This window comes from Oncorhynchus nerka, unplaced genomic scaffold (genome assembly GCF_034236695.1).
Source record: "Oncorhynchus nerka isolate Pitt River unplaced genomic scaffold, Oner_Uvic_2.0 unplaced_scaffold_1248, whole genome shotgun sequence".
Classification (NCBI taxonomy): Eukaryota; Metazoa; Chordata; class Actinopteri; order Salmoniformes; family Salmonidae; genus Oncorhynchus; species Oncorhynchus nerka.
The window spans coordinates 54370-117500 of NW_027040093.1; the positions used below are offsets into that span (position 1 = coordinate 54370).

At 43.2% G+C, this 63131-nt stretch overlaps 1 protein-coding gene across 1 annotated transcript; it reads right to left on the minus strand.

Moving 5' to 3' along the window:
* Positions 1-35990: 35990 nt before the first annotated feature.
* LOC115114991 (protein phosphatase 1 regulatory subunit 29-like) lies at positions 35991-44101 on the minus strand. Its single transcript, XM_029643452.2, is given in 4 exon segments — positions 35991-41240; positions 41242-43071; positions 43202-43303; positions 43371-44101. Coding segments are annotated over 4 exon segments (2868 nt in total). The 5' UTR covers positions 43734-44101; the 3' UTR covers positions 35991-40667.
* Between the last annotated feature and the right edge of the window lie 19030 nt (positions 44102-63131).

A 63131-nucleotide genomic window follows, 5' to 3' on the forward strand; every position in this document is an offset into this window, starting at 1 on the left:
TCCAGTACCCCTGGTATCCATGTTATTTTTTCCTTCCAGTACCCCTGGTATCCATGTTATTTTTTCCTTCCAGTCCCCTGGTATCCATGTTATTTTTTCCTTCCAGTACCCCTGGTATCCATGTTATTTTTTTTACCCCTGGTATCCATGTTATTTTTTCCTTCCAGTCTCCCTGGTATCCATGTTATTTTTTTCCTTCCAGTCCCCTGGTATCCATGTTATTTTTTCCTTCCAGTCCCCTGGTATCCATGTTTTTTTTCCTTCCAGTCTCCCTGGTATCCATGTTATTTTTTCCTTCCAGTCCCCTGGTATCCATGTTATTTTTTCCTTCCAGTCCCCTGGTATCCATGTTATTTTTTCCTTCCAGTACCCCTGGTATCCATGTTATTTTTTTTTCCTTCCAGTCTCCCTGGTATCCATGTTATTTTTCTCCTTCCAGTACCCCTGGTATCCATGTTATTTTTTTCCTTCCAGTCTCCCTGGTATCCATGTTATTTTTTCCTTCCAGTCTCCCTGGTATCCATGTTATTTTTTCCTTCCAGTCCCCTGGTATCCATGTTATTTTTTCCTTCCAGTACCCCTGGTATCCATGTTTTTTTTTTTCTCCCTATCCATGTTATTTTTTCCCCCTGGTATCCATGTTATTTTTTCCTTCCAGTCCCCTGGTATCCATGTTATTTTTTCCTTCCAGTCCCCTGGTATCCATGTTATTTTTCCTTCCAGTCTCCCTGGTATCCATGTTATTTTTTTCCTTCCAGTACCCCTGGTATCCATGTTATTTTTTCCTTCCAGTCCCCTGGTATCCATGTTATTTTTTCCTTCCAGTCCCCTGGTATCCATGTTATTTTTTCCTTTCCCCTGGTATCCATGTTATTTTTTCCTTCCAGTCCCCTGGTATCCATGTTATTTTTCCTTCCAGTACCCCTGGTATCCATGTTATTTTTTCCTTCCAGTCTCCCTGGTATCCATGTTATTTTTTCCTTCCAGTCCCCTGGTATCCATGTTATTTTTTCCTTCCAGTACCCCTGGTATCCATGTTATTTTTTCCTTCCAGTCCCCTGGTATCCATGTTATTTTTTCCTTCCAGTCTCCCTGGTATCCATGTTATTTTTTCCTTCCAGTACCCCTGGTATCCATGTTATTTTTTCCTTCCAGTACCCCTGGTATCCATGTTATTTTTTCCTTCCAGTCCCCTGGTATCCATGTTATTTTTTCCTTCCAGTCTCCCTGGTATCCATGTTATTTTTTCCTTCCAGTACCCCTGGTATCCATGTTATTTTTTCCTTCCAGTACCCCTGGTATCCATGTTATTTTTTCCTTCCAGTCCCCTGGTATCCATGTTATTTTTCCTTCAGTACCCCTGGTATCCATGTTATTTTTTCCTTCCAGTCCCCTGGTATCCATGTTATTTTTTCCTTTTTCCATGTTATTTTTTTCCTTCCAGTCCCCTGGTATCCATGTTATTTTTTCCTTCCAGTACCCTGGTATCCATGTTATTTTTTCCTTCCAGTCCCCTGGTATCCATGTTATTTTTTCCTTCCAGTCCCCTGGTATCCATGTTATTTTTTCCTTCCAGTACCCCTGGTATCCATGTTATTTTTTCCTTCCAGTCCCCTGGTATCCATGTTATTTTTTCCTTCCAGTCCCCTGGTATCCATGTTATTTTTTCCTTCCAGTCTCCCTGGTATCCATGTTATTTTTTCCTTCCAGTACCCCTGGTATCCATGTTATTTTTTCCTTCCAGTACCCCTGGTATCCATGTTATTTTTTCCTTCCAGTACCCCTGGTATCCATGTTATTTTTTCCTTCCAGTCTCCCTGGTATCCATGTTATTTTTTCCTTCCAGTACCCCTGGTATCCATGTTATTTTTTCCTTCCAGTACCCCTGGTATCCATGTTATTTTTTCCTTCCAGTACCCCTGGTATCCATGTTATTTTTTCCTTCCAGTCTCCCTGGTATCCATGTTATTTTTTTCCTTCCAGTACCCCTGGTATCCATGTTATTTTTTCCTTCCAGTACCCCTGGTATCCATGTTATTTTTTCCTTCCAGTCTCCCTGGTATCCATGTTATTTTTTCCTTCCAGTCTCCCTGGTATCCATGTTATTTTTTCCTTCCAGTACCCCTGGTATCCATGTTATTTTTTCCTTCCAGTACCCCTGGTATCCATGTTATTTTTTCCTTCCAGTCTCCCTGGTATCCATGTTATTTTTTCCTTCCAGTACCCCTGGTATCCATGTTATTTTTTCCTTCCAGTCTCCCTGGTATCCATGTTATTTTTTCCTTCCAGTCTCCCTGGTATCCATGTTATTTTTTCCTTCCAGTACCCCTGGTATCCATGTTATTTTTCCTTCCAGTACCCCTGGTATCCATGTTATTTTTTCCTTCCAGTCCCCTGGTATCCATGTTATTTTTTCCTTCCAGTCCCCTGGTATCCATGTTATTTTTTCCTTCCAGTACCCCTGGTATCCATGTTATTTTTTCCTTCCAGTACCCCTGGTATCCATGTTATTTTTTCCTTCCAGTACCCCTGGTATCCATGTTATTTTTTCCTTCCAGTACCCCTGGTATCCATGTTATTTTTTCCTTCCAGTCCCCTGGTATCCATGTTATTTTTTCCTTCCAGTACCCCTGGTATCCATGTTATTTTTTCCTTCCAGTACCCCTGGTATCCATGTTATTTTTTCCTTCCAGTCCCCTTATCCATGTTATTTTTTCCTTCCAGTCTCCCTGGTATCCATGTTATTTTTTCCTTCCAGTACCCCTGGTATCCATGTTATTTTTTCCTTCCAGTCCCCTGGTATCCATGTTATTTTTCCTTCCAGTCTCCCTGGTATCCATGTTATTTTTTCCTTCCAGTCTCCCTGGTATCCATGTTATTTTTTCCTTCCAGTACCCCTGGTATCCATGTTATTTTTTCCTTCCAGTCTCCCTGGTATCCATGTTATTTTTTCCTTCCAGTACCCCTGGTATCCATGTTATTTTTTCCTTCCAGTACCCCTGGTATCCATGTTATTTTTTCCTTCCAGTACCCCTGGTATCCATGTTATTTTTTCCTTCCAGTCCCCTGGTATCCATGTTATTTTTTCCTTCCAGTCCCCTGGTATCCATGTTATTTTTTCCTTCCAGTCCCCTGGTATCCATGTTATTTTTTCCTTCCAGTACCCCTGGTATCCATGTTATTTTTTCCTTCCAGTACCCCTGGTATCCATGTTATTTTTTCCTTCCAGTACCCCTGGTATCCATGTTATTTTTTCCTTCCAGTCTCCCTGGTATCCATGTTATTTTTTCCTTCCAGTACCCCTGGTATCCATGTTATTTTTTCCTTCCAGTACCCCTGGTATCCATGTTATTTTTCCTTCCAGTCTCCCTGGTATCCATGTTATTTTTTCCTTCCAGTACCCCTGGTATCCATGTTATTTTTTCCTTCCAGTCTCCCTGGTATCCATGTTATTTTTTCCTTCCAGTCTCCCTGGTATCCATGTTATTTTTTCCTTCCAGTCTCCCTGGTATCCATGTTATTTTTTCCTTCCAGTACCCCTGGTATCCATGTTATTTTTTCCTTCCAGTCTCCCTGGTATCCATGTTATTTTTTTCCTTCCAGTACCCCTGGTATCCATGTTATTTTTTCCTTCCAGTACCCCTGGTATCCATGTTATTTTTTTTCCCCTGGTATCCATGTTATTTTTCCTTCCAGTACCCCTGGTATCCATGTTATTTTTTCCTTCCAGTCTCCCTGGTATCCATGTTATTTTTTTCCTTCCAGTACCCCTGGTATCCATGTTATTTTTTCCTGCCAGTCTCCCTGGTATCCATGTTATTTTTTCCTTCCAGTACCCCTGGTATCCATGTTTTTTTTCCTTCCAGTCCCTGGTATCCATGTTATTTTTTCCTTCCAGTACCCCTGGTATCCATGTTATTTTTTCCTTCCAGTACCCCTGGTATCCATGTTATTTTTTCCTTCCAGTACCCCTGGTATCCATGTTATTTTTTCCTTCCAGTACCCCTGGTATCCATGTTATTTTTCCTTCCAGTCCCCTGGTATCCATGTTATTTCTTCCTTCCAGTACCCCTGGTATCCATGTTATTTTTTCCTTCCAGTACCCCTGGTATCCATGTTATTTTTTCCTTCCAGTCTCCCTGGTATCCATGTTATTTTTTCCTTCCAGTACCCCTGGTATCCATGTTATTTTTTCCTTCCAGTCTCCCTGGTATCCATGTTATTTTTTCCTTCCAGTCTCCCTGGTATCCATGTTATTTTTCTCCTTCCAGTCTCCCTGGTATCCATGTTATTTTTTCCTTCCAGTACCCCTGGTATCCATGTTATTTTTTCCTGTCAGTACCCCTGGTATCCATGTTATTTTTCCTTCCAGTACCCCTGGTATCCATGTTATTTTTCCTTCCAGTCTCCCTGGTATCCATGTTATTTTTTCCTTCCAGTACCCCTGGTATCCATGTTATTTTTTCCTTCCAGTCTCCCTGGTATCCATGTTATTTTTTCCTTCCAGTACCCCTGGTATCCATGTTATTTTTTCCTTCCAGTACCCCTGGTATCCATGTTATTTTTTCCTTCCAGTACCCCTGGTATCCATGTTATTTTTTCCTGTCAGTACCCCTGGTATCCATGTTATTTTTTCCTTCCAGTACCCCTGGTATCCATGTTATTTTTTTTCCTTCCAGTATTTTTTCCCCAGTACCCCTGGTATCCATGTTATTTTTTCCTTCCAGTATTTTTTTCCTTCCCCCTGGTATCCATGTTATTTTTTCCTTTACCCCTGGTATCCATGTTATTTTTTCCTTCCAGTACCCCTGGTATCCATGTTATTTTTTTTTCCTTCCAGTATTTTTTCCCCTGGTATCCATGTTATTTTTTCCTTCCAGTCTCCCTGGTATCCATGTTATTTTTTCCTTCCAGTACCCCTGGTATCCATGTTATTTTTTCCTTCCAGTACCCCTGGTATCCATGTTATTTTTTCCTTCCAGTCTCCCTGGTATCCATGTTATTTTTTCCTTCCAGTCTCCCTGGTATCCATGTTATTTTTTCCTTCCAGTACCCCTGGTATCCATGTTATTTTTTCCTTCCAGTACCCCTGGTATCCATGTTATTTTTTTTTCCTTCCAGTACTCCCTGGTATCCATGTTATTTTTTCCTTCCAGTCCCCTGGTATCCATGTTATTTTTTCCTTCCAGTACCCCTGGTATCCATGTTTTTTTTTCCCCTGGTATCCATGTTAGTCCCCTGGTATCCATGTTATTTTTTCCTTCCAGTCCCCTGGTATCCATGTTATTTTTTCCTTCCAGTACCCCTGGTATCCATGTTATTTTTTCCTTCCAGTACCCCTGGTATCCATGTTATTTTTTCCTTCCAGTACCCCTGGTATCCATGTTATTTTTTCCTTCCAGTACCCCTGGTATCCATGTTATTTTTTCCTTCCAGTACCCCTGGTATCCATGTTATTTTTTCCTTCCAGTACCCCTGGTATCCATGTTATTTTTTCCTTCCAGTACCCCTGGTATCCATGTTATTTTTTCCTTCCAGTACCCCTGGTATCCATGTTATTTTTTCCTTCCAGTCTACCCCTGGTATCCATGTTATTTTTTTTTCCCCTTCCATGTTAGTCCAGTCTCCCTGGTATCCATGTTATTTTTTCCTTCCAGTACCCCTGGTATCCATGTTATTTTTTCCTTCCAGTCCCCTGGTATCCATGTTATTTTTTCCTTCCAGTCTCCCTGGTATCCATGTTATTTTTTCCTTCCAGTCTCCCTGGTATCCATGTTATTTTTTCCTTCCAGTCTCCCTGGTATCCATGTTATTTTTCTCCTTCCAGTACCCCTGGTATCCATGTTATTTTTTCCTTCCAGTCTCCCTGGTATCCATGTTATTTTTTCCTTCCAGTACCCCTGGTATCCATGTTATTTTTTCCTTCCAGTACCCCTGGTATCCATGTTATTTTTTCCTTCCAGTCTCCCTGGTATCCATGTTATTTTTTCCTTCCAGTTTCCCCTGGTATCCATGTTATTTTTTCCTTCCAGTACCCCTGGTATCCATGTTATTTTTTCCTTCCAGTCCCCTGGTATCCATGTTATTTTTTCCTTCCAGTCCCCTGGTATCCATGTTATTTTTTCCTTCCAGTACCCCTGGTATCCATGTTATTTTTTCCTTCCAGTCTCCCTGGTATCCATGTTATTTTTTCCTTCCAGTACCCCTGGTATCCATGTTATTTTTTCCTGCCAGTCTCCCTGGTATCCATGTTATTTTTTCCTTCCAGTACCCCTGGTATCCATGTTATTTTTCCTTCCAGTCTCCCTGGTATCCATGTTATTTTTTTCCTTCCAGTACCCCTGGTATCCATGTTATTTTTCTCCTTCCAGTACCCCTGGTATCCATGTTATTTTTTCCTTCCAGTCTCCCTGGTATCCATGTTATTTTTTTTCCTTCCAGTACCCCTGGTATCCATGTTATTTTTCTCCTTCCAGTACCCCTGGTATCCATGTTATTTTTTCCTGCCAGTCTCCCTGGTATCCATGTTATTTTTTCCTTCCAGTCCCCTGGTATCCATGTTATTTTTCCTTCCAGTACCCCTGGTATCCATGTTTTTTTTCCTTCCAGTCCCCTGGTATCCATGTTATTTTTTCCTTCCAGTCCCCTGGTATCCATGTTATTTTTTCCTTCCAGTACCCCCTGGTATCCATGTTATTTTTTCCTTCCAGTCCCCTGGTATCCATGTTATTTTTTCCTTCCAGTCTCCCTGGTATCCATGTTATTTTTCTCCTTCCAGTCTCCCTGGTATCCATGTTATTTTTTCCTTCCAGTACCCCTGGTATCCATGTTATTTTTTCCTTCCAGTACCCCTGGTATCCATGTTATTTTTTCCTTCCAGTCTCCCTGGTATCCATGTTATTTTTTCCTTCCAGTACCCCTGGTATCCATGTTATTTTTTCCTTCCAGTCTCCCTGGTATCCATGTTATTTTTTCCTTCCAGTACCCCTGGTATCCATGTTATTTTTTCCTTCCAGTACCCCTGGTATCCATGTTATTTTTTTCCTTCCAGTACCCCTGGTATCCATGTTATTTTTTCCTTCAGTCTCCCTATCCAGTTATTTTTTCCTTCCAGTACCCCTGGTATCCATGTTATTTTTTCCTTCCAGTACCCCTGGTATCCATGTTATTTTTTCCTTCCAGTACCCCTGGTATCCATGTTATTTTTTCCTTCCAGTCTCCCTGGTATCCATGTTATTTTTTCCTTCCAGTCTCCCTGGTATCCATGTTATTTTTCTCCTTCCAGTACCCCTGGTATCCATGTTATTTTTTCCTTCCAGTCTCCCTGGTATCCATGTTATTTTTTCCTTCCAGTACCCCTGGTATCCATGTTATTTTTTCCTTCCAGTCTCCCTGGTATCCATGTTATTTTTTCCTTCCAGTACCCCTGGTATCCATGTTATTTTTTCCTTCCAGTACCCCTGGTATCCATGTTATTTTTTCCTTCCAGTACCCCTGGTATCCATGTTATTTTTTCCTTCCAGTACCCCTGGTATCCATGTTATTTTTCCTTCCAGTCCCCTGGTATCCATGTTATTTTTTTTTCCTTCCAGTCTCCCTGGTATCCATGTTATTTTTTTTTCCTTCCAGTTATTTTTCCTTCCAGTCCCTGGTATCCATGTTATTTTTTCCTTCCAGTCCCCTGGTATCCATGTTATTTTTTCCTTCCAGTACCCCTGGTATCCATGTTATTTTTCCTTCCAGTCCCCTGGTATCCATGTTATTTTTTCCTTCCAGTCTCCCTGTTATCCAGTCTCCCTGTATCCATGTTATTTTTTCCTTCCAGTACCCCTGGTATCCATGTTATTTTTTCCTTCCAGTCCCCTGGTATCCATGTTATTTTTTCCTTCCAGTCTCCCTGGTATCCATGTTATTTTTTCCTTCCAGTACCCCTGGTATCCATGTTATTTTTTCCTTCCAGTCTCCCTGGTATCCATGTTATTTTTTTCCTTCCAGTCTCCCTGGTATCCATGTTATTTTTTCCTTCCAGTACCCCTGGTATCCATGTTATTTTTTCCTTCCAGTACCCCTGGTATCCATGTTATTTTTTCCTTCCAGTACCCCTGGTATCCATGTTATTTTTTCCTTCCAGTACCCCTGGTATCCATGTTATTTTTTCCTTCCAGTCCCCTGGTATCCATGTTATTTTTTCCTTCCAGTCCCCTGGTATCCATGTTATTTTTTCCTTCCAGTACCCCTGGTATCCATGTTATTTTTTCCTTCCAGTACCCCTGGTATCCATGTTATTTTTTCCTTCCAGTACCCCTGGTATCCATGTTATTTTTTCCTTCCAGTACCCCTGGTATCCATGTTATTTTTTCCTTCCAGTCTCCCTGGTATCCATGTTATTTTTTCCTTCCAGTACCCCTGGTATCCATGTTATTTTTTCCTTCCAGTCTCCCTGGTATCCATGTTATTTTTTCCTTCCAGTCTCCCTGGTATCCATGTTATTTTTCTCCTTCCAGTCTCCCTGGTATCCATGTTATTTTTTTTTCCTTCCAGTCCCCTGGTATCCATGTTATTTTTTTTTACCCCTATCCATGTCCAGTACCCCTGGTATCCATGTTATTTTTTCCTTCCAGTCCCCTGGTATCCATGTTATTTTTTTTCCAGTCCCCTGGTATCCATGTCCTCCCTGGTATCCATGTTATTTTTTTCCTTCCAGTCTCCCTGGTATCCATGTTATTTTTTTCCTTCCAGTACCCCTGGTATCCATGTTATTTTTTCCTTCCAGTCTCCCTGGTATCCATGTTATTTTTTCCTTCCAGTACCCCTGGTATCCATGTTATTTTTTCCTTCCAGTCTCCCTGGTATCCATGTTATTTTTTCCTTCCAGTACCCCTGGTATCCATGTTATTTTTTCCTTCCAGTACCCCTGGTATCCATGTTATTTTTTCCTTCCAGTACCCCTGGTATCCATGTTATTTTTTCCTTCCAGTACCCCTGGTATCCATGTTATTTTTTCCTTCCAGTACCCCTGGTATCCATGTTATTTTTTCCTTCCAGTCTCCCTGGTATCCATGTTATTTTTTCCTTCCAGTCTCCCTGGTATCCATGTTATTTTTTCCTTCCAGTCTCCCTGGTATCCATGTTATTTTTTCCTTCCAGTACCCCTGGTATCCATGTTATTTTTTCCTTCCAGTCCCCTGGTATCCATGTTATTTTTCCTTCCAGTCTCCCTGGTATCCATGTTATTTTTTCCTTCCAGTACCCCTGGTATCCATGTTATTTTTTCCTTCCAGTACCCCTGGTATCCATGTTATTTTTTCCTTCCAGTCTCCCTGGTATCCATGTTATTTTTTCCTTCCAGTCTCCCTGGTATCCATGTTATTTTTTTTCCTTCCAGTACCCCTGGTATCCATGTTATTTTTTCCTTCCAGTACCCCTGGTATCCATGTTATTTTTCCTTCCAGTACCCCTGGTATCCATGTTATTTTTTTTTCCTTCCAGTTACCCCTTCCAGTCTCCCTGGTATCCATGTTATTTTTTTTTCCTGGTATCCAGTCCCCTGGTATCCATGTTATTTTTTCCTTCCAGTACCCCTGGTATCCATGTTATTTTTTCCTTCCAGTACCCCTGGTATCCATGTTATTTTTTCCTTCCAGTACCCCTGGTATCCATGTTATTTTTTCCTTCCAGTACCCCTGGTATCCATGTTATTTTTTCCTTCCAGTCTCCCTGGTATCCATGTTATTTTTTTTTCCCCTGGTATCCAGTTATTTTTCCTTCCAGTACCCCTGGTATCCATGTTATTTTTTCCTTCCAGTCCCCTGGTATCCATGTTATTTTTTCCTTCCAGTACCCCTGGTATCAGTCCCCTGGTATCCATGTTATTTTTTCCTTCCAGTCTCCCTGGTATCCATGTTATTTTTTCCTTCCAGTACCCCTGGTATCCATGTTATTTTTTCCTTCCAGTACCCCTGGTATCCATGTTATTTTTTCCTTCCAGTCTCCCTGGTATCCATGTTATTTTTTCCTTCCAGTCTCCCTGGTATCCATGTTATTTTTTTCCTTCCAGTCTCCCTGGTATCCATGTTATTTTTTTCCTTCCAGTACCCCTGGTATCCATGTTATTTTTTCCTTCCAGTACCCCTGGTATCCATGTTATTTTTCCTTCCAGTCTCCCTGGTATCCATGTTATTTTTTCCTTCCAGTACCCCTGGTATCCATGTTATTTTTTCCTGCCAGTCTCCCTGGTATCCATGTTATTTTTTCCTTCCAGTCTCCCTGGTATCCATGTTATTTTTTCCTTCCAGTCCCCTGGTATCCATGTTATTTTTTCCTTCCAGTACCCCTGGTATCCATGTTATTTTTTCCTTCCAGTACCCCTGGTATCCATGTTATTTTTTCCTTCCAGTACCCCTGGTATCCATGTTATTTTTTCCTTCCAGTACCCCTGGTATCCATGTTATTTTTTCCTTCCAGTCTCCCTGGTATCCATGTTATTTTTTTCCTTCCAGTACCCCTGGTATCCATGTTATTTTTTCCTTCCAGTACCCCTGGTATCCATGTTATTTTTTCCTTCCAGTCCCCTGGTATCCATGTTATTTTTTCCTTCCAGTCTCCCTGGTATCCATGTTATTTTTTCCTTCCAGTACCCCTGGTATCCATGTTATTTTTTTCCTTCCAGTACCCCTGGTATCCATGTTATTTTTTCCTTCCAGTCTCCCTGGTATCCATGTTATTTTTTCCTTCCAGTACCCCTGGTATCCATGTTATTTTTTCCTTCCAGTACCCCTGGTATCCATGTTATTTTTTCCTTCCAGTCTCCCTGGTATCCATGTTATTTTTTCCTTCCAGTCTCCCTGGTATCCATGTTATTTTTTCCTTCCAGTCTCCCTGGTATCCATGTTATTTTTTCCTTCCAGTACCCCTGGTATCCATGTTATTTTTCCTTCCAGTCTCCCTGGTATCCATGTTATTTTTTCCTTCCAGTCCCCTGGTATCCATGTTATTTTTTCCTTCTCCCAGTCCAGTCCCTGGTATCCATGTTATTTTTTCCTTCCAGTACCCCTGGTATCCATGTTATTTTTTCCTTCCAGTACCCCTGGTATCCATGTTATTTTTTCCTGCCAGTCTCCCTGGTATCCATGTTATTTTTTCCTTCCAGTACCCCTGGTATCCATGTTATTTTTTCCTGCCAGTCTCCCTGGTATCCATGTTATTTTTTCCTTCCAGTCTCCCTGGTATCCATGTTATTTTTTCCTTCCAGTCTCCCTGGTATCCATGTTATTTTTCTCCTTCCAGTACCCCTGGTATCCATGTTATTTTTTCCTTCCAGTCTCCCTGGTATCCATGTTATTTTTTCCTTCCAGTCTCCCTGGTATCCATGTTATTTTTCTCCTTCCAGTCTCCCTGGTATCCATGTTATTTTTTCCTTCCAGTACCCCTGGTATCCATGTTATTTTTTTTCCTTTACCCCTGGTATCCATGTTATTTTTTTTCCTTCCAGTACCCCTGGTATCCATGTTATTTTTTCCTTCCAGTCCCCTGGTATCCATGTTATTTTTTCCTTTACCCCTGGTATCCATGTTATTTTTTCCTTCCAGTACCCCTGGTATCCATGTTATTTTTTTCCTTCCAGTACCCTGGTATCCATGTTATTTTTTCCTGGTATCCATGTTATTTTTTCCTTCCAGTACTCCCTGGTATCCATGTTATTTTTTCCTTCCAGTCCCCTGGTATCCATGTTATTTTTTCCTTCCAGTACCCCTGGTATCCATGTTATTTTTTCCTTCCAGTCTCCCTGGTATCCATGTTATTTTTTTCCTTCCAGTACCCCTGGTATCCATGTTATTTTTTCCTTCCAGTCTCCCTGGTATCCATGTTATTTTTTCCTTCCAGTCTCCCTGGTATCCATGTTATTTTTCTCCTTCCAGTATCCCTGGTATCCATGTTATTTTTTCCTTCCAGTACCCCTGGTATCCATGTTATTTTTTCCTTCCAGTACCCCTGGTATCCATGTTATTTTTTCCTTCCAGTACCCCTGGTATCCATGTTATTTTTTCCTTCCAGTCCCCTGGTATCCATGTTATTTTTTCCTTCCAGTGTATCCATGTTATTTTTTCCTTCCAGTCTCCCTGGTATCCATGTTATTTTTTCCTTCCAGTACCCCTGGTATCCATGTTATTTTTTCCTTCCAGTCTCCCTGGTATCCATGTTATTTTTTCCTTCCAGTACCCCTGGTATCCATGTTATTTTTTCCTTCCAGTCTCCCTGGTATCCATGTTATTTTTTCCTTCCAGTCCCCTGGTATCCATGTTTTTTTTTCCAGTACCCCTGGTATCCATGTTATTTTTTCCTTCCAGTACCCCTGGTATCCATGTTATTTTTTCCTTCCAGTCTCCCTGGTATCCATGTTATTTTTTCCTTCCAGTACCCCTGGTATCCATGTTATTTTTTCCTTCCAGTCTCCCTGGTATCCATGTTATTTTTTCCTTCCAGTCTCCCTGGTATCCATGTTATTTTTTCCTTCCAGTCTCCCTGGTATCCATGTTATTTTTTCCTTCCAGTCCCCTGGTATCCATGTTATTTTTTCCTTACAGTACCCCTGGTATCCATGTTATTTTTTCCTTCCAGTACCCCTGGTATCCATGTAATTTTTTCCTTCCAGTACCCCTGGTATCCATGTTATTTTTTCCATGTTATTTTTTCCTTCCAGTACCCCTGGTATCCATGTTATTTTTTCCTTCCAGTACCCCTGGTATCCATGTTATTTTTTCCTTCCAGTACCCCTGGTATCCATGTTATTTTTTCCTTCCAGTACCCCTGGTATCCATGTTATTTTTTCCTTCCAGTACCCCTGGTATCCATGTTATTTTTTCCTTCCAGTACCCCTGGTATCCATGTTATTTTTTCCTTCCAGTACCCCTGGTATCCATGTTATTTTTCCTGCCAGTCTCCCTGGTATCCATGTTATTTTTTCCTTCCAGTACCCCTGGTATCCATGTATCCATGTTATTTTTTCCTTCCAGTACCCCTGGTATCCATGTTATTTTTTCCTTCCAGTACCCCTGGTATCCATGTTATTTTTTTTTCCTTCCAGTACCCCTGGTATCCATGTTATTTTTCCTTCCAGTCTCCCTGGTATCCATGTTATTTTTCCTTCCAGTACCCCTGGTATCCATGTTATTTTTTCCTTCCAGTCTCCCTGGTATCCATGTTATTTTTTCCTTCCAGTACCCCTGGTATCCATGTTATTTTTTCCTTCCAGTCTCCCTGGTATCCATGTTATTTTTTCCTTCCAGTACCCCTGGTATCCATGTTATTTTTTCCTTCCAGTACCCCTGGTATCCATGTTATTTTTTTCCTTCCAGTCCCCTGGTATCCATGTTATTTTTTCCACCCCTGGTATCCATGTTATTTTTTCCTTCCAGTACCCCTGGTATCCATGTTATTTTTTCCTTCCAGTACCCCTGGTATCCATGTTATTTTTTCCTTCCAGTCCCCTGGTATCCATGTTATTTTTTCCTTCCAGTCCCCTGGTATCCATGTTATTTTTTCCTTCCAGTATTTTTTTACCCCTGGTATCCATGTTATTTTCCCTGGTATCCATGTTATTTTTTCCTTCCAGTCTCCCTGTTATTTTTCCTTCCAGTCTCCCTGTATCCATGTTATTTTTTCCTTCCAGTACCCTGGTATCCATGTTTTTTTTCCTTCCAGTCTCCCTGGTATCCATGTTATTTTTTCCTTCCAGTACCCCTGGTATCCATGTTATTTTTTCCTTCCAGTCTCCCTGGTATCCATGTTATTTTTTTCCTTCCAGTACCCCTGGTATCCATGTTATTTTTTCCTTCCAGTACCCCTGGTATCCATGTTATTTTTTCCTTCCAGTACCCCTGGTATCCATGTTATTTTTTCCTTCCAGTACCCCTGGTATCCATGTTATTTTTTTCCTTCCAGTACCCCTGGTATCCATGTTATTTTTTCCTTCCAGTCTCCCTGGTATCCATGTTATTTTTTCCTTCCAGTACCCCTGGTATCCATGTTATTTTTTCCTGCCAGTCTCCCTGGTATCCATGTTATTTTTTCCTTCCAGTCTCCCTGGTATCCATGTTATTTTTTCCTTCCAGTACCCCTGGTATCCATGTTATTTTTTCCTTCCAGTACCCCTGGTATCCATGTTATTTTTTCCTTCCAGTACCCCTGGTATCCATGTTATTTTTTCCTTCCAGTACCCCTGGTATCCATGTTATTTTTTCCTTCCAGTACCCCTGGTATCCATGTTATTTTTTCCTTCCAGTACCCCTGGTATCCATGTTATTTTTTCCTTCCAGTCCCCCTGGTATCCATGTTATTTTTTCCTTCCAGTCTCCCTGGTATCCATGTTATTTTTTCCTTCCAGTCCCCTGGTATCCATGTTATTTTTTGCCTTCCAGTACCCCTGGTATCCATTCCAGTCTCCCTGGTATCCATGTTATTTTTTCCTTCCAGTCTCCCTGGTATCCATGTTATTTTTTCCTTCCAGTCTCCCTGGTATCCATGTTATTTTTCTCCTTCCAGTACCCCTGGTATCCATGTTATTTTTTCCTTCCAGTCTCCCTGGTATCCATGTTATTTTTTTCCTTCCAGTACCCCTGGTATCCATGTTATTTTTTCCTGCCAGTCTCCCTGGTATCCATGTTATTTTTTCCTTCCAGTACCCCTGGTATCCATGTTATTTTTTCCTTCCAGTACCCCTGGTATCCATGTTATTTTTTCCTTCCAGTACCCCTGGTATCCATGTAATTTTTTCCTGCCAGTCTCCCTGGTATCCATGTTATTTTTTCCTTCCAGTACCCCTGGTATCCATGTTATTTTTTCCTGCCAGTCTCCCTGGTATCCATGTTATTTTTTCCTTCCAGTACCCCTGGTATCCATGTTATTTTTTCCTGCCAGTCTCCCTGGTATCCATGTAATTTTTTCCTTCCAGTCTCCCTGGTATCCATGTTATTTTTCTCCTTCCAGTACCCCTGGTATCCATGTTATTTTTTCCTTCCAGTACCCCTGGTATCCATGTTATTTTTTCCTGTCAGTACCCCTGGTATCCATGTTATTTTTTCCTGTCAGTACCCCTGGTATCCATGTTATTTTTTCCTTCCAGTACCCCTGGTATCCATGTTATTTTTTCCTTCCAGTACCCCTGGTATCCATGTTATTTTTTCCTGTCAGTACCCCTGGTATCCATGTTATTTTTTCCTTCCAGTACCCCTGGTATCCATGTTATTTTTTCCTTCCAGTACCCCTGGTATCCATGTTATTTTTTCCTTCCAGTACCCCTGGTATCCATGTTATTTTTTCCTTCCAGTACCCCTGGTATCCATGTTATTTTTTTCCTTCCAGTCCCCCTGGTATCCATGTTATTTTTGCCTTCCAGTCTCCCTGGTATCCATGTTATTTTTTCCTTCCAGTACCCCTGGCATCCATGTTATTTTTGCCTTCCAGTCTCCCTGGTATCCATGTTATTTTTTTCCTTCCAGTCTCCCTGGTATCCATGTTATTTTTGCCTTCCAGTACCCCTGGTATCCATGTTATTTTTGCCTTCCAGTCTCCCTGGTATCCATGTTATTTTTTCCTTCCAGTACCCCTGGTATGCATGTTATTTTTTTCCTTCCAGTACCCCTGGTATCCATGTTATTTTTGCCTTCCAGTCTCCCTGGTATCCATGTTATTTTTTCCTTCCAGTACCCCTGGTATCCATGTTATTTTTTTCCTTCCAGTACCCCTGGTATCCATGTTATTTTTTCCTTACAGTACCCCTGGTATCCATGTTATTTTTTCCTTCCAGTACCCCTGGTATCCATGTAATTTTTTCCTTCCAGTACCCCTGGTATCCATGTTATTTTTTCCTTCCAGTACCCCTGGTATCCATGTTATTTTTTCCTTCCAGTACCCCTGGTATCCATGTTATTTTTTCCTTCCAGTACCCCTGGTATCCATTTTATTTTTTCTTGCCAGTACCCCTGGTATCCATGTTATTTTTTCCTTCCAGTCTCCCTGGTATCCATGTTATTTTTTCCTGTCAGTACCCCTGGTATCCATGTTATTTTTTTCCTTCCAGTCCCCCTGGTATCCATGTTATTTTTGCCTTCCAGTCTCCCTGGTATCCATGTTATTTTTTTCCTTCCAGTACCCCTGGCATCCATGTTATTTTTGCCTTCCAGTCTCCCTGGTATCCATGTTATTTTTTCCTTCCAGTCTCCCTGGTATCCATGTTATTTTTTCCTTCCAGTACCCCTGGTATCCATGTTATTTTTTTCCTTCCAGTACCCCTGGTATCCATGTTATTTTTTCCTTCCAGTACCCCTGGTATCCATGTTATTTTTTCCTTCCAGTACCCCTGGTATCCATGTTATTTTTTCCTTCCAGTACCCCTGGTATCCATGTTATTTTTTCCTTCCAGTACCCCTGGTATCCATGTTATTTTTTCCTTCCAGTACCCCTGGTATCCATGTTATTTTTTCCTTCCAGTACCCCTGGTATCCATGTTATTTTTGCCTTCCAGTACCCCTGGTATCCATGTTATTTTTTCCTTCCAGTCTTCCTGGTATCCATGTTATTTTTTCCTTCCAGTCTCCCTGGTATCCATGTTATTCTTTTCCTTCCAGTCTCCCTGGCATCCATGTTATTTTTTTCCTTCCGGTACCCCTGGCATCCATGTTATTTTTTCCTGCCAGTCTCCCTGGTATCCATGTTATTTGAATTATGCAATTATTACAACTGAAATAACACAGTGATTGGAATTGACTTCACTGAAATCATGAAATCATGTGCAGCTACTGCCTTCGTGGATAGTCTTCACTAATACTAATGTAAATGCAGCAATAAGCCAAATTCTCCCCATCGGCCCAATGTCTTTTCCTCGTCAAATGACCCGTTGTACTACTAGCTGCTCTGCTCTGACTCTGACTCTCTTGCTGCTGGTGAGTCTCTGATCCACCTCTACGCAGACGACACCATTCTGTATACTTCCGGCCCTTCTTTGGACACTGTGTTAACAACCCTCCAGGCAAGCTTCAATGCCATACAACTCTCCTTCCGTGGCCTCCAATTGCTCTTAAATACAAGTAAAACTAAATGCATGCTCTTCAACCGATCGCTACCTGCACCTACCCGCCTGTCCAACATCACTACTCTGGACGGCTCTGACTTAGAATACGTGGACAACTACAAATACTTAGGTGTCTGGTTAGACTGTAAACTCTCCTTCCAGACCCATATCAAACATCTCCAATCCAAAGTTAAATCTAGAATTGGCTTCCTATTTCGCAACAAAGCATCCTTCACTCATGCTGCCAAACATACCCTTGTAAAATTGACCATCCTACCAATCCTCGACTTTGGCGATGTCATTTACAAAATAGCCTCCAATACCCTACTCAACAAATTGGATGCAGTCTATCACAGTGCTATCCGTTTTGTCACCAAAGCCCCATATACTACCCACCATTGCGACCTGTACGCTCTCGTTGGCTGGCCCTCGCTTCATACTCGTCGCCAAACCCACTGGCTCCATGTCATCTACAAGACCCTGCTAGGTAAAGTCCCCCTTATCTCAGCTCGCTGGTCACCATAGCATCTCCCACCTGTAGCACACGCTCCAGCAGGTATATCTCTAGTCACCCCCAAAACCAATTCTTTCTTTGGCCGCCTCTCCTTCCAGTTCTCTGCTGCCAATGACTGGAACGAACTACAAAAATCTCTTAAATTGGAAACACTTATCTCCCTCACTAGCTTTAAACACCAACTGTCAGAGCATCTTACAGATTACTGCACCTGTACATAGCCCACCTATAATTTAGCCCAAACAACTACCTCTTTCCTAACTGTATTTAATTTATTTATTTATTTTGCTCCTTTGCACCCCATTATTTTTATTTCTACTTTGCACATTCTTCCATTGCAATACTACCATTCCAGTGTTTTACTTGCTATATTGTATTTACTTTGCCACCATGGCCTTTTTTGCCTTTACCTCCCTTCTCACCTAATTCGCTCACATTGTATATAGACTTGTTTTTTTTTACTGTATTATTGACTGTATGTTTGTTTTACTCCATGTGTAACTCTGTGTCGTTGTATGTGTCGAACTGCTTTGCTTTATCTTGGCCAGGTCGCAATTGTAAATGAGAACTTGTTCTCAACTTGCTTACCTGGTTAAATAAAGGTGAAATAAATAAATAAATAAAAGGATCTGAGGTCTAATTCTCTGTGACCTGGAGCCATGGGAGTCCACAGAAAACGGGCCACATCATAATTGCCAAATTGTAACTGTGGCTTGGAGGGTCTTCCTGTGAAAACAGAATCCAAACACAATTCATGGAATCAAAAGGAAAACAGAGCAGCAAATGAGCTGCAGGGCTATCAGTACCAAAGCATGGGGGAATTGAATCAAACCGAAACGGTGCTCCCAATTCTCTGTTTTTGCCTGCAGTAAGGCCTTGATATTGTGGTGTTGCTATCGTAAACCCCTAACCTTCTTTTGTGGCAGTTTGGGGACGGTATCACAAAAATAATCTAACTCAGCTGCAAGTGGCACATTTTAGTCAGAAAACTGTATAGGAATAAGTGCTTTCCGACATGATTCACATGGTCACGAGTCATGATCAGAGTCAAGGTAAAACTAACCCCAGGTTACCCTGAGTAATCAGACATGTGGGTGATGATCAGCGTTCGTCCCCTGGAGAGAAAGAGAATAGTAACCTAGTGATTATATTACTGCTGGCTCATGGCCAAATGGGTGTGTTAGCATAGCTTAACAATGGATTGCTAACCTACAGTAGCTCTAAAACCACAGGCACGCGCACACAATCACATGTGCACAACTAGTGGTCCACTGTATGGGCATATACATTACATCAGCTAAACGCTAAACTACTTTCTTGGGGATACTTTGGTTGAACCATCTGCTAAGAGTCCTCCCAATTGAACACTACATTGACTGTGCTGAAAGCTAGCAACCCAATGGACCTAATAATGTAAATGTGCATAACATGGGCTAAGCTTGTGGGCTATACTGCATTACATTTGCTTGAGCTATCTGCCGGTAGCGAAACTATCTGCATGTGGTCCACTGCGTGCATTGGTTTGCTCCAGCTCTCAGCTCAGGGTTTGATATGTGCAGCACTGTGGCTGACACCTCTGGGTTCTGTCTGTATGGGTCTCTATGGCTGAACTGTCAGCTCTAGGCCTTGTCTCTGTTTCACACTGTGGCTGGCCCCATTTCTCAGGCACCAGATAGATGCCAGTGTGTGTGTGTGCATGTGGTGTGTGTTTGTGTGTGCGTGTATGTGTGTGGTTCTGTGTGTGAGTTCTGTCCACCCATTGGCCTTGGTGACATTATTGTAGTCCAGTGATCTATGGGGTTCCTGTCACGATCGTCATTGGAATGAGGTGAGGGCCAAAGCGCAGCGTGGTAAGTGTTCATCATATATTTATTAAACCGAGAACACTAAACAAAATAACAAAGGAGAAACGAAACAGTTCTGAAAGGTGACAAACACATAACAGAAAATAATCACCCACGAAACACAAGTGGGAAAAGGCTACCTAAGTATGATTCTCAATCAGAGACAACAAACGACACCTGCCTCTGATTGAGAACCATACCAGGCCAAACGCAAAAACCAACATAGAAAAAGGAACATAGACTACCCACCCCAACTCACGCCCTGACCATACTAAAACAAAGACATAACAAAAGAACTAAGGTCAGAACGTGGCAGTTCCCCAGTCCAATAACTGCCGTCTTCCTCCTCATCTCACTGGGCGATACACACACACGTTGAAAACATATCCAACATTTATTCAATGCCATTCATATTTAAGCAAAATGAATAAAACATTGGGCAGAAAAGCAAATGCTCATTTGACATAAAAAATACAGTATATAGACACTGCCATCAGGTCTTTAATGAGCCTGATTGGTTGACTCAGCAAGCAGCTTCTGCCGCTCCAGAATTATACAGTAAAATCTTATTAGAGTCTCCAGTCTGTAATGAAATAGAGAGGTGTGTGTGTGTCTGTATGTCTGTGTATGTATTCATTTATATTCCAAAACCATCTCCACTGCACACTTATTATTCCATCTAATAGTGACAGCAGTGCTAAGCTGCAGTATGATTAACTACAGGAATTACAATAAAAACAGAGCAATTATCATACAAGCATGAGGAAAACGCTGGTATGCGTTGAGCTATCATTACCTCCAGAATGAACCACAGTAGTCTGTCTGGAATCATCGGGATGCCTGGGTGTGTGGCAGCTGTAAACTAATGGCAGGTGGCTGGGCGTGGCCTGGGAACCGAGCTGAATGTGACCGGGGGCCTGTTCAGGAGGATGTAAATGTTACTGAGCATTCAGATAGATATATATTGTAGAACAGAGAGGATTGTCTGTCAAGTGGAATAGGGAACCGTGTTAGCTCTATTCATTGTATTTCCATCTGCAACATTCAGAACGTGTTATGTTCTGACTGTTGCTCTGGTTCAAGAGGTCCACAGTGTATTACTGCAGGGATGAATAAAGGGCCTAGAGGGCTGTGTGATGTCACTGCGTGGCCAGAAAACCCCCTGATATGTTGAATTAGGTGTGTTATTGCAGGGCTGTCTGTGGTTACCCATTACCAGGGTGAAGTATGTTACCAGATGAGTCAGAAACAGGCCTTCCATTCCTAGAGGATTCAGCATTTCAGCTATTCTAAGAGAGCAAGTTCACTCATGTTCACATCATGGTCAAATATTAAGCAGAATGGGAATGCATGAAGTGGCCATGTAGAATCACTGGTCCTGCCCTCGAAGTGCACAACTACAGCAGTAGAGGCTGCTGAGGTGTCACGACTTCCGCCGAAGTCGGTCCCTCTCCTTGTTCGGGCTTGTTCGGCAGATCCACTTTTTTGTCTTTGTCTTACACACCTGGTTTCAATTCTTCAATTACCTGTTCATTATTTAACCCTATGTTCCCTCATTTGTTTGTGAGTGATTGGTCCGTTATTGTGGGCTCTGTTTTTGTATTGCATTTATTATATGTTGAGTAAAATACATTTATTTACTCATATCTGCTGTCCTGCGCCTGACTCCTATACACCAGCTACACATAGACTTCCTGACATGAGGGGAGGACGGCTCATAATAATGTCTGGAACGGAGCAAATGGAATGGCATCAAACACCTGGAAACCATGGAAACCATGTGTTTGACGTATTTCATACCGTTCCACCTATTCAGCTCCAGCCATTACTACAAACCTGTCCTCCCAAATGAAGGTGCCACAAACCTCCTGTGATCTACAGTAACAATGGCTCAATGGATAATATTGGATACATTAGCAGTCTACCACCCACAATACTGGGACACCTCAGTAAGAAGAGCTCATAGACTTGCACTCATTCCATTGTTGCTATGGAATTGACTGTAACCTTGGTGTTCTGGAACTGTGAGTATTATTATTTCACAGCATATGTCATAGAACAACATTTGTATGGTATTTACACTATGTTTACACTATGTTTACACTATGATAACCAAAGGTTATCAAAGCAGTTCTTATCATAATATACTGTAAATGACATAATGATATTACTGTACAGTATAACCAAAGTTAATTTAATAGATGATATTGAATTAGTTAGCATCATAAGCAGCTAGGCTGGCAGACACTGCCTGGTCTGTTAATGCTTGGCACTCTAATGTTTGGGTTGGGCCATGAACCTTCAAAACTGCTCTTTAGGATCCGGGCCAATCGGGCTTCAACTGTCAGTCACAGGAAACACAGGAGGGAGGGAAGTGGGGAGAGAGAGAGAGAGAGAGAGAGAGAGAGAGAGAGAGAGAGAGAGAGAGAGAGAGAGAGAGAGAGGAGGGAAGTGGGGGAGAGAGAGAGAGAGAGAGAGAGAGAGAGAGAGAGAGAGAGAGAGGGAGGGAAGTGGGGAGAGAGAGAGAGAGAGAGAGAGAGAGAGAGAGAGAGAGAGAAGTGGGGGGAGAAGGAGGGTGCAGATGAGGGATAAAGACATGTACATAAGACAGAAAGGTGGAAAAAATTGAGAGAAAAAAAGAGAGCATGGATTGTCCATTAGCAGCGGTCTACTCAACAACCACACTAACATGGAGAAAGCCAAAGGAGGCGGTGCAGAGGGAGAAAGAGAGAGGAGGAACAGCGGAGGGATTAGAGAACGGAGGAGCGAGGAAGGAATGAGAGGATGAGAGGGTTTAAACGAGTGCTAATAGTTTTATAACTGTGGCCGTGAATCTTGACATGCTTTCAAAGGGTTGGGCTGAGATGACACATAATACGCAGCATAATTACATGGTGTCATTTAGGCTCTTCAAGCAGAGCAGCGGGGACTCTCTGTGCTGCTCTACTCTGCTCTGGTCTGTCAGAGAGAGGAGAGGAGAGGAGAGGAGAGGAGAGGAGAGGAGAGGAGAGGAGAGGAGAGGAGAGGAGAGGAGAGGAGAGGAGAGGAGAGGAGAGGAGAAAAGAAAATTTTAAAAAAGAAAAGAAATGAAAAAAGAGAGAAAGAGGGTTAATAAAATAGTGGTGGCTGCCTAGCCTCACACCAACACTGTTAACATCTAACCATCTAACCACATCTAACCAGTGAGGTTGCAGGCTTTCTCTGATGCATCCCTACCTTCATAGCTGTACACAATATTTGTTGTGTCCAGATTGGAAATTTGGAATGAGCCTGGAGGCTGTTACAGTATGTTTTCATAAGCCTATTTAGTATTCGTCACTGCACTCCTCTCTTCTGTTAATGCTAAAACAACTCAGTGATTATATACGAGACCATGCACTGAACACGTCAGAATGTAAAACAGATTTAAAGTGCAACCTCAACCTATTTCTCCAGCCTGAAACAGAAAATAGAATTGATATTTCGTGTTACTCATTCCATATGCTGCCTACTACATTTAACTAAATAAAGGGACCGGATGCAACCTGAGTGCATTCAAATTCTTTCTGAAAATCAAGTGGATATTTGAATGCAGTAAAGTTGCACCCTTCTCTTCTATTCCCTCCCCGAAAGTAAGTCATTCCTTTTTCTGACCCAAAACACAAAAAGGTCCCTTGGAGAGAGACATAAAGATCATACATATTTAACACATATTTTCCAAACTTCTTCTTTTCTCACCTATCCCTCCTTGTTCACACCCAGACTGTATAAAATATTAAAAGCTTTACGAGTAGTACCATTTCAAAATGGCTGACAGGTTTTGGATGTGGAACACTTTTTTACGGATACATTTTCTGTTTCCACATCCCAACACCTAAAGTACTATAGGGTAGTGGCGCTGTTCATTTAGTGTGGCAGGAAGAAATCCACCCTGGAGGGTGATCTAAGGACTATCAGCACAATGGACACCACCTACACGGTCTGGTTCTAGTGTTAGATCAGCCCCATGGACAGCACCTACAACCGCTGGTTCTAGTGCTAGAAGATCAGCACAATGGACACCAACTTGCACACTCTGGTTCTAGTACTAGAAGATCAGCACCATGGACAGCACCTACAAGCTCTGGTTCTAGTGTTAGATGAGCACCATGGACAGCACCTACAAGCTCTGGTTCTAGTGTTAGATCAGCACCATGGACAGAACCTACAGGCTTGGGTTGTAGGGCAACAAGCAGTGGTGTAGTGAAGGTAAACACATGTAAACACCGTTTGAGCACCTTTTCTTTTTTGCACAATAATTGAACCACTTTTTGCAGGAAAATGCATAGGGAGCGTTACTTTATTCACTGCGAACGGCGATCAACATTTACCTACCTGTTCTTTTTATACCAATACATCACTGGCTACGAGATCATCTCCATAGAGAGCATCTACAAGATCAATCTCATGGTCAGAATCTACAAGATCTGTTTCAGTGCTACTAATCAAACCAGATTAGCTGAATCTGGTTAGGTTAGAATCAGTGTTCGTGCTGGAACAAAAAGCCTGCACAGCCTGTCTAGGACCATATGGTGACCTCTGCCCTACGTGTTGAGTTGACTGACTCGCCCTGCGATGCTGTCTCCGCTCAGCTACACACTGAGCTGATTCACACATGCACACACCTTTAATAGAGACGGTTAATTGGTTCATGATGTAACAAGCCCTGCTGATGATGAATCATCAGGTCCACAACCCCAGAAGGCCTAGAGAGAAAGAGAGTGTTACAAGCAAGCAAGCATCCAACACACAGTCTCTCACACAAACACACAGTCTCTCACACAAACACACACTCTCTCACACAAACACACACTCTCTCACACAAAAACACACTCTCTCACACAAACACACACGTAATATTTTCTTACGCGCCTCTCAATTCATTATAGTCACTCTGTTCCTTGCACAGTGAACACTGCTGCTGACGATGTGTTTGCAGAGCTTGTTATCCGAGTTTTCCCCACAAAGGTTTGGTTGTGTGTCAGGTCACAGGGTGTTCGTGTTCTTCATCTCTGTTCAATAAAAGCTGACAGAGCATCAGTTCCCACAGCAGTTGGAGGTCAATTCTGCTCTGGTCCTCCATCTACCCCCTCTCTCCCTTCGCATCATTCTCACATCCCTTTCTCTCTGCTCATCTCTCTCACACAAACTCGTCCTCTGTTTCTCTTGTTCCATTGGGGTTACACTATCAATTTCTCCTGGGATTATAAGAGGGTGGAGCTAGAGAGTGAGAATGGAGTAACAGTAAAGACTGAACAGGTAATGTTCTGTTTCTGATAAGAGAGAGAGAGAGAGAGAGAGAGAGAGAGAGAGAGAGAGAGAGAGAGAGAAGGGCGGGCGGGCGGGGCGGGCGGGGCGGGCGGGCGGGCAGGCAGGCAGGCAGGCAGGCAGGCAGGCAGGCAGGCAGGCAGGCAGACAGACAGACAGACAGACAGACAGACAGACAGACAGACAGACAAAGTGTGTGTGGCAGTGAAACAACTGTGCCAGGTCTTGCCAGCTGTGGGCAGCTGAGCTTCTCTGAATGCTGGCCCTGTTACACTGAACACAGACAAACAGACAGACAGACATTTCCCCAAGGAGGGCAGGACAGAAAGGCTGTGTACATGTGGTTCTCTTCTCTCTCAGTCTCTCATCTCTATCCTCCATTCCTGACCCTTACCTATCTATTGCCCCCTTTCTGTTCTCCCTCCCTCATCCCTCCCTGACCTCTATCCACCCCTAAAACTAAAGTGGTGTTTTTGTTATTCACAGGACAAACTGAGTTGACGTCAGTTTGATGGAGGAAAAAGCAGGTGAGAAAACAACATATCTCTTCAGTGATTGGCTGAGCTGCACAGGGGGGGGGGGCAGTGAAGTCAGAGAAACAAAAGTACCTGTGAGTCAGAGTTTGTGTTGCTGATCACATTGTATTCTAACTCTGTACTAGGTGAGGTGATTCAGTATTATGAATGACAGTGGTCTGAGTGTTATGTGTGTAAGCCTGTATATTGAGTGAGTTAGTCCTGTTTGCTATCGTGGTAAATCAGGGAGGTTGACTTTTTTTCTCATTCTGAGTGCCCACCTGCTTTCCTCTCTCTGAACCAGCCCACCACAATGGAAGCTTTTAGTCAGGAGGACAAGTGGCCAATCTGTGTGTGTGTGTGTGTGTGTGGGAGGGGGGGTCAGCCCTTATTGAATCATTCACTTGCTGAGAGCACCTGATTGACTGCTGATTGACGCCCACAAACGCCCACCCCCCACACACACACGCCACGCACACACGTCCACACACACACACACTGTACTGTAGCCCTTTTCTAATACTACTAGGCTCTAATTTCAATGCAAATCAAATGCAGTGAATTTTGCCTAATCAAGTCATATCAACACATCATAACTCAATCTACAGTATCTGTAGCTTCAATCCATCAAATAAAGTTTGTTGAATTAAATGTGAGCCTGACACAAAAACAAATCATCGAACTCAGTGTAGAGGAAAAACAGAAGCCAACACAGAAGTCATCATTTTTAATTACAAATGTATTGCAAATATAGAAATAGATCTTTTGTACAGAAATTGTGAGGATAAAACATGAACGTTGTCATCAACAACATAAGAAGAAGAGAGTGAGTAATACAAATATTTCTCTTCAAACCACAGTATCTATCACCCTTAAGTCCTCACTGGCAAAGTGAAGGAAGGAGAAGAACACTAGAGATATTAGAGATCACTGCACTGGCAGATCACACTGTTTAGAACCATTGATACTGTGGTTAGAACAGTTTAGTCTGACAGTTAAACACGGTTGAGGGCAGTTCCATCTGAAGTACAGTCAGGTAAGGATTTGTATTGTTTTCCGATGGAGAAAGTCCATGTTCAATTTCTTTCTGTAGGGTTGAATTTGGAATTTCTCCATTGGAATACAATGACCCAAATGACCCTAAACCCTGATCGCTTCAACCATGATGACCTGTTAGACCACGAGATGTTAAACCATGTTAAGTCATAGAAGAAGAAGACAGCTTTAACACCCAGCACACATAGTCAGTACTCAGAGTACATAATGTCTTGTTGATAATGTTTGGGTTGCTATGGAAAGAACCTTCATAAAGAACGAGCATTAGTAAAGAGATAGAAAGAGCGACCAATCAGAACTGGATAACACATCAGGCATGGGCTTAGTGAACGTGGAGAAACATTCACAGCGTTGTTCATAGAAACCTAATTGCATAGAATGGGACACCATAGAAAGCTGTGTTCCATTCTATTCAATACATTTCTACCTGCAGTGTTTCTATCAGAAGCTGGTCTCCACTGTAGGAGTGCTCAGAGAGAGCTAGGCTGTGATTGGCTGATCTGTCTAACCACCCCATTGTGCCCGTTAAAGACCTGGAGCATCTCCATCCAGCGCTCTGATCGATCCCGGACATTTAATTTCCTGAATGAGGTGAGAATGGTGCTCCTGCCTGGCCCTATATCCGAGGAGAGCTGCCTGTGTTCCGAAGCCTCTGAGCTTATCCCTCTGCCAAGAACTATCCTATCATATCCTGCTGGCATCAGGCATACCGCTGTATCAGATTATGTGTTTGGAATGCCAACCAGCCAACCTGGTGTTTATGAGCGCAGAGAGCATTAGCATCGATCGGAATGCTGTCAGCTCTGCTGCTACTGTTTAATGTGCCCAGCCAGCAAACAAAACAGGGTTTCTCCACCGGAGCTGCAGGAGCGCTTACTGTGGACATCAGAGATTAGCCACCGGCGCTAATGGACTATTTACTGATCTGATTAGTGTAGTGATTCATTTCAATTTATAAAACTAGATGAGAAAAAAGAAGAAACCTGCACACTAATAAAACAACAAAACAGTCAAACAAAATGGCCACCGGGCCTGAAATAGCTCTTCTGCTGAGCTAGTAAACACCCAGTCAGGAGGTTAATTCGTTTCATTTGTCTGTGTAATTGATGCGGACAGCCTCTTGTGTTTTTGACACGGGTTCACCCTTATAGATAGATGTGTAGAAATGTAAACATGTGTGAGTTATGGCCTGCTGTCACAGTGAGGAGATAATGGGGAGCTGAACCAGCGAACACGTCATTGACTCACGGCCAAGAAATGAAATGCACTCAACTCCCTCTGCTCCAGCTACTCACACCACTAACGACAGACTCAGGAGCAGCTCGAAGACTACTCCCTGTGGTTCCATTTACCTGTAGCCATGACCATGGGAAGAGATCAACTTAGCGTATTGAGCCTGCATGTAGAACATGCCTATAGATCTAATAGCTGAGCTAGCAGGGCGCGGGGTGAGTGGCAGGGGAGAGGACACTGTATTGATCCCCCAATGGATGAATGAGCAGACAGCCTAATACCCTAATAGGACCCTAATGGTTCAATGGTCTGCTTAACCCTTCTCATGTGCAGAGGGTACTGTGTGTGTGTGTGTGTGTGTGTGTGTGTGCACACGCTTGCGTCTCCTTACTAAACACACCCTCATTCAAGCACACACCTTGCTACTGTGTTCATAGATAATCACAACAGACCCAGTGTGTGTGCTTGACGCCAGGGGGATGGAGTTACTGTTGTCCATTGGAGAGAATAATCAGTGTCATAGAGAGAAGGAGAGATCCCTGCAGCTTTCCAAACAAATGGATGGAAACAACCCACAGGCCTGAAGGTTTTTTCCACAGCACACAACTCAACCCGCCAGAAACAATAGGAGAAATATAGCAACGCTAACTACAGACAGTAGAAATACATTAGGCTGAAACTGAATAACAGAAAACCAGATAAAGATGAATGCAACTATTCAACATTAGAGAGATTTAAAAAGAAAGTCAACCTTAAAATTAACCTAAATCTTAGAAATGAGTTTGACACATACTGTATTTCAGTCCCTACGGTTCTGTTTGTTTTCAACATACATCCACTCGTTAAACACAACAATATATTTCTTCTCTTGAAAAATACAGGAAATCATGCAAATATAACTTTGTTTCTTTTTTAAATTTCACTTGTTAAACTTCTCTATTCTTTAACCTCTTTAGGACATAGATAATCAAGTACTTCAAACTGTCGTCCCTAGATCCCGAAGCCCCAACCCACCCAGAAGAAACACGCAGACAAATCAAGCTCAGTAGACAAAAAGTCACACAATCAACTTTTTCTTTTCTTTTTTTACAGTCAGTACAAAATTCACAGATATTTCACAGATTCTTTTAAATCCATACCTTCTCTTTGGGAACCAAACCTTAGGAAAAATGGTATATATATGTGCACATGGAGAAAACTCAATTGTTTATGCTATCGTCATAATAAATGATACAAGATAACGGTCTTGGACATTCCTGAGCCTTGATTTGGGACAGGTATAAAAGCTCTGTGTAGTGCTCTCCTGCTCATGGATCTGAACCAGCAACCCTGGAGTGTAGGGCAAGTACACTAACCTCTGTGCCATAGAGATTCAGACCTCTTGGCTGAGGCCTAGCATGCTTCCCCTCAGGGGCTACAAAGTATAAACAGTGTAATTGGTTGGCCAACCAGACCGATAGTAAAGAAGAACATAATCATAAACATATTTGACATTGAATCAAATCCCGGTTGTGATAATTGTTGCTCAGACAGTTAGTGTGAACTCCTGACCTTCACTTGCCAAGGACTTCGGTCTTTTATTTGACACACGGCAGGATGGACAAACTAATCAAGCATCCGCAAAACTTTGCCAATAAATATCTTTCTGAACTTTTAACAGAGATATCGTTCTTATCGATCTTGCTTCATTAATATCCCCTTTCAAACAAGGAACACTGCCAAAATCAACACTGAATCCATATCCATTCTCTGTTCCCCTTATCCCACAAGCAATGCTACTTCCAAAAGGATAACATAATTATCCAACTGAACAAAGCCCAACTCTCAGTATGAAGACGCCCAGCCTACAAAGACTCCCACACAGCCATGTGAGCTATACTGTAGCTCAGAATAGCACTGTGGAGGCAGAAACAGTGCTAGTGTGGTTGTTGCTCCTATACAAGTTGTCCAACTACAGACGTCTTAGCAACCACACGTGTCAGACACAAACAGATGAAGCTCAGTGATGATACAGACCTCTATTTGTTCAGTTTGTACTGAAGACATTCAGCCTGAAAGGCAGAGTGAGAGGGATGGTTTTCGTTTAAAGGACACATGTAAGAAAAGAGAGTGTCGTTTGTTGCCTTGCAAAATGGACATTTCATGAAGTAGTAGTACTGTACTCCAAGGCACATCCTTGAACAAATGAAATGGATTATTCCCCATCATGGACTAATGTTGGAATTAACCCTATCATGATAACAAAACCATTTAACACTTTAGGCTGGCTAGAATAACAGTGACTTCAGCCATTATGCTGATGACCTAAAGATCCTCAGTTGGACCTCAGGGGAGCCAGTGTCATGGTTAACAATGGAGCCCAGGCTGAGATAAGGCTGAAATGAGGCCTGCTATTGTTTGAGGATAATTATGATGGAGAAGATAGGAGAAAGCTAGTGGGAACGTGAGCAGGATTTTACTATCTGTTCTCAGACCTGTTCTATACCAGAGAGGCGTGCCAATGATTCTGAGTAGCCTCGGTTCTGTAGCGCTGTCCTCTTCCCACGCTCTCTCTCTCTCTGTGTGTGTGTTCAGTATCCTGTTGGTCCATGTAAGCAGTCTGTTGACAGATTCCTGATAAAAGGTGTTAGAAGCTTCATGCTGAGGCCCTGGGATCATCTCCCCTCTAGAGAGTACTTGTTTCTGGAAATCCTTCTTTCCATCTCTCCCTCTCTGAAGATCCCGTTATTACCTGCTGTTCAGGACACGGCTCACTCCTGTTTAATCATACTGCTTCGGCTCTCTCTCCCCACCTCTCTCTTTACCTCTCCTCTCTCTCTCCCCACCTCTCTCTTTACCTCTCCTCTCTCTCTCTTTACCTCTCTCTCTCTCTCTCCCCACCTCTCTCTTTACCTCTCCTCTCTCTCTCCCCACCTCTCTCTTTACCTCTCCTCTCTCTCTCCCCACCTCTCTCTTTACCTCTCCTCTCTCTCTTTACCTCTCCTCTCTCTCTCCCCACCTCTCTCTTTACCTCTCTCTCTCTCTCCCCACCCTCTCTTTACTCTCCTCTCTCTCTCCCACCTCTCTCTTTACCTCTCCTCTCTCTCTCCCCACCTCTCTTTACCTCTCCTCTCTCTCTTTACCTCTCTCTCTCTCTCTCCCCACCTCTCTCTTTACCTCTCCTCTCTCTCTCTCCCCACCTCTCTCTTTACCTCTCCTCTCTCTCTCCCCACCTCTCTCTTTACCTCTCCTCTCTCTCTCCCCACCTCTCTCTTTACCTCTCCTCTCTCTCTTTACCTCTCCTCTCTCTCTCCCCACCTCTCTCTTTACCTCTCTCTCTCTCTCTCCCCACCTCTCTCTTTACCTCTCCTCTCTCTCTCTCCCCACCTCTCTCTCTACCTCTCCTCTCTCTTTACCTCTCCTCTCTCTCTCCCCACCTCTCTCTTTACCTCTCCTCTCTCTTTACCTCTCCTCTCTCTCTCCCCACCTCTCTCTTTACCTCTCCTCTCTCTTTACCTCTCCTCTCTCTCTCCCCACCTCTCTCTTTACCTCTCCTCTCTCTCTCCCCACCTCTCTCTTTACCCTCTCCTCTCTCTCTCCCCACCTCTCTCTTTACCTCTCATCTCTCTCTCCCCACCTCTCTCTTTACCTCTCCTCTCTCTTTACCTCCTCTCTCTCTCTCTCCCCACCTCTCTCTTTACCTCTCCTCTCTCTTTACCTCTCCTCTCTCTCCCCACCTCTCTCTTTACCTCTCCTCTCTCTTTACCTCTCCTCTCTCTTTACCTCTCCTCTCTCTCTCCCCACCTCTCTCTTTTCCTCTCCTCTCTCTCTCTTTACCTCTCCTCTCTCTTTACCTCTCCTCTCTCTCTCCCCACCTCTCTCTCTCCCCACCTCTCTCTTTACCTCTCCTCTCTCTTTACCTCTCCTCTCTCTCTCTCCCCACCTCTCTTTACCTCCTCTCTCTCTCTCTCTTGCCCTCTCCTCTCTCTTTACCTCGCCTCTCTCTCTCCTCACCTCTCTCTTTACCTCTCCTCTCTCTCTCCCCACCTCTCCTCTCTCTTTACCTCTCCTCTCTCTCTTTACCTCTCTCTCTCTTCCCACCTCTCTCTTTACCTCTCCTCTCTCTCTCTTTACCTCTCCTCTCTCTTTACCTCTCCTCTCTCTCTCCCCACCTCTCTCTTTACTCTCTCCTCTCTCTCTTCCCACCTCTCTCTTTACCTCTCCTCTCTCTCTCCCCACCTCTCTCTTTACCTCTCCTCTCTCTCCCCCACTCTCTCTCTTTACCTCTCCTCTCTCTTTACCTCTCCTCTCTCTCTCCCCACCTCTCTCTTTATCTCTCCTCTCTCCCCACCTCTCTCTTTACCTCTCCTCTCTCTTTACCTCTCCTCTCTCTTTACCTCTCCTCTCTCTCTCCCCACCTCTCTCTTTACCTCCCCTCTCTCTTTACCTCTCCTCTCTCTCTCCCCACCTCTCTCTTTACCTCTCCTCTCTTCATCTCTTTCTCGCCAACCTGCCACTTCACTCTACGGTCTGAACACTGTGTCTCTGAGGCAGATAAACAGATGAGTATAGCCTGAGAAAAGGAGTGAGTGGACTAGCAAGAGGCCTGGAGGGCTGCAAGCTGGCTGCCAACCAGGCTTCCTCTTATCCCCTCAATACACTCCCAGCCCCCAGCCATAGGACTGTTCTCACATTGAGAGAGAGAGAGGTACACACTAAACGTATATTAAACTCAGAGTAAAATACTTTGAAGCCCAAACAAGCACAGTCATCCATACTTCACATTTAAGTGCAGTAACAACTGTACGTGAAAACATTGCCTCTTAAACTACAAGTGGAAACTGAGTGACTGAAATATTCATGTAGCGGGTCAAAAAAGGCTTTTCAACTGCATGTGAACTGAGTTGTATGACTATAAACTAGCAAAATGGTGCTGTATTTCAAATGCTTTATATTTTCTGATTTCACTTTTCGATATCAGTCAATTATCATTCATAAAATACAATTTATTTGAATCCATTGAAAGGTCCATTAGACAGTAATTCAAAGTAATAAACTATGGGTGAATATTAATACTGTTTCAATAGCTTCTAAATGAGTTGGACCAAGATATACAGGATCTTAATTTGACCTATATTGTCACAGCAAAAATAATCCTGCAGCAACAGGATTTGAACATTTAGTCCAGAACGTTCATTGATCGTGGTTAGGCTGTTAGTTGTCCAAAAGTAGGCTACATGAAAAGTACAATACTGTTAATATAACCATGTGTTAGTGTGGGTTTTCAGTGAATTTATGTACATCACAAAGCTGATCTGAAATTCTCAGTAACAAAAGAGTGATCAAATTAAGATCCTATATCTGTAACCCCTGATTTATCCATAATATGTGAAATGTAATATGTGAAATGAAACCCCATTTTCAGCCATAAAGCTGCTGTCCTCCTGCCTCTCTGGTCCATTGTTATATCAGTTAGAGGTCCTAATGCTTGGAGAGAGATAAAGAGCTTAGAAAGAGGTGGAGAAAAATTCCATGGAAAAGTAATCCACTTTCTGCTTTTTGTAATGTGGCTGCAAACTGACAACGATTAATGTTATCGCTTCTTTTCTGCCACTTAAAAGGCGATGCACGGTCAATCCCCAGTCTATATCCCCAGCATTTACGGTGATATGGCCTCTGCAGAAGTCAGGGCATTTGTACTTCTTGCGCTTTGCCGAGCAGCGCAGAGCTGTTGTGAAGGAAGTTGCCAAAGAAGTGAGTATGTGTTTATACAGGACCTCTTGCCCTCACCTACCGTCAACCAATCATGTCAATGCGGAGCTATACTGAGCCCTCTGCATTCTTACAAAAATTTGAGAGGCACACGGCAATACGGTACAGAGCTCAATTTGGCCTCTCTGCATTCCTCTGGAGACTCTGTCATTGTGTCACACCCTCCATATGGAGCCTCCGGGCCACATTTTCAGATCAAGAAGAAATGGTCTCTTAGCTTCCTATAGCTTCTTTTCCATCGATACATTCCGGCTCTGCTGTTAGTCTTTCTTTTTGTCATCCTTCTCACTTCACTCCTCTGTCTCTCTCCTCAGATAGCTTCCTTTCCTTCCATACAGCTAGCCTGTCACTAGCCTCTGCCCTCTCTTTCTGTCCATCCCTCTTGCTCTTTCCTTCCATACAGCTAGCCTGTCACTAGCCTCTGCCCTCTCTTTCTGTCCATCCCTCTTGCTCTTTCCTTCCATACAGCTAGCCTGTCACTAACCTCTGCCCTCTCTTTCTGTCCATCCCTCTTGCTCTTTCCTTCCATACAGCTAGCCTGTCACTAGCCTCTGCCCTCTCTTTCTGTCCATCCCTCTTGCTCTTTCCTTCCATACAGCTAGCCTGTCACTAGCCTCTGCCCTCTCTTTCTGTCCATCCCTCTTGCTCTTTCCTTCCATACAGCTAGCCTGTCACTAGCCTCTGCCCTCTCTTTCTGTCCATCCCTCTTGCTCTTTCCTTCCATACAGCTAGCCTGTCACTAGCCTCTGCCCTCTCTTTCTGTCCATCCCTCTTGCTCTTTTCTTCTATGCAGCATCTATATAGTCAGTGTCTGCTACAACCCGTCTCTCTCTCTTTCCCCCTTCCTCTCTGCTCCACTACAGCCACAGGTCAGTAACCTTCTGTTCCATACAGCGTTGAGGTAGGCGATCACTGATCAAAGTCAACAGCACGATTAGAGAGCCATGGACTTATCTTCATTATCTGTTGTCTGTAGTCTACACACACAGTCCATCTGCAGTCTGCACACACAGTCCATCTGTAGTCTACACACACAGTCCATCTGTAGTCTACACACACAGTCCATCTGCAGTCTGCACACACAGTCCATCTGCAGTCTGCACACACAGTCCATCTGTAGTCTGCACACAGTCCATCTGTAGTCTGCACACAGTCCATCCGTGTGAAGAGAGAGGGCCGCTGGGGCACAACTAGAGACATCACTGGGCCTTTCAACCCATTCTCTGAGAGATGGGAAACTCTTCAAATACTCACACTGTTCCACCATGTCATGAAGCATAGCATCCAACATAAAGCATTGATGTCATGGCCGCCTGAATAGCTGTTGATATCTGTCTGTCTGTCTGTCTGTCTGTCTGTCTGTCTGTCTGTCTGCATCCCAAATGGCAACATTTCCCCTACATAGTGCACTACTTTTGACAAGAGCCCTATGAAACCTGGTCAAAAGTAGTGCACGATATAGGGAATAGGGTGCCATTTGGGACGTAGACTCCGTCTCCAAGGGGCCAGAGTCCGTCTCCAGGGGGGCTTTAGATGTCAGAAACAGGGCCTCATGGAAAGTATAAAGGGGGATAAGTAGGTATTACCAACTCTATGTACATAGTGTGATCTTTCACACATAGAGCTAAGATAGATAGACCCAACCCTAACAGAATTAGAATATAACACTGTTAAAAGCCAGGGCTCTGCTGAGGCAACGAGGACTCAACAACAAAGATGGAGGAATACAGTAGCTAACTGAGATTAGGCTTCAGACTCATTGTTTTTAGGCAGTGACTCTTGTGAGTACTATAGAAATTGTCGATCCAATCAATGTTTATATGTTTAATGCTTATTGGGGCGCCCAAGTGGGGATGCCATGCTTTTTTGAATTGTTGTGGTGCACCGAGTCCCCCCAGGTACAGTGCACTGGGTACAAGGTATACACTCCAACCTGGTCTGGAAAACTAACCAAGCCCAAAGGCTCCATGTAGGCCACCAATGTACTCTTAACTACTTCAGGTCAGTGCTATAGAATACAGTCTTCCGTGTTCTATATCCAGCATCCAGCCTAACCCCTGGTGTTCCCAACCTCTACGCTTCGTGTTCTATATCCAGCATCCAGCCTAACCCCTGGTGTTCCCAACCTCTACGCTTCGTGTTCTATATCCAGCATCCAGCCTAACCCCTGGTGTTCCCAACCTCTACGCTCCGTGTTCTATATCCAGCATCCAGCCTAACTCCTGGTGTTCCCAACCTCTACGCTTCGTGTTCTATATCCAGCATCCAGCCTAACCCCTGGTGTTCCCAACCTCTACCCCCCAATACGCCCCCAAACACAGCTCTGTTCTGCTAAAAATCCCATAAGCCTGAACAAAGGCCACTTAACACAACAGCTCGTCTAAACCGCAACCATTACACCGTTTGCTGGGAGTTAGCAGGGAAACCATGTATTATTTAAACAGACAACAGAAGTTATTTTAGAATGGAAAACTTTGACCATTCCTGACAACCTAGTGGAGGAAGATTAGTATATCTGGTTGTCTCAAATGGCAACCTATTCACTATATTGTGCACCTTATTCACAATGTAGTGCACTAGTTTTGACCCAAGACCCTCCTTGGTATGCAGAGTTGAAAGAATTTCATCAAAATAGCTTTGAAATGACGGATTGAGAGGCATAGGCTACATGAGAGTAAAATCATTAAAAGAGCTCTCGTAAAAACAACGTAGTGCAAGCAAGCCGAGAGAAGAGCCCCCACTGGGTTATTCTTTATTATTACAAAATACAAATAGAATTGCCACTGTATTTGGCTAAAGGACCATTTAACAAATGGGCAAACGCTGCTATGACGTGACAGAAGCACTCTGGGAATGTTGTGGAAACGATGTGTGATGATCGAGGCAGGTCCTTGAGCAGGAGAGCAGTTGAATGAGCTTCAGTCTTACTCCTCCTAGGGATTCATACATCCTATTTAGATAGAATAACTCATCAATGGCAAATTGAGTCAAACAGTTGACAATTTAGAATAGAAAACAAACCAATGGCAAATTGAGTCATAAAAACATCTGAAACGTATGAAACTGTAGTATGAAACAACCAAACCAAACATCTTTTTTTGTTACATTGTACTTCAAACACACTCAAAATGGTGGCAGTTGTAATGGTTGTATGTCTGGGCTCTGGTTTGTACAGATACAAATCCTTTCACAGCTTTGTCAACCATCTGAGTCTTTTTGAAGGGGCAGGACACTTTCTCACACGTGTCAATGTCTGTAAACTTACATTAGGAGTTCAGGGATTTGGAGCCAAAATGACAAAAAAGTCACCTTTCCGAGTGTTTTTAAACGTTCTCGCCAGGTTCCTTGAGAATCCCTCTGTGTGTGAATGGTGAAGGGCAGAGTCAGTCACAGTTAGCCTCCGGTAGCATAGCAGTTCCTCTGTAGAGTTTTCAGGTGGAGTGTCTCAGAGAGGAGATCAGTGGGTATCGTACTTTTAAATCCCCATAATTGTTTGTTTGTTGTAGCTGTTTCCTTCAGGAAGACTGGAGAGTCTGGAAAGAGTTGTGTAAATCCAGTGAGATTTCCTCTCTCCTCTTTCACTGAGAGAGCTGGCATTGTGACTCTTTCCTTCCAGGACCTTGTCGGTTCCAATGGAAAACCAAAATGGCGGCACTATGGATCTGTATGGAATATGACCTTTGACCTCGGATCAGTCTCGCAGGATAAACCAATCATAACCCAACACTACTTCAAACAGAGAGAGCTGAGGGAACCGAAAAAAAACACCCCTTGTAACATCCAGGTAACATTTATATAACATTTACTCATTTTAACCACTCTCACCCACAGACTGGTTTGTATTCAACATGCATCATTTCATCACAAACAAGCGCAGGAGAAACAAGATAAAATATTTGGGGAAAAAAGAGAAAGGAAGAGAAAGTGGAAAAGGAGGGAGTGAAACAAATCTTGTGCAGGAGGAGAGCTAATACAATCCAACTCTCAGAGGAAGGTAATTTCCAGCTTTTCTCCTTGGATAAAGGGGGACAGGTGTTATTCTGCTGAAGCCCATGCAGAGATGTCGTGTTCAATCGCTACACACCACTGAAGCCACATTCCCATTAGGCCCAGGCGCTTAGGGGCGTGTGTGTGTGTGTGTGTGTGTGTGTGTGTGTGTGTGTGTGTGTGTGTGTGTGTGTGTGTGTGTGTGTGTGTGTGTGTGTGTGTGTGTGTGTGTGTGTGTGTGTGTAGTGTGGAACAGTGAACACTCATACAAGAGGACACAGAGGGTGAATAAGCGAAAGAAAGAGAAAGAGAGAGAGGGAGGCTGAAATTCACTTTCGGAACATTTTCTCCTTATGAAAAGTATCTCCTTGGCTACCACCTTACATCACACTACAACACTGTTGCTATTGATAGAAACATACCCCATTAACCCCTATTTTAAATCAAATCCATCACCTCTGGAGAGTTCATTCAATGCACTAAAATGCTGTAAGTCATAGTAAATCATATGGGTCCATCTAACCTGGGGGACTACAGCACAGTATATCCCCTGCTTCCCATGTCTCTAGAGAGGTGTGACTCCTACCTGTCAGTGTGTCCTTCACAGTGTTGGGGAAGCTGCTCTGAAAACCTTTCCAAGCTACCAATTACTGCACACTGGAAGAAGTTAAACTACACTAAAGCTGCCCTTAAGAAAGAGTTCATAGTTTACTGAACTAAAGTTACTTTTAAAAAGCAGTTCACTGCATCCAAACTACTCCATGAAAAATGATATGTACATTTGAAATGTCATAGAATACAAATAGCAAGAACAGATCGCTCTGTAGTTAGATGTTAACAGAATGTGTCATTTATCCTATTAAACACAAAAACTATGTCTCAAGTGAGAATTAGGCAGGTCTGATGCCATATCATTTTTTTTCCTACTTTTTGCAAAAAAAAAGTAGTGTGTAGTTCCAGTAGCTAGCCAGACCTCAGAAAAATAAAGAACTTCTGAAAACACTACTAAGATTGTAATTGAACTCAGCTACCATCAAGTTACTGCAAAATGTAGTTACATTACTAGTTAGACTACATGTAGTTCACTACTTCCCAACACTGGTCCTTCATACGCAGCCAGCTGTTACAATGACAGACTGCCTCCTATAGGATTAATACACACAGGTCACTCTACTGAAAAGGTTAAAAGCTGGGTCATGCATTAAAGTGGACTAGGTGAATGTACCCTCTCTCTCTCTCGCTCTCTGTCTCTCTCTCTCTCTGTGTGTGTCTGTGTGTAGGTGAATGTACCCTCTCTCTCTCTCTCTCTCTCTCTCTCTGTGTGTGTCTGTGTGTAGCTGGATATGAGCTGTTCTCTCCTTGTTTATGCATTTCTCCACAGTTGCCTGTCAATATTCCAATCTCACAGACTCCTAATCAACTCTCGAGCCAGGCAGGCAGATCTAATTCAATTAGCTTAAGCACTCTACACACAACCCACTGCTGCATATTGACCGACCCTATACACACACACACACCAGCGTGCGTGCACACACACACACACACACGTACACAACCTCCCCATGACACAGTATTGTTTAATTGCTAATTAGTGTGTCTAATTAAAGTGGACGCTCATGGTGTTAATATCCAGAAAGAGGTGTTGGTGTTAATTAAAGGTGTACCTCCTCACTCCGCCCCTCCTTCAGTTGTTATGAAATAAGAGGGGTATTATTCTCTTGAGCTAGAACTGCTGTACAGGGGAACTGTGTGGGTGAACCTGTGTGAAGTGGGTCACCAGTTAAAGACCACGATCCATTTTTGATCACATTATTAAACGTGGCATGGACGTTTTAAGCCACATTCATCTCGACAAAAGGATTGCCAGCAGCACACAAAGTGCTCACATCAAATGATGCACATTGTCTGTATTTTAGCTCTGTTGACCCACATTCATCTGCTGACATGAATATGCACAATACGCAGAATGTATCTCTCTCCCTTCTCTTTTCTTACTCTCTTTTTTTATCTCTGTGTTTTACAGTCTCTCCATCTCTCTCTTTATCTGTCTACAGAACCTAGTAAGTCACAACGACCGCTACCCAAGACACCGATAACAACAATACAGCTGTTCACAATCTGAGTCCCATTCACAGGGTCCAGGTTAAATGTCTGATCATAGATCAACATGTAGGACCAGATACCTGATCCTCCTCCCTGGAGCTCCTAGCGACATGTCTCTGCTCCAGGGGCGGGGCTACTGTTTTACACTGCTGTGTCAATTCCCTATCTTCACAGGAGGTTACGTCTGGCCTGTATCACAGTGCATTACCCTGCCTGCCTGGTTGGCTAGTCCTGTGCTATGGCTGACTGAAGACCCAACGTCTGTGTCACAAAGAGCAGCCTATTCCCCATAGGCCCTGGTCAAAAGTAGTGCACTGTTTAGGGAATAGGGTGGCATTTGAGACACAACAAAAGCCTGCATCGTCACACCGTAAAGCCTCCCTGAGTGTTTTCAGTTTTTCCTTTTTATTCCTCCCAGCTTGCTGTGACTGTGACAGCCACTATTGAAATGCAAATGTTTGTGCACCATCCAATAGCATGGATGATCTGAGGGATAGGAGGGAGAGACTGCTTGACAGCTCTGTTCACAATCACCATGTTTCCCCCTTTGTATTGCTCTCTCTCTCTCTCTCTCTCTCTCTCTCTCTCTCTCTCTCATTCTCTCTCTCTCTCATTCTCTCTCTCTCTCATTCTCTCTCTCTCTCTCTCTCTCTCTCTCTCTCATTCTCTCTCTCTCTCTCTCTCTCTCTCTGTATATTATCTCACTGTGTTTCTGTCTCACCAACACAGACATTATCTCCGCGCCCTACATGCGCCCAAAAACATGTGTAGGAGTTTAGACTGACTCATACACACACACACAAAAACACTGACACACACACATACAGTACACTCGATGACACACGCATACACTCAATGCAGAAACAAACAGGCGTTACGTCATCTGATTTCCGGTCTCTACACACAGATGAAAGTGTGGCACAGAGAATGACACTCCAACAGGTGAATTCCACATGAAGTGTTCACTGAATACTGATTGGATGGTTGGCCTGGGCTCCCTGTCTCTAATTATAACTGTAAAGACGATGAGCAGGTTCCAGAAGTAGTCCTACAGTCCACAATGACCCTGCTGTACTGTCATCTCTCTCAGCTCTGGTCCTGCTGATGATAACATGTTTTGACACTGATCAATGAAACCTACTGTAAATGAGTCAGACTCAACTTAACTCTTTCACCACCCTCATTCATTTTATTTTCTCTCTTTTCTTTCGGCTGGTATCTCAAATTGGCAGTTCACCGGGATCAACAAGAGACCCATTACTCAAAACTCAATTTCCCACAATATCTCACTCTCACTTCCTGTCTTCCTTTCACAGCTTCTGCTGGGCTGACACGCCCTTCCAGTAGTCGAGGATGTCGTGGAGGTCCTCCCCTTTGGCAAACTGCACCTTCTTCCTTAAGGCGTTCCCGGCCGTGACGTAGCATGACTCATCCCTCTGGCCCTTCCTGTAGGGCCGGAACCTCTCCCAGATCCTCAGAGAGCTCTCAGAGGAATACTCAGGGCTGGAGGAGTACCCAGAGTAGTTTTGGTGGCGGGAGGGCGAGAGCTGTGAGTAGGAGGCGGCGTCACGGCGGGAGCGGGTCAGGGGCTTGAGGAAGGAGGCCCTCTGGTGCGGCGAGCCCTGGTGGGAGCCCTCGTAGTACAGAGCTGGGACGGAGTGGCGGTGCTCTGAGCAGTGGTAGTCCTCCTGCTGTTCCTGTCCCTGCCCCTGCTGCTGCTGCTGCTGCTGGTGGTGCTGGTGATGCTGGTTGGTAATACCATCAACACCACCACCACCACCTCCACTACCACACCCACCACCCCCACCTCCTCCCCCGCCGCTCCCCACCAGAGGCAGCCGCTCCAGGGGCTCTCCACACCCCGCGGGGCTGCCTCTCTCCCCCTGGGTACTGCTGGCAGGGGTCCGGGCTGCGGGGCTCGTGGATGTCCAGGCTGTAGACCCGGCCTCCTCCTCCGGTCCCTCGTTCCCGGTCACGTCCCATGGAGTTGCAGGACGAGGTGCTGCACTGCTTCTTCACGGCACTGATCACCACCGCAGCGTCAGCGCTCATCTGCCTCACGACGGGGCGCACAGCGGACGCAGGGGGAGGCGGCCGGTAGGGCGGCGACACAAACCCCCCGCCACTGATCCCTGGACGCTCTGAGAGAGGGACGGAGAAGGGGAGCGGCGGTGGAGGGGGGATCTTGGTGGTAGGGGAGGGCAGGCCCGGGCAGGTCTCAGTGATGCCGGGGGAAAGAGGGATGAGGCCACGGGTCAAGGAGGAGGTGCAGGTGGGTGGAGGGGAGGTGGGGTAGGAGGTGGTGGTGGTGGCGGAAGAGGCAGTGGAGGAGGCGGCCATGACAGAGTCCAGCTTCAGGGCGTCGATGCAGTTATTGATGATCTGGTTGACCTTATCCACCTCCATGGCGATGGTGGAGATCTCTGAGGCCGAGCCTCGCCCGTCATCGTCCGAATCCTCCCCCACGTCCGTCCCGTCCTCTTCTCTTAGATCCTCATCCTTCATCCCTCCCTGTCCTCCTCCCATCCCTCCATCTCTCATCACCCCCTCCGTCCTCACATCCATGTAGTTGCCTTTGCTGGTCAGCATGGCCTCAGAGAAGGCGGTGGGCATCTTATCCTGAGGGATGGAGGAGAGTCTGGAGGAAGAGGTGTTGGCGGAGTGAAGCATGCCTGAGGAGGAGGCAGACATTGGTAGCTTGCCCCCGTGCGTGTGGTGCTGGTACTGGTGGTGGCCCTGACCCTGGGCCTGCTCCTGGAGCTTCTGCACCGCAGACGGGTCGTTCCCCACGGCCGCCGCCACCTCCGGACCATACCTCATTTCTAGAATCGTCTTCTTCACACAGATGGACTTTTGCTTCTCCTCATGCCTCCTCTTCTTCCTCAGACAATAGTAGATGAGGCCCAGGATGCAGAGCATCCCGATGAGGCAGCCCACGATGGTCATTATGTAGTGGGTGGTGGTGGAAGGTGTTGGCGGCATGTCGTCAGGGTTCTGGGCTCGGGTGGAGAACTGGAGACAGGTGTGGTTGTAGCGCTGGGAGGTCCGGATGGAGGCCACGCAGAAGGTATAGTTGGTGTGTGGCTTGAGCTTGTTCAGTGTGATCATCTCCTTCTTGAGCTTCAGGTTCATGACATCAGAGACAAAGGTGTTATTGTACTGCACCAGGATGTACATCTTGCTGTAAGGTCTGGGGATCTGGACCATGATAGAGGCCGTGAAGAGGGACACGTGGTGGAGCTTGATGCTGGGGCTGAAGCTGTGCTCCGTGGAGGAAGACGAGGTGGTGGGTTGGTGGTATGGACCCACGCGGTCAAACATGTCCGGGCCCATTCCGGAGGAATCTGAGTCTGGCGGGAGAGACGTCATCCCGGGGATGAAGACCCCATCCCGGCAGACAGAGGACAGAATCGTCCGAGCGTTGTGCCCGGCGTGGCCGGAAGCGATGGGACTCAGGAGTGGGTAGCCAAACATCTCCCTGGGGGTCTCGCACTGGAGCCGGTCGTAGGTGTGTGTGACGTTATTGAAGGCCTCCAGCCAGGTGAGGAAGTTGTACAAGTCACAGCCACAATGGAAGGGGTTCCCAGCCAGCTCACACACCATGAGGCGATTCAAAATGGTAAAGGTGGAGGGGTCGAGGCGGGCCAGCTTATTGGACGACAGGTCAATGCTGTTGAGACTGAGGCACTCATCCAATGCATTATTGCCAATGACCTTGATGAGAACATACAGAGACAGAAAGCAATATATTTAAAAAAAATCTGAATAATTTTGTACATACAGAATAATATCAACTTATCTTTAGCAAATAGTAGAACAAAACCAAAATCGACCAATGTCACACCTCAATGAGGTTGTGCTGGAGGAAGAGGCACTGCAGCCGGCCCAGGCCCCTCATCATGGCTTCTGTCAGGTTGGTCAGTTTGTTGTAGCCCAGCTGGAGAACCTAGGAGAGAACCAGAAAGGATTACGTTAAGATTAAATCAATCAATCAACCCACCCACCCAGTGTACCTGTAGGTTGGCCTGTTGAGCGAAGGCCCCGTCCTCGATGTAGGAGATCTCGTTCTTGGTGAGGTTGAGGTCCGTGAGGTTGGTGAAGCGGTACATGGAGGTATAGGGGATCATTTTGAGCTTGTTCTCGTTGAGCCTCAGGTCGTGGACCGTGTTATTGATGTGCTGGGGGATGGTCTCATATGGAGGCTGGTTCTGGCTGCAGATGGCTAGCCACACGTAGCCCTTGTCCCCCTCGATCAGCCAGCAGTCCCCCCAGACCAGGCCCGAAAGGTGGAGGAAGAGGAGGAGAGAGGGAAGGATGAGGAGGGTGGGGGTAGATGGAGAGGAAGAGGAGGAGTGAGTGTGAAGCCTGCTGAGCATGATGATGGAGGGAAGAGAAGGAGGAGGAGGACGAATGAAGAGGGAGGTTTTGTTAAGATGGAGGAAACGTGGGATTGAAATAAGGGAAAGCGAGGTTGAGTTTAAAGGAGAAAGAGCGTGTGGGATGGACTGACGTAGCTAGATTGTCCTCAGAAAGGGGAGAATGGGTTTAGCTTGGGTGTAGAAAAAGAGGGAGGGGCCTCACACAGTCAGTCACAGCTGTATGGTTGTCATGGTGATTAGCAGAGTCCCCATGTCTTTTCACTTCCTGTTGGACTGCCGTGGGGAGTGAAACAGCTATTCCTCATAATCTCTCCGACAGGAAGTCTTGTTGATTGATCTGATAGGAAGTAGCAGGATCCGCTGGAGAGACGTGAGTCTGTGGAAGAGAGGAGAGGAATACCATGAGGCAACAATAGAGAGGCACATAACAATAATAACATGGAATGAACCAAACAACATAGAACACAAAACACCAGTGTTGCATACAGATGGAGAGTCTTAATTTGATCACCCTGTTTCAGGATAACTTTCCTGGAAATGTTAAACGTGTAACGTATTTGAGGTTTAAGGTTTCTGAAGTTTGTAATTTTCACTTTGAAATTTTAGACTTGATTTTCCCCAAAATGTTTCAACCCCTACAAAAATGTCCATTAATTTAATCCACATAATAATTCACATTTCCTGTTGATGCAGGATTAGCAAACTGGCTCAAATTAAGATCCTACATCTGTATAAAAAACCTAATCACATGGGACAGCTATAAAATCAGGGGCAATTTTAGAAAACTCTGATCTCAAGTGGCACTATGATTAAGGAGACGATTCTAGAAAAGCACACGTCCTCATTCCTCAAAAAGCAATACAACATCCAGTTTATAGATGAAAACACATCCTGAATGGGAGTCGAAAAATGCACTGTTTAACACACACCAGCATGACCCCTTTCTCTCTGACAGCCACTCTCTGCAAACAGAACAGATGCGTATTCATGACCATCATGTGCGACCAGAAGACAGCACTTGGAAATAAAGTGCCCTGCATAAAACCTCAACACAGAAACCTAGCCCATGAAAACATGATGTTCATTCACAAACATGCATCATTCTGGCCTCGGCGCTGATATCTGTGCATCTTAAATCTTGTGCCACTGTGACACTCAAGGTTTATTTCTCCGTCGTGGATTAATTCTGGATTACATCCTAATCCTGGCAAGTGACACTTCATACAGTCTCTCCACCGTAATCCCCAGGAATCTTCTCTAGGAAGATCCCTAATGGAATCTATTCTAGGTAACACGTTCTCTTGTAAAGATAATGTATGTCATGGTGGCCCATGATTTGATGGGGAAAATATATACATGTATGTATTACAGTGGAGGCTGCTGAGGAGGACGGCTCATAACAACTGGAATGGAGTCAATGGACTGGTATCAACCACATGTAAACCAGGTGTTTTATGTGGTTGATACCATTCCATTGAATCCATTCCAGCCATTATTATGAGCCGTCCTCCCCTCAGCAGCCTCCACTGATGTATTAGGGTTGGGAATAGCCAGGGACCTCACGATACAATATTATCACGATCCTTAGGTGACGATACGATATATATTGCGTGTCCCACGTTTCTCACGATGCATTGTGATTCAATACTGTGATTTTATTACGATTCCATGGTCTAAACATATTGCTCACCATCTATCTGCTGCAGAGGGACCAGAAAGAGGCATGTGGAAAACGAGTTTTAATAAAAGTGCTGAAAACAAATGGTCTATTGAATAGAAGATGGAGAACATATTGTTGGTGCAGGTTCACTCATCCAGCGCAAAAATAACATTGCCATATTGTCAAAACGATACCATATATTGTCAAAACGATACCATATATTGTCAAAACGATACCATATATTGTCAAAACGATACCATATATTGCCAAAACGATACCATATATTGTCAAAAATAATAATTCCGATATGTAACTGTATCCATTTTTTCTCCATCGCTAGTATGTAGTGTATGTGATTAAAAGGATCATTCAAATATGTGTTGAGTGTATAAATGACATTCAAATATGTGTTGAGTGTATAAATGACATTCAAATATGTGTTGAGTGTATAAATGACATTCAAATATGTGTTGAGTGTATAAATGACATTCAAATGGCACACAAAGTTAAAAAGCCCTCTTCCCTTCATTTAAAATAAGGGAGGAGTGATGGAAAGAATAAAGGATGGTAGGATGGAAAGAAAATAGGAAGTAAGGGAGGATGGAAGGAAGGAAGGAAGGAAGGAAGGAAGGAAGGAAGGAAGGAAGGAAGGAAGGAAGGAAGGCGGAAAGAAAGGAGAGAATGTAGGGAGAAAGGTTGGGAGCAATGAAAGAAAGAAACTGAGCTCAGGATGAAGAGACAACCTTCCTCTCCACAGGGTGCCATCCACTCAGACAAAGTTTCTGTCCCTGACTTTCATTTGTCCTCATCATGTTAAACTATTCACGCTGTGAGAAAGCTCCTAGTCCCACCACTCCTGTGTCTGCACTTCCTGGATCCCTAGGTAGGAGAGCCCCCTGCAGGAGGCCCTCCATCTCACCCTGACACCCATCTATCTTGTCCCTGTCAGTCTCTGTAGAGGTGTTTCACACACGCCACGCTACATTAATCACCTCAACCTCCGAGACTTCTCGATCTCTCCCTGTTGACTCACCTGTCACATTATTAGACACATATACGTAAACATACTTATACACACACACTGGTATGCATGCAGGTACACACACACACACACACACACACACACACACACACACACACACACACACACACACACACACACACACACACACACACACACACACACACACACACACACACACACACACACACACACACACACACCACCGTACTGACTGTACCGATGACAGTCAGTTCCTCTTTCTATAGGCTCTCCAGTCACATCATACAATCCTTCACCATCGGCTCTCTATTCAATCTGCATGTCATTTGAAAGCTAGATACATAGTTATACAAGCCATGATGAAAAGTTGTGTGTTGTGACAGACAATGTCTTCCTCTCGCTACAGCTGACAGTCAGAAAGCTCTCTCTCTCTCCATGGAACCAGAGAATTATGGAACTGTCCTACTTCCACTGTTCTCATTTCTCTATTCCAATGATTCTGATGGAGAATTGGAACTCATTCCAGTTTATTCTAGTCAGTATTCCCCAATGGTGAGAGCCAAGTATCTGGTCCAATTTCCCACTGATTACTGCTGAAAATGGGAAGACCCAAAGCACTTAGGATACAATTCATCATCAACACCTCATACTGATTAGAGTTGTGGGCTGTTGCCACTGGAACATTCCCTCTAGGGGATGTCTCATGCTAGTGTAGTCAAAGGTTGTAGCCTATTTAGCCTATTTAGCATGTACTATGTGCATCAAGACCGTTCTCTCTCTCTCTCTCTCTCTCTCTCTCTCTCTCTCTCTCTGTTCCACACGAGAGCTGATCCCATTTAGTGCTCCATATAGGGAACACAAGAGGAGGGGTGAGAGGAAAATGGGGGTATATAGTTAGGACAAGGTAGGTAATGGAGATGGGGAGACCTGTATCAATTATATGACAATGCCCCCATCATCAGGGCCTGAGTGGTCACTGAATGGTTTATGAGCATGAAAACGATGTAAACCATATGCCATGACTGTCTCAGTCACCAGATCTCAACCCAATTGAAAACTTATCAACACCACCATCAACAAAACAACACATTTGGAATTTATCATGGATTAAAAGGTGTTGCATCCCTCCAATACAGTTCCAGACACTTGTAGACTCCATGCCAAGGTGCATTGAAGCAGTTCTGGCTCGTTGTGGCCCAACACCCTATTAAGACACTTTATGTTGGTGTTTCCTTTATTTTGGCAGTTACATGTACATGTGGGTCACATCACAAATACGTTTGAGGTAACAGGTAGGTCACAGGTGGGTGGCTGGCTGTCTTGGCTGGCCCACTTCTACTTCTGAACATCACTAAAATAGACGCTGCAAGAATAGCCAAGAAACCTCCTTTTTATCTAGTGTGTTTATCTAGGTTTGCTACTCGGACAGGAGTCACAAAGTCATGAAGTTACTCATGTTTGAGATCGCAAGTACATTCCACATTCTGCACAGTTGGCATCTTTCCTTACCATTGTATTCTCTGTGTTCTACTCACATCTCTCATAGACACACATCAAATATCCAGCCACATAAAGAAAACACACTCAACTGATTATCAGTCTAAGTCCCCCTGTATAATTCATGCTTTATATCTGGGTTATTCAACAACACCCATCCCATTGGTTCTCCCTCGGTTGTCATGGAGACCAGATGTGATTGACAGCTCCAATTAGTGGTTATGAAAACAGAGGGGGACAGAGAGGGAATAAGTGTCAGATCCCTGTCTCACTGGGTTCATTAGCTGCCACCATGATGAAGTGTTGTTCCTCTTCCTGAATGGTAATCAGAAGTGAGACTATCACTGTCAGGCCCCATGTACTGTACGACTAATGGGGACAGAAGGTTATTCTGACCATGTCATCTGGATTAGACAAACTCTGGGTCATAGTTATTGACAAGGAACCAGACTATTTGTCATGTAGTTCAGTTTTGTCATGTAGTTCAGTACCATTGAATGAGTTCGTACACACCTACACATTCAAGGGTTTTTCTTTATTTTTTTATATTTCTACATTGTAGAATAATAGTGAGGACATCAACACTATGAAATAAAACATATGGAATCATGTAGAAACAAAAAAGTGTTCAACAAATCAAAATATATTTTATATTAGAGATTCTTCAAAGTAGCCACCCTTTGCATTGATGACAGCTTTGCACACTATTGGCATTCTCTCAACCAGCTTCACCTGGAATGCTTTTCCAACCGTCTTGAAGGAGTTCCCGCATGTGCTGATCACTTGTTGGCTGCTTTTCCTTCACTCTGCGGTCCAACTCATCCCAAACCATCTCAATTGGGTTGAGGTTGGGCGATTGTGGAGGTAATCTGATGCAGCACTCCATGACTCTCCTTCTTGGTCAAATTGCCCTTACACAGTCTGGAGGTGTGTTTAGGGTCATTGTCCTGCTGAAAAACAAATGATATTCCCACTAAGAGCAAACCAGATGGGATGGCGTATCGCTGCAGAATGCTGTGGTAGCCATGCTGGTTAAGTGTGCCTTGAATTCTAAATAAATCACTGACAGTGTCACCAGCAAAGCACCCCCACACCATAACACCTCCTCCTCCATGCTTCACCGTGGGAACCACACATCCGGAGATCATCCGTTCACCTACTCTGCGTCTCACAAAGACACATGGTTCTAACCAAAAATCTCACATTTGGACTCATCAGACCAAAGGACAGATTTCCACTGGTTTAATGTCAGGAGGTAGGTAGCCTAGTGATTGGAGTGTTGGGCCAGTAATTGGAAGGTTGCTGGATTGAATCCCCGAGCGGACAAGGTAGTAAATCTGCAAGAGACTTGCTTGTTCCATCTGAACAAGGCAGTTAACCCAGTGTTCCCCCGGTAGGCCATCAATGTAATAGGAATATGTTCCTAACTGACTTGCATAGTTAAAATACATATTTTACAAATGATGTCCATTGCTGATGTTCCTTGGCCCAAGCAAGTCTCTTCTTCTTATTGGTGTCCTTTAGTAGTGGTTTCTTTGCAGCAATTTGACAATGAAGGCCTGATTCACACAGTCTTCTCTGAACAGTTGATGTCTGTTACTTGAACACTGTGAAGTATTTCTTTGGGCTGCAATTTATGAGGCTGGTAACTCTAATGAACTTATCCTCTGCAGCAAAGGTAACTCTGGGTCTTCCTTTCCTGTGGCGGTCCTCATGAAAGCCAGTTTCATCATAGCGCTTGATGGTTTTTGCGACTGCACTTGAAGAAACCTTCAAAGTTCTTGAAATTTTCCAGATTGACTGACCATTCATGTCTTAAAGTAATTATGGGACTGTCGTTTCTCTTTGCTTATTTGAGCTGTTCTTGCCATTTTATGGACTTGGTATCTTCTGTACACCACCCTTACCTTGTCACAACACAGCCCAGTAAAAGCCCAGTAAAAGTTGACGCAATTCAAACAATTCAATCCTTTCACTTAGATAAAGATATTTTGATGAAAAGGTTGGTTAAGTGATTCATTAAAGAAAAGTTGTGGAGCCAACAGGACTGGCGGCAAACAAGACAGCCTGTACACTGGATGTTCTTCCTGCCTCCCTCCTCCCTATACCTCCTCTGTTAGGTGAGCTGCCCAAGGACATCTCTGAGAATGGCAGTATGAAGTCTGTAAACACATTCAACAGTACAGCAGATAGGTCATGCATTGTACTCGGCTGTTCAGAGATGCTTCTAATTCACATCAGCTGTACATAGAGCACAGTCAATTGAACATTTCCATTGTACAATCTCTCCGTAGCACTGTGTCCAACAAGTTGCACTTATCCCCTCATCTCCTTCAGTCAGAGCGCTGACAGACATACAGTGTCTCTACGTGGTGTTTACGTCTGTACACGCACGCACACGCACGCTAACACAGACACACACACAGACACACACAGCACATTTCCCCAGGCCACTAAGCTGCAGCGATTTAACGTCTGGATGACGTTCTTTTAAATAGAATGATAAAAGAAAAGGAATAAAGAGAAAAACATAGAGAGAATGTGAGAAGAAGCAGAGACAAAGAGGGAAAACAGAGAGATGGAAGGAAAACGAGTGAGAAATAAAACACAGAAAAGGGGGAGGATAAACTGAAAGAGGAAAGAGAGAAAGAGAGGAGGGTGTAAATGGGGACACAGTTCTTTTCTATACTAAATGTTAGAGAGAAGGGTGTACATGGGGACATAGTTCTGTTCTATACTAAATGTTAGAGAGAAGGGTGTACATGGGGACATAGTTCTGTTCTATACTAAATGTTAGAGGGGAGGGTGTACATGGGGACATAGTTCTGTTCTATACTAAATGTTAGAGAGAAGGGTGTACATGGGGACACAGTTCTGTTCTATACTAAATGTTAGAGAGAAGGGTGTACATGGGGACACAGTTCTGTTCTATACTAAATGTTAGAGAGAAGGGTGTACATGGGGACATAGTTCTGTTCTATACTACATGTCAGAGAGGAGGGTGTACATGGGGACACAGTTCTGTTCTATACTAAATGTTAGAGAGAAGGTTGTACATGGGGACATAGTTCTGTTCTATACTAAATGTTAGAGAGAAGGGTGTACATGGGGTCATAGTTCTGTTCTATACTAAATGTTAGAGAGAAGGGTGTACATGGGGACATAGTTCTGTTCTATACTAAATGTTAGAGAGAAGGGTGTACATGGGGACATAGTTCTGTTCTATACTAAATGTTATAGAGAAGGGTGTACATGGGGACATAGTTCTGTTCTATACTAAATGTTAGAGAGAAGGGTGTACATGGGGACACAGTTCTGTTCTATACTAAATGTTAGAGAGAAGGGTGTACATGGGGACATAGTTCTGTTCTATACTAAATGTTAGAGAGGAGGGTGTACATGGGGACATAGCTCTGTTCTATACTAAATGTTAGGGTGTACATGGGGACATAGTTCTGTTCTATACTAAATGTTAGAGAAGGGTGTACATGGGGACACAGTTCTGTTCTATACTAAATGTTAGAGAGAAGGGTGTACATGGGGACATAGTTCTGTTCTATACTAAATGTTAGAGAGAAGGGTGTACATGGGGACATAGCTATGTTCTATACTAAATGTTAGAGGGGAGGGTGTACATGGGGACATAGTTCTGTTCTATACTAAATGTTAGAGAGAAGGGTGTACATGGGGACATAGTTCTGTTCTATACTAAATGTTAGAGAGGAGGGTGTACATGGGGACACAGTTCTGTTCTATACTAAATGTTAGAGAGAAGGGTGTACATGGGGACATAGTTCTGTTCTATACTAAATGTTAGAGGGGAGGGTGTACATGGGGACATAGCTCTGTTCTATACTAAATGTTAGAGAGAAGGGTGTACATGGGGACATAGCTCTGTTCTATACTAAATGTTAGAGGGGAGGGTGTACATGGGGACATAGTTCTGTTCTATACTAAATGTTAGAGAGGAGGGTGTACATGGGGACACAGTTCTGTTCTATACTAAATGTTAGAGAGGAGGGTGTACATGGGGACATAGTTCTGTTCTATACTAAATGTTAGAGAGGAGGGTGTACATGGGGACATAGTTCTGTTCTATACTAAATGTTAGAGAGAAGGGTGTACATGGGGACATAGTTCTGTTCTATACTAAATGTTAGAGAGAAGGGTGTACATGGGGACATAGTTCTGTTCTATACTAAATGTTAGAGAGAAGGGTGTACATGGGGACATAGTTCTGTTCTATACTAAATGTTAGAGAGGAGGGTGTACATGGGGACATAGTTCTGTTCTATACTAAATGTTAGAGAGAAGGGTGTACATGGGGACATAGTTCTGTTCTATACTAAATGTTAGAGAGGAGGGTGTACATGGGGACATAGTTCTGTTCTATACTAAATGTTAGAGAGAAGGGTGTACATGGGGACATAGTTCTGTTCTATACTACATGTTAGAGAGGAGGGTGTACATGGGGACATAGTTCTGTTCTATACTAAATGTTAGAGAGAAGGGTGTACATGGGGTCATAGTTCTGTTCTATACTAAATGTTAGAGAGAAGGGTGTACATGGGGACATAGTTCTGTTCTATACTAAATGTTAGAGAGAAGGGTGTACATGGGGTCATAGTTCTGTTCTATACTAAATGTTAGAGAGGAGGTGTACATGGGGACATAGCTCTGTTCTATACTAAATGTTAGAGGAGGGTGTACATGGGGACATAGTTCTGTTCTATACTAAATGTTAGAGAGAAGGGTGTACATGGGGACACAGTTCTGTTCTATACTAAATGTTAGAGAGAAGGGTGTACATGGGGACATAGTTCTGTTCTATACTAAATGTTAGAGAGAAGGGTGTACATGGGGACATAGCTATGTTCTATACTAAATGTTAGAGGGGAGGGTGTACATGGGGACATAGTTCTGTTCTATACTAAATGTTAGAGAGAAGGGTGTACATGGGGACATAGTTCTGTTCTATACTAAATGTTAGAGGGGAGGGTGTACATGGGGACACAGTTCTGTTCTATACTAAATGTTAGAGAGAAGGGTGTACATGGGGACATAGTTCTGTTCTATACTAAATGTTAGAGGGAGGGTGTACATGGGGACATAGTTCTGTTCTATACTAAATGTTAGAGAGGAGGGTGTACATGGGGACATAGCTCTGTTCTATACTAAATGTTAGAGAGAAGGGTGTACATGGGGACATAGCTCTGTTCTATACTAAATGTTAGAGGGGAGGGTGTACATGGGGACATAGTTCTGTTCTATACTAAATGTTAGAGAGGAGGGTGTACATGGGGACACAGTTCTGTTCTATACTAAATGTTAGAGAGGAGGGTGTACATGGGGACATAGTTCTGTTCTATACTAAATGTTAGAGAGGAGGGTGTACATGGGGACATAGTTCTGTTCTATACTAAATGTTAGAGAGAAGGGTGTACATGGGGACATAGTTCTGTTCTATACTAAATGTTAGAGAGAAGGGTGTACATGGGGACATAGTTCTGTTCTATACTAAATGTTAGAGAGAAGGGTGTACATGGGGACATAGTTCTGTTCTATACTAAATGTTAGAGAGGAGGGTGTACATGGGGACATAGTTCTGTTCTATACTAAATGTTAGAGAGAAGGGTGTACATGGGGACATAGTTCTGTTCTATACTAAATGTTAGAGAGGAGGGTGTACATGGGGACATAGTTCTGTTCTATACTAAATGTTAGAGAGAAGGGTGTACATGGGGACATAGTTCTGTTCTATACTACATGTTAGAGGGGAGGGTGTACATGGGGACATAGTTCTGTTCTATACTAAATGTTAGAGAGAAGGGTGTACATGGGGTCATAGTTCTGTTCTATACTAAATGTTAGAGAGAAGGGTGTACATGGGGACATAGTTCTGTTCTATACTAAATGTTAGAGAGAAGGGTGTACATGGGGTCATAGTTCTGTTCTATACTAAATGTTAGAGAGAAGGGTGTACATGGGGACATAGTTCTGTTCTATACTAAATGTTAGAGAGAAGGGTGTACATGGGGACATAGTTCTGTTCTATACTAAATGTTATAGAGAAGGGTGTACATGGGGACATATTTCTGTTCTATACTAAATGTTAGAGAGAAGGGTGTACATGGGGACACAGTTCTGTTCTATACTAAATGTTAGAGAGGAGGGTGTACATGGGGACATAGTTCTGTTCTATACTAAATGTTAGAGAGAAGGGTGTACATGGGGACATAGTTCTGTTCTATACTACATGTTAGAGGGGAGGGTGTACATGGGGACATAGTTCTGTTCTATACTAAATGTTAGAGAGAAGGGTGTACATGGGGTCATAGTTCTGTTCTATACTAAATGTTAGAGAGAAGGGTGTACATGGGGACATAGTTCTGTTCTATACTAAATGTTAGAGAGAAGGGTGTACATGGGGTCATAGTTCTGTTCTATACTAAATGTTAGAGAGAAGGGTGTACATGGGGACATAGTTCTGTTCTATACTAAATGTTAGAGAGAAGGGTGTACATGGGGACATAGTTCTGTTCTATACTAAATGTTATAGAGAAGGGTGTACATGGGGACATAGTTCTGTTCTATACTAAATGTTAGAAGGGTGTACATGGGGACACAGTTCTGTTCTATACTAAATGTTAGAGAGAAGGGTGTACATGGGGACATAGCTCTGTTCTATACTAAATGTTAGAGAGAAGGGTGTACATGGGGACATAGTTCTGTTCTATACTAAATGTTAGAGAGAAGGGTGTACATGGGGACATAGTTCTGTTCTATACTAAATGTTAGAGAGAAGGGTGTACATGGGGACATAGTTCTGTTCTATACTAAATGTTATAGAGAAGGGTGTACATGGGGACATAGTTCTGTTCTATACTAAATGTTAGAGAGAAGGGTGTACATGGGGACACAGTTCTGTTCTATACTAAATGTTAGAGAGGAGGGTGTACATGGGGACATAGTTCTGTTCTATACTAAATGTTAGAGAGAAGGGTGTACATGGGGACATAGTTCTGTTCTATACTACATGTTAGAGGGGAGGGTGTACATGGGGACATAGTTCTGTTCTATACTAAATGTTAGAGAGAAGGGTGTACATGGGGTCATAGTTCTGTTCTATACTAAATGTTAGAGAGAAGGGTGTACATGGGGACATAGTTCTGTTCTATACTAAATGTTAGAGAGAAGGGTGTACATGGGGTCATAGTTCTGTTCTATACTAAATGTTAGAGAGAAGGGTGTACATGGGGACATAGTGCTGTTCTATACTAAATGTTAGAGAGAAGGGTGTACATGGGGACATAGTTCTGTTCTATACTAAATGTTATAGAGAAGGGTGTACATGGGGACATAGTTCTGTTCTATACTAAATGTTAGAGAGAAGGGTGTACATGGGGACACAGTTCTGTTCTATACTAAATGTTAGAGAGAAGGGTGTACATGGGGACATAGCTCTGTTCTATACTAAATGTTAGAGAGAAGGGTGTACATGGGGACATAGTTCTGTTCTATACTAAATGTTATAGAGAAGGGTGTACATGGGGACATAGTTCTGTTCTATACTAAATGTTAGAGAGAAGGGGTACATGGGGACACAGTTCTGTTCTATACTAAATGTTAGAGAGAAGGGTGTACATGGGGACATAGCTCTGTTCTATACTAAATGTTAGAGAAGGGTGTACATGGGGACATAGTTCTGTTCTATACTAAATGTTAGAGAGGAGGCTGTACATGGGGACATAGCTCTGTTCTATACTAAATGTTAGAGGGGAGGGTGTACATGGGGACATAGTTCTGTTCTATACTAAATGTTAGAGAGAAGGGTGTACATGGGGACACAGTTCTGTTCTATACTAAATGTTAGAGAGAAGGGTGTACATGGGGACATAGTTCTGTTCTATACTAAATGTTAGAGAGAAGGGTGTACATGGGGACATAGCTATGTTCTATACTAAATGTTAGAGGGGAGGGTGTACATGGGGACATAGTTCTGTTCTATACTAAATGTTAGAGAGAAGGGTGTACATGGGGACATAGTTCTGTTCTATACTAAATGTTAGAGGGGAGGGTGTACATGGGGACACAGTTCTGTTCTATACTACATGTTAGAGAGAAGGGTGTACATGGGGACATAGTTCTGTTCTATACTAAATGTTAGAGGGGAGGGTGTACATGGGGACATAGTTCTGTTCTATACTAAATGTTAGAGAGGAGGGTGTACATGGGGACATAGCTCTGTTCTATACTAAATGTTAGAGAGAAGGGTGTACATGGGGACATAGCTCTGTTCTATACTAAATGTTAGAGGGGAGGGTGTACATGGGGACATAGTTCTGTTCTATACTAAATGTTAGAGAGGAGGGTGTACATGGGGACACAGTTCTGTTCTATACTAAATGTTAGAGAGGAGGGTGTACATGGGGACATAGTTCTGTTCTATACTAAATGTTAGAGAGGAGGGTGTACATGGGGACATAGTTCTGTTCTATACTAAATGTTAGAGAGAAGGGTGTACATGGGGACATAGTTCTGTTCTATACTAAATGTTAGAGAGAAGGGTGTACATGGGGACATAGTTCTGTTCTATACTAAATGTTAGAGAGAAGGGTGTACATGGGGACATAGTTCTGTTCTATACTAAATGTTAGAGAGAAGGGTGTACATGGGGACATAGCTCTGTTCTATACTAAATGTTAGAGAGGAGGGTGTACATGGGGACATAGTTCTGTTCTATACTAAATGTTAGAGAGAAGGGTGTAAATGGGGACACAGTTATGTTCTATACTAAATGTTAGAGAGAAGGGTGTACATGGGGACATGGTTCTGTTCTATACTAAATGTTAGAGAGAAGGGTGTACATGGGGACATAGTTCTGTTCTATACTACATGTTAGAGGGGAGGGTGTACATGGGGACATAGTTCTGTTCTATACTAAATGTTAGAGAGAAGGGTGTACATGGGGACATAGTTCTGTTCTATACTAAATGTTAGAGAGAAGGGTGTACATGGGGACATAGCTCTGTTCTATACTAAATGTTAGAGAGAAGGGTGTACATGGGGACATGGTTCTGTTCTATACTAAATGTTAGAGAGAAGGGTGTACATGGGGACATAGTTCTGTTCTATACTAAATGTTAGAGAGAAGGGTGTACATGGGGACATAGTTCTGTTCTATACTAAATGTTAGAGAGAAGGGTGTACATGGGGACATAGTTCTGTTCTATACTAAATGTTAGAGAGGAGGGTGTACATGGGGACATAGTTCTGTTCTATACTAAATGTTAGAGAGAAGGGTGTACATGGGGACATAGTTCTGTTCTATACTAAATGTTAGAGAGGAGGGTGTACATGGGGACATAGTTCTGTTCTATACTAAATGTTAGAGAGAAGGGTGTACATGGGGACATAGTTCTGTTCTATACTACATGTTAGAGGGAGGGTGTACATGGGGACATAGTTCTGTTCTATACTAAATGTTAGAGAGAAGGGTGTACATGGGGTCATAGTTCTGTTCTATACTAAATGTTAGAGAGAAGGGTGTACATGGGGACATAGTTCTGTTCTATACTAAATGTTAGAGAGAAGGGTGTACATGGGGTCATAGTTCTGTTCTATACTAAATGTTAGAGAGAAGGGTGTACATGGGGACATAGTTCTGTTCTATACTAAATGTTAGAGAGAAGGGTGTACATGGGGACATAGTTCTGTTCTATACTAAATGTTATAGAGAAGGGTGTACATGGGGACATATTTCTGTTCTATACTAAATGTTAGAGAGAAGGGTGTACATGGGGACACAGTTCTGTTCTATACTAAATGTTAGAGAGGAGGGTGTACATGGGGACATAGTTCTGTTCTATACTAAATGTTAGAGAGAAGGGTGTACATGGGGACATAGTTCTGTTCTATACTACATGTTAGAGGGGAGGGTGTACATGGGGACATAGTTCTGTTCTATACTAAATGTTAGAGAGAAGGGTGTACATGGGGTCATAGTTCTGTTCTATACTAAATGTTAGAGAGAAGGGTGTACATGGGGACATAGTTCTGTTCTATACTAAATGTTAGAGAGAAGGGTGTACATGGGGTCATAGTTCTGTTCTATACTAAATGTTAGAGAGAAGGGTGTACATGGGGACATAGTTCTGTTCTATACTAAATGTTAGAGAGAAGGGTGTACATGGGGACATAGTTCTGTTCTATACTAAATGTTATAGAGAAGGGTGTACATGGGGACATAGTTCTGTTCTATACTAAATGTTAGAGAGAAGGGTGTACATGGGGACACAGTTCTGTTCTATACTAAATGTTAGAGAGAAGGGTGTACATGGGGACATAGCTCTGTTCTATACTAAATGTTAGAGAGAAGGGTGTACATGGGGACATAGTTCTGTTCTATACTAAATGTTAGAGAGAAGGGTGTACATGGGGACATAGTTCTGTTCTATACTAAATGTTAGAGAGAAGGGTGTACATGGGGACATAGTTCTGTTCTATACTAAATGTTATAGAGAAGGGTGTACATGGGGACATAGTTCTGTTCTATACTAAATGTTAGAGAGAAGGGTGTACATGGGGACACAGTTCTGTTCTATACTAAATGTTAGAGAGGAGGGTGTACATGGGGACATAGTTCTGTTCTATACTAAATGTTAGAGAGAAGGGTGTACATGGGGACATAGTTCTGTTCTATACTACATGTTAGAGGGGAGGGTGTACATGGGGACATAGTTCTGTTCTATACTAAATGTTAGAGAGAAGGGTGTACATGGGGTCATAGTTCTGTTCTATACTAAATGTTAGAGAGAAGGGTGTACATGGGGACATAGTTCTGTTCTATACTAAATGTTAGAGAGAAGGGTGTACATGGGGTCATAGTTCTGTTCTATACTAAATGTTAGAGAGAAGGGTGTACATGGGGACATAGTGCTGTTCTATACTAAATGTTAGAGAGAAGGGTGTACATGGGGACATAGTTCTGTTCTATACTAAATGTTATAGAGAAGGGTGTACATGGGGACATAGTTCTGTTCTATACTAAATGTTAGAGAGAAGGGTGTACATGGGGACACAGTTCTGTTCTATACTAAATGTTAGAGAGAAGGGTGTACATGGGGACATAGCTCTGTTCTATACTAAATGTTAGAGAGAAGGGTGTACATGGGGACATAGTTCTGTTCTATACTAAATGTTATAGAGAAGGGTGTACATGGGGACATAGTTCTGTTCTATACTAAATGTTAGAGAGAAGGGTGTACATGGGGACACAGTTCTGTTCTATACTAAATGTTAGAGAGAAGGGTGTACATGGGGACATAGCTCTGTTCTATACTAAATGTTAGAGAGAAGGGTGTACATGGGGACATAGTTCTGTTCTATACTAAATGTTAGAGAGGAGGCTGTACATGGGGACATAGCTCTGTTCTATACTAAATGTTAGAGGGGAGGGTGTACATGGGGACATAGTTATGTTCTATACTAAATGTTAGAGAGAAGGGTGTACATGGGGACACAGTTCTGTTCTATACTAAATGTTAGAGAGAAGGGTGTACATGGGGACATAGTTCTGTTCTATACTAAATGTTAGAGAGAAGGGTGTACATGGGGACATAGCTATGTTCTATACTAAATGTTAGAGGAGGGTGTACATGGGGACATAGTTCTGTTCTATACTAAATGTTAGAGAGAAGGGTGTACATGGGGACATAGTTCTGTTCTATACTAAATGTTAGAGGGGAGGGTGTACATGGGGACACAGTTCTGTTCTATACTAAATGTTAGAGAGAAGGGTGTACATGGGGACATAGTTCTGTTCTATACTAAATGTTAGAGGGGAGGGTGTACATGGGGACATAGTTCTGTTCTATACTAAATGTTAGAGAGGAGGGTGTACATGGGGACATAGCTCTGTTCTATACTAAATGTTAGAGAGAAGGGTGTACATGGGGACATAGCTCTGTTCTATACTAAATGTTAGAGGGGAGGGTGTACATGGGGACATAGTTCTGTTCTATACTAAATGTTAGAGAGGAGGGTGTACATGGGGACACAGTTCTGTTCTATACTAAATGTTAGAGAGGAGGGTGTACATGGGGACATAGTTCTGTTCTATACTAAATGTTAGAGAGGAGGGTGTACATGGGGACATAGTTCTGTTCTATACTAAATGTTAGAGAGAAGGGTGTACATGGGGACATAGTTCTGTTCTATACTAAATGTTAGAGAGAAGGGTGTACATGGGGACATAGTTCTGTTCTATACTAAATGTTAGAGAGAAGGGTGTACATGGGGACATAGTTCTGTTCTATACTAAATGTTAGAGAGAAGGGTGTACATGGGGACATAGCTCTGTTCTATACTAAATGTTAGAGAGGAGGGTGTACATGGGGACATAGTTCTGTTCTATACTAAATGTTAGAGAGAAGGGTGTAAATGGGGACACAGTTCTGTTCTATACTAAATGTTAGAGAGAAGGGTGTACATGGGGACATGGTTCTGTTCTATACTAAATGTTAGAGAGAAGGGTGTACATGGGGACATAGTTCTGTTCTATACTACATGTTAGAGGGGAGGGTGTACATGGGGACATAGTTCTGTTCTATACTAAATGTTAGAGAGAAGGGTGTACATGGGGTCATAGTTCTGTTCTATACTAAATGTTAGAGAGAAGGGTGTACATGGGGACATAGTTCTGTTCTATACTAAATGTTAGAGAGAAGGGTGTACATGGGGTCATAGTTCTGTTCTATACTAAATGTTAGAGAGAAGGGTGTACATGGGGACATAGTGCTGTTCTATACTAAATGTTAGAGAGAAGGGTGTACATGGGGACATAGTTCTGTTCTATACTAAATGTTATAGAGAAGGGTGTACATGGGGACATAGTTCTGTTCTATACTAAATGTTAGAGAGAAGGGTGTACATGGGGACACAGTTCTGTTCTATACTAAATGTTAGAGAGAAGGGTGTACATGGGGACATAGCTCTGTTCTATACTAAATGTTAGAGAGAAGGGTGTACATGGGGACATAGTTCTGTTCTATACTAAATGTTATAGAGAAGGTGTACATGGGGACATAGTTCTGTTCTATACTAAATGTTAGAGAGAAGGGTGTACATGGGGACACAGTTCTGTTCTATACTAAATGTTAGAGAGAAGGGTGTACATGGGGACATAGCTCTGTTCTATACTAAATGTTAGAGAGAAGGGTGTACATGGGGACATAGTTCTGTTCTATACTAAATGTTAGAGAGGAGGCTGTACATGGGGACATAGCTCTGTTCTATACTAAATGTTAGAGGGGAGGGTGTACATGGGGACATAGTTATGTTCTATACTAAATGTTAGAGAGAAGGGTGTACATGGGGACACAGTTCTGTTCTATACTAAATGTTAGAGAGAAGGGTGTACATGGGGACATAGTTCTGTTCTATACTAAATGTTAGAGAGAAGGGTGTACATGGGGACATAGCTATGTTCTATACTAAATGTTAGAGGGGAGGGTGTACATGGGGACATAGTTCTGTTCTATACTAAATGTTAGAGAGAAGGGTGTACATGGGGACATAGTTCTGTTCTATACTAAATGTTAGAGGGGAGGGTGTACATGGGGACACAGTTCTGTTCTATACTAAATGTTAGAGAGAAGGGTGTACATGGGGACATAGTTCTGTTCTATACTAAATGTTAGAGGGGAGGGTGTACATGGGGACATAGTTCTGTTCTATACTAAATGTTAGAGAGGAGGTGTACATGGGGACATAGCTCTGTTCTATACTAAATGTTAGAGAGAAGGGTGTACATGGGGACATAGCTCTGTTCTATACTAAATGTTAGAGGGGAGGGTGTACATGGGGACATAGTTCTGTTCTATACTAAATGTTAGAGAGGAGGGTGTACATGGGGACACAGTTCTGTTCTATACTAAATGTTAGAGAGGAGGGTGTACATGGGGACATAGTTCTGTTCTATACTAAATGTTAGAGAGGAGGGTGTACATGGGGACATAGTTCTGTTCTATACTAAATGTTAGAGAGAAGGGTGTACATGGGGACATAGTTCTGTTCTATACTAAATGTTAGAGAGAAGGGTGTACATGGGGACATAGTTCTGTTCTATACTAAATGTTAGAGAGAAGGGTGTACATGGGGACATAGTTCTGTTCTATACTAAATGTTAGAGAGAAGGGTGTACATGGGGACATAGCTCTGTTCTATACTAAATGTTAGAGAGGAGGGTGTACATGGGGACATAGTTCTGTTCTATACTAAATGTTAGAGAGAAGGGTGTAAATGGGGACACAGTTCTGTTCTATACTAAATGTTAGAGAGAAGGGTGTACATGGGGACATGGTTCTGTTCTATACTAAATGTTAGAGAGAAGGGTGTACATGGGGACATAGTTCTGTTCTATACTACATGTTAGAGGGGAGGGTGTACATGGGGACATAGTTCTGTTCTATACTAAATGTTAGAGAGAAGGGTGTACATGGGGACATAGTTCTGTTCTATACTAAATGTTAGAGAGAAGGGTGTACATGGGGACATAGCTCTGTTCTATACTAAATGTTAGAGAGAAGGGTGTACATGGGGACATGGTTCTGTTCTATACTAAATGTTAGAGAGGAGGGTGTACATGGGGACATAGTTCTGTTCTATACTAAATGTTAGAGAGAAGGGTGTAAATGGGGACATAGTTCTGTTCTATACTAAATGTTAGAGAGAAGGGTGTACATGGGGACATGGTTCTGTTCTATACTAAATGTTAGAGAGAAGGGTGTACATGGGGACATAGCTCTGTTCTATACTAAATGTTAGAGGGGAGGGTGTACATGGGGACATAGTTCTGTTCTATACTAAATGTTAGAGAGGAGGGTGTACATGGGGACATGGTTCTGTTCTATACTAAATGTTAGAGAGAAGGGTGTACATGGGGACATGGTTCTGTTCTATACTAAATGTTAGAGAGGAGGGTGTACATGGGGACATAGCTCTGTTCTATACTAAATGTTAGAGAGAAGGGTGTACATGGGGACATGGTTCTGTTCTATACTAAATGTTAGAGAGGAGGGTGTACATGGGGACATGGTTCTGTTCTATACTAAATGTTAGAGAGAAGGGTGTACATGGGGACATGGTTCTGTTCTATACTAAATGTTAGAGAGAAGGGTGTACATGGGGACATGGTTCTGTTCTATACTAAATGTTAGAGAGGAGGGTGTACATG